We start from the raw sequence: 72,089 nt of genomic DNA, 5'->3' as shown, positions 1-72,089 counted from the left end.
AGCTAGACTCCGCTGACTGGTGGGGCTGGGAGATGGACCAGTGGTGTGAAAGGCTGCAGGCGAAGGTGATGCAGCAGATCCGGCAAGCGACGCACGGAGCAGTGACCGCCAGAACACCGGAGATGCTGCTGAGGGGTGAGTCATTTAATGCCCCTGCCAGCGCGAGTGCCCCAACCCCCGCTACCATGCCCGCAGTTCCTGGAGAGACGCCAGGTGCGGCCCGCCAAGATTTTGCCGCCAGAGCGACGCCCATCCACACCGCAGCAGCGACGCCAAGCCCGGCCCGTCCAGCTCAGGCCCCAGCAGCGATACCCCGCTCGGACAAGCAAGATCCCGCCGCAGCGGCGACGTTAATCCACGCCGCAGATGCGGCCCGCCAAGCCCAGGCCGCAGCCATGCCAGGTGCGGCCCGTCAAGAATCGGTCACAGCAGCGACTCCAATACAGGCCGCCGCCATGCCAGGCGCGGCCCACCAAGACCAGCAAACGCAGACTGTGCTGACCGCTGTCTACCTGCTGCCAGGTGGGGAGCCGGAGAAGAATCCCTACATGTAAAGAAGTAAGAAAATGCTGAACTGTATATAGCCCCTGTCTGCCCCTCATTCTTTGTGAAGATGTCCCTTATGTGCTGCCCTAATGTGCTTTTCGAAGACGACACCCTTTCCTGCTTTACTGCCCCTTGTACTTTTTGAAGATGTCACCCCCCATGTTTATATGTACCGGGCCACGGAACTGGAATGTGGTCCCCGGTGAATGTTTTTGTGTCATGTCTTACCAGGCCACTGGACTTAGTGGCTGGTATGTTGTTTATGTGCCTTGCGTTTAAAATGAAGCTGAACGAACTGCCAGGCTACTGGACTTGTAGCCAAGAAATGTATATAGTTGCACCCGTTGTGCCCCCTACCAGAATTATGGGGGATGTGCCCGAACCATGCATTGGACTGGAAGTGCACACGTAGAAGTTTCTTTATAAGAAGTTCGTAACGTTTGAATCATTGTGCCTCCCATAAAGGGAAGAGATGTTTACTGTTATTCATAACAAAAATGTTTTGCAGTTCTTCCACATGTTTTTGTTGTTTTTCAGCCCGAGGACGTGCTGGGATTCGCTGTGGGGGAGTGTGGCGCCCCTGAGGCTTCCGTCGCCACAGGTCATTGCACCCCATCCAGCGGTGTGATGCCCTATTCTGGGAGAGGAAGAGAGTGAACTCCGGTCCCTTGGTAAATCCACATTACACCCATTGCTAGGAACACACTGGGACCAGGGAAAGTGGCAGACAACCCTCCCATGCTGCATGCTGGGAGGGGTCGTAAGACCCATCCCTGCTCCTATAGGGTAGAACAGAGCAACTGGGGAGGTGGGAGGAGCCATCTGAGAGCTCCTACCCTGGCACCGTTCAACTTGAACCTCCTCTGCTGGAGCTACACCTAGCTCCAGCCCACACTCCTCTCAACTTGAACTACAAACTTATCTATTTGTTCTCCTGCCCCGGGCTGTCTAGACCCCTGGCTGGGCGTGTCCAAGCGCCTGGTCTCGCCCACTGGTGTGTCTGTCTTTCCCTAAGGGGGGGTGACTAGGGTTTCAGGTCGGCTGTGTGTTTCCTAAGTGATGGAAGGTGTTATGCGGGGGCCTAACTGTGACTACCTGGTTTTGCCACGGCGTCACATTCCCCCTTGGTTTAATACAGACTGTCCGCGGGCTGTCCGACCACCAACCATTTACTGAACAGGAATTTAAAAAGATATAAAAGGGGTAAAACCCAATTCAAGTATACTAACATATTTACATCAAGGTATATTTGGTTTCTTCCCTTATGGGAGGCATTTTTCTTAAAAGTTGCACATTTAAAGCCGGAACGGGACGGACCGGGTCCTTCTCACCTCACCCACCTAAAACAACCTGCCCCCTGGTGCCACCGCTAAGCACTGGTGCGCAGCCCTTGCCCAAGTCTATGGTAGGTCCGGGTGTTGCCCTACGGGCCAGGTAAAAAGTTCCTTACCCGGCAGTCCTTTTTCAAGGGCCCCACGTCCAGGGGACCACTGACCAGGAGGGTAGTCACCGGTTTTGCTGGTGACAGGGCCTCGGACGACTCTACCGCAGGCCCTTCCTCCAATCAGCCTCTCCAGAGACTGTGGCAGGTGAGAAGGTTGGTCAGGGACTATTTACAAGACCCAAAAGTTCTTGGGTTGGCCTGAAAGTTCACGGCCATTGTCTTTTGTCAAAATATTTTTACTAAACTGGAACGGTTAACAGTCCTAACGGTGACTATGCAAGGGAGATAGCCGGTGAACCGCTACCTAAACATCCTCTTCAGGGCTGGAGAGTGGCAGAGAGGGGCGGAGGTAATGCCTTTCACCTTCGCTCAACAATCTTTTCACGTCTAGGGTGAACCACCCCCTCTCTCCGCAATGCAGGGTATACGTCACCAGCTCTCCGGGCTCCAGGTCCCGGTCTGGGTGGCCAACAGGCAGATGAGAGACCACGTCCCTCCGGGACACGAAGATTTCGGCCTCCAGGCCCGACTTGTAAATGAAGCCGCTCCTCTTTTGGGGGTTAAAGTGCCGGACCTGGCCTTGGTACATCGGGCCCCTCACCCGGAAAGTGGCGTTCCTCAGATGGTCCTTCTCACTGTAGGTCCAGGACAGGACCTCCACCTTCCTTTTCTCCCGGGCGGCAATCTCCTTGCCCAGCTGGTGCCGCTGCCGCTCCCAGTGCAGATCATCTGCTGGCTGCTCTGGTTCAACCTGCACGGGGGACGGGCCCAGCCGGAGTCACTCCGTGCTGGCTTCGACCGGCAACCTTTGGCAATGGAGGGCCCTGCTGTGACATGGCCCGCTCTGCTACCCCGCAGGTGCATCCCTCCCCTGCTTCAGCCGAGGCCGGGAGCTTCAGAGCGGTCAGTGTCCTCGGGGGTGCTGGCTTCCGAAAGGGGACTGTCCCCGCTGTGGCCGGGCAAATTGCCGGGGCCGTCGTCATCGAGGGCGCTGCTTCCTCCGGGACCAGACGGGACATCTTTCTGGCTGTGCGCTGGCGTGGAGCTGGTACGGGTGCCGGGGCGGTGCCAGGCTCGCTGCCGGCGGCTTCCGCTGGCGGGTCCTCACGGGCAGGCGGAACGGAAACCGCTGCCGGTGTTGGTGGCAGCGGACCGAGCGGGGTGTCAGCAACAGGTGCGGGCGGCGATGGAGGCAGCGTGGCGGGCAGGGGCAGATTGGGCCCCTCAGCCTGGTCGGCCGGTCCCTGGGGGACATAGGGGCGTGGGTCGCTTACCCGCTTCTCCCAGGCTGCCTCCACTTCACGGGCCCGAACGGCTGCAGCTAACTCCGTCTCCTTGGCCGTCCATCGTTTGAGCAGAAAGCTCGCCTGCACCTGGATCCGGCGGCACATACGCTCGGTCTGAGCTTCTACCCAGTCGGCTGTTCCGGGCACGGGCTCCTTCACTGCGGGCTTGCCAGATGGGTTGGCCATGCTGTCCTGATGGTATCCTGTTCACAGCGCCAGGTTTTCGGGTGTGCAGCCCCCGTGCCAGCAGCCACCACTGCTCGGATCCAGACCTCCTAAGAGGGGTGGCTCGAGGGTCTCCGGACCCGGGGGTCTCACGGAGACGCCAAAAAAAATGGGGGGGGCGTAGATGTATGGGCTAGGTGTGTGATGAGTTGGGACACCACCGCTGCTGTTATGGGGCACCAGGGGGAGATGTAGCAGTAGCTGGATGTTAACCTCTCTGTGGGTAGGGATGGTTGCCCCGGGGCCCAGTGTCTTTGTGCAGGGTATAGCGACTGCAAGGGGGATGTTTGATTACTTTACTCAGTCAATGAATCACACGAGTCTTTAGTAAACCAAGGTGTTGGTGGCCGGTGCCACGGCCGGTTGCATTCGGATCCCTCTGCACTGTCTTTGTGTAAGGTGGACTTCCTAGTCTGGAACTCAGGAATCCGCTCCCGGCTGGATGTGGCCTAAGGAGCCGTGCCCGCAGACGCTGGCCCGTGGGATCTATGGACCCTGGCGGTGACCCCCTACCCTATCGGTGGGCTGTTGTCCTCTATGAGGGACTTTGGGTGGGACAGGACCTCTACTCCTGGCCTCAATCGGTTAAACAACCAGGACGCTCGTTTCCGGTCCTGGCTTCAGGGTCCGAGTACCCCCCTTTGTGCTCCGGTTTCCGGGTCGGTTCCCGGTGTCGGTACCGGCGGGCTACAACCCTGTCCCGGTTCAGCTCGGTTCTGTCGAGCCATCTTCCCATCTCCTGCTGATGGAGACCACCGTCTGCCACCTAGCCAAAGGCACCAGGGCTCCTACCCTGGCACCGTTCAACTTGAACCTCCTCTGCTGGAGCTACACCTAGCTCCAGCCCACACTCCTCTCAACTTGAACTTCAAACTTATCTACTTGTTTTCCCGCCCCGGGCTGTCTAGACCCCTGGGTGGGCGTGTACAACTGCCTGGTTCCGCCTACTAGTGTGTCTGTCTTTCCCTAAGGGGGGTTACTAGGGTTTCAGGTCGGCTGTGTGTTTCCTAAGTGAGGGAAGGTGTTATGCGAGGGCCTAACTGTGACTACCTGGTTTTGCCAGGGCGTCACATCTGCACCACCAAGTTCAACACATGCACCAGGCAAGGGATGTGCATCAACCTGCCTTGGCCCAATACTGCCAAAACTTTATTTCGCCATTGACTTCTAAGATGGCAGCTGCTTATAAGAAGCATGAGAAAGCGGTGCTAATCCGTATGTGAAAAAAATGAGGTATTGATAGGCCAGACAAAACAAAAAAAAGATATCTGTGCCTGGTTGAGGATGATGTCAGGGACCAGCCCAATATGGCACCTGAGCGTATGACCAATGGAGCACCAGGAGAACCAGTAATGGATCTGGTTCCAGAACTTTCCCACTCAGAGAAATCTACCAGCAACCAATACTCCTAGAGTCAAATGAACTCTTGCATGCCACTCATTCTGCAGCAATGTTGGAGAATGTGACCAGGCAGCTGGTGCTGTGAGAATGCCAAGCAAAGCATGAGTGCTGTGAGAATGCCAAGCAAGCCAGCGACAGGCCGAAGTCGAGCGAGAGGCTGCCGAGTAACAGGCTCAAGCTGAGTGAGAGACTGCAGCGCAATAGCGGCAAGCTGGGAAAGAGTACAAGCTTCATGTAAACTAAAGGTTGATTATGTGAATATCAATGTTGTATATGATGATGATGTGTTTCATTGTACAGGCAAACTCAGCAATGTCACATTGTGGTGTGATGTTGCTGAGGATCCCCTCAAAGGAGTGAGAATCAGCGCTAAGGGAGATGGGGACAGATATGAGGACCATGAGAAACTTGAACACATACAGTTTACCAGTGTCATGACGGGCTGTGACATGGCCTGTGGTAGCTGCTCCATGACAGATTTGCAGCTGATACAAGATTTTTCAGTTTTTCATCATCTGATTGAACACCTGATTGAGGTGGTCCCAATTCTCCACAACTCAGAGACTTTTGAATTCTTCCTTCATAAAGTGAAACGTGTCGGTTTTCAGGGGTACTTTACTTTAAATCACTTTTTGATGTCTTTGTCTGACTATGGTTTTACATGCTGGATTCATTAAAAGCTTTTACGTCTACGATACAAGCTTCCTCCATATCGCCGGATTTTCTTTTACTTTTGTCAGAGGTATATACTGTACTTCACTGTGAAAGCTCCCAATCATCTACCTAGTAGCAAAATCAGCCATCACCTCGTCCATAAATTGTCAGTCAATTGCGTTTTGTCCTGACGATTGGAGGCAGCGGAGTGCTGTTTGTGACAAATTTATGGCAGAGATGGGATATCTGCGTGATGTCCTGGGCTGTCTTCCCTGACATTTCATGACAGTAGTGGGTTATCTGCATGATCTCCCGGGCTATCTTCCCAGACAGCCGTCCATATTTATATGTGGTAATGCTATCTATCCCAGTTTATATTTGGGATAGGATAATAAGCAGTTCAATAAAATACTTCTGTAACCTTAGTTCGATCACTTTGTAAGTAGGAATGCTTAATTACAGATGTGGAAAAATAAATTCTGTGTTTCATGTGTCTCGTTTTGCAATGTCTTTATTTAGTAAAATATAGGCACCGGAGAGAGCAGAGCAGCTGCAGTGATTGCCGTAACCGCTTTCCAAAGAGATAATACAGTCTCTTTGAGCAATACCTGTATTAGACAAATGGTCAAGGTATGCTAGGTACAGTCCCTGACTGAAGTTCTGTCGCTTATCCATGTTATGTAAATAAAATCTTATAACCTGACTTTAAATTCATATATTGGTTTCATAAATTACTCTTTTGAAAGCTGAAACCCTCCCAAATTTGGTTTAGGTTATGAAAATAAAGTTGCTGCAAAGCTGATATATTGATCATTTAATGAACACAGAAAGGTCAGATTTTGGCAAGACAAAAGTTTTGTCGCCTTGTCATATAATGCACCCAATCCTAGTTTACTTCGTCGTCACCTGTGCTCACTAAATGATCGGTTAATTAGTGGATGTGTATAAAAAGTAATCCAGCAAGCCAGACCTTCAGTTGAATTGCAACTTGACATCTGACAACATGCCAAAAATCCACCCTGCGACCAAAGCCTTGATTATCAAAAGGCTGAAGAACAGATCCATTGCAGAGGTGGCTGGCACCTTTAATGTGTCTCAGCGTCAAGTACAAAGAATTAAAAAATGATTTGAAGAGACTGAAGGTGTTTTTGACAAGCCCAGGTCTGGCAGACCCCGCAAGACAACTGCTCAGGAGGAACGTTTGTTATTTAGAAAATCCAAAGCTAGACCCTCTTCCATTGCAGCAGAGCTCCAAAAGGCCTGGTCACCTCAAGTTCCTGTGTCAACTAGAACAGTTTGTGGGATTCTGTCTCGAAATGGCCTCCATGGTCGAATCAGTGCCCAGAAGACAGCACTAAACAAAAGGCAATTACTGTAAAAAAAGTGTGGCATTTGCCAAGTCCACAGCTTGCTAAAGAGATGGACGCTACAAAAGAGGCAGAAGGTGGAATTCTCTGATGAACCTTCAGTTTAATTACACCACAGCCACCGCAAATACTGCAGGAGACCTACTGGAGCCCGTATGGATCTAGAAAACAGTTAAGTTTGGTTGTGGAAATATCATGGTCTGGGGTTACATTCAGTATGGGGGTGTGCAAAATATTTGCAAGGTGGAAGGCAATATCAATAGCCTAAAATATCAAGAAGTATTAGCTACCTCTTACATTCCCAATCATAAAAGGGGTCAAATTCTGCAGCAGGATGGTGCTCCATCTCATACATCCATCTCTACAACAAAGTTCCTCCTGGCAAAGAAGATCAAGGTGCTCAAGGACTGGCCAGCCCAGTCACCAGACATGAACATCATTGAGTATGTTTGGGGTAGGATGAAAGCGGAAGCTTGGAAGACAAAACCAAAGAATGTAGATGAACTCTGGGAGGCATGTAAGATTGCATTCTTTGCTATTCCTGATGACTTCATCAATAAATTGTATGAATCATTGTTGAACCGCATGGATGCAGTCCTTCAAGCTCATGGAAGTCACACAAAATATTAAATATAGCTCTAATAGCACCACAACTTCATTCACCAATGTTATGCAACATATTGTATTAGAAGTTAATTATTTGTTTGAATTTCACATTATTTTCTGTGGGCGACAAAACTTTTGTCTTGCAAAACCTGAGCTGTGTTCATTAAATGATCAATATTTCAGCTTTGCAGCAACTTTATTTTCATAACCTAAACCATATTTGGGAGGGTTTCAGCTTTTAAAAGAGTAATTTATAAAACCAATGGATGAATTTAAAGTCAGGTTATAAGCTTTTATTTACATAACATGGATAAGCGACAGAACTTCTGTCAGGGACTGTATAGGGAATTCTATTGCCTCATCACTGCTCTTGTCTATTAGCAGAAACGCTTCTTCAAAATGCATGCAATTCAGCTAGTAGATATATATAGTGCCTTGAAAAAGTATTCATACCCTATGAACTTTTACATATTTTTTCATCCACAATCTTAAATGGATTTTATGTAAGATACCAGCACAAACTAGTATTTGTGAAGTGTAAAGTTTATAGGTCGATTTCTGCCCAAAAAAGACAAATGTATTCCAGGAGTGGTACTGTTACGGAGAGGACGATTGGATACAAAATAGTATGATATCAATCATCACCCAAAGTCCGCCGGGCAGATATTAAAGCCACTATGGGACAGGAGAACGAAATACACCAACTCATGAGAACCCAAAGGAAACGAAGGGGATGTTTAAGGGCACCCCCCAACGTGTAGCGTCTCCCTGTTAATCTCACAGGTACACGGGTAATGGTCAGGTGTGTAGGGACACGTCAAAATCAAAAAGGAATCACCACAGGTATTGGTCACATGTGTAGGAACACGTCAAACTGAGAGGTAACCCAGTTAACATCACTGGGAAACATAGGACCTTACCACTGAACTGGTTACGTGAGTACAGGGACACATCAGATCATGTAATGGTACAAAGGAATCAGTCACGTGCATAGAGGACACATCAGACCGAGTAGACTACCCAGTTAGCGTCACTGAGCACCCAGGGCTGGCACACACACACACACACACAAACACACACAAGTGTGCCACTGACACTGCAGACTGTTCACGTGCGTAGGGGGCACGTCAGACCATGTGGACCCTGACCCTCACCGTGCCAAGACACAGCTGTACCGAGATACGAATACATGGTACCGGCGCCCAGCCCTAAAAAGACATACACACTGGTAGAACAATAGTTGACTCTCACCGTACCAAGGTACAGGTTTGCACGGATACGAATACCTGGCACCGATGCCTAACCCTGAAGTAGTCACTGTGCTTATCCATACACTCACCTGCCACAATCACTGCAGGAAAATGGTGCTGGAACCCAATCACTCTAACAGCCAGAATAGCAGCCTTAGCTGTCAGCATGCAGTATGACACTCGCACCTCGATGGGCGGAGCTACAGACCTTTTATAGCCACCTCCCTGGCCCAGGCCACATGGCATGTGGTAATGGCGTCGACTGCAGCCATACAGAGGCTGCGACATCATTATTGATGTCATGATGACCAATCAGCGGCTGCCACTTCATCGCTGATGTCACTGATGACCAATCAGTGGCTGCCTTGTCATTGATGACATCATGCACATGTTCAGTATGGCTCCATGAGCACTTAGCCTCAGGATGGTACAAAACTCTAGCCACCTGATGCCTCAAGCAACAGCCAGGTGGTGCAGCGCTTAGATTACGCTAATGCATCGCGTGATATGCACTTGCCAAAATCCAGATGCGCCGTCGTAAAGACACTACATCACCTGCTTTCACAGGGACACTACTGAGTACATTCACAACATCAGTAGGTTCACTACCCTTGAGCTTATCCTGCCATTGTTCTGCCAATCCACAATTGACCAATTCATGTGCTATAAGATTGTAGGGAAGCTCAGTCCAGCCGGGAATCTGCACAACAACCTCCTTAATACTATCCTTACGTTTTCTGGACATTTTGACACTATGCAACAAGATTGAAAAAAAAAAAAAAATCCTGAAATTTGCCAAATATATGTTTTTTAATTTCTAAATTACAAAAATGCGTTAATTACTTCTTATAGAATAATCCTGATGACTACGCCAATTTATGTCTTGCTAAATTCTCCTAAAAAGGGGCTGAAAGCCTGTACTTACGAAGCACTCACTGATATCCTAATCAGGCACGAATACTAAGATTCTTTATAGCAAGATATTATTTATTTTAATAGCACATGAATAATCAATGGTACATAGGCATTAGCATTACTTTATAGTCATAAAATCTTACACAATAACAGAAATATGCATCAACATTACCGTATGTTGTAGCACTCCTGTCTCATCAGAGGGACTCGATTAGTGAGAAGGAAGACAACCCGGCCTCTGCATCACAGGCACAGTGCGTCCACTTGAGCGTCCTGGAAAATTTTCCTGTCTCACTGTAATGTTCGGTGCAGAGGAGGATCCACGGGACCGCGCACTGGACTCCCCCAAGGAGACCACCAGGAGCGAACCCCTATACAGGGGCTGTCTGGCAATCTTCCCAGAAGGCCTAGATGTGCAGCATCTGGGACACGGGAGCATTGCGGGATAGCGTCCGAAGATGTCCACCAAGGATATGGAGGCAGGTCCAAGGTAAGACGTGGACTGAGAAGAACCGGGTACAGGTGCCGACTGGAGATGGAAAATAGAATCCGGGACCAGCGAGGGTGAAGTCAGGATCGGTGATGAGTACAGGCTGGAGGAAGATGACGGGATCCACAACAGTCTAACACCGAGGATTTTCCTGGAAAGCCGGAAGACCGGATACGCACAGGCAGCAGTCGGGTTCTGCGGGCAGAGACAGGGTTAATCCTGGACACAACACACAGGGGACCTGAACACTAGCACAAGAGACATGGCTACTGGTACACGTTGAACAGGCACCGCCCACATGGAAAAGGAAGTTTTATATACCCTGTACCTGTATTCAGCCATTTCCTGTTTTCAGAGACGCTGGCCCTTTAAGAGAAGGGGAGAGAGCATGCCCACACCCTAGTACGCATGTGCGAGACCCAGGAGCCGGAGAACAGTGTAGGATGCAGGGGAGATGAAGCAGGAGGGCTGGAAGCAGAGTTCCGGGACACAGCGAGGCGCCGGGACCGCCGAGCGGGACATGCAGGGGAAGCAGAGGGAGGAGAGCGGGAGTGGCGGCCATGGTCGGGGTGCACGGGGACTGGACCGGTAAGAGATGAGCGGTGCCGAGATAAGCGGCGCGGTGACGAGCGGCGCCGCTGCCTCGGGGGCGTGACACTCACTGAGCGAGACCTGTATTTTTATACCAAACTTTGTACATAGTGGTGTTGTGTGCACTGAGTATTGCAGTTGGTGACCAGCATCTGATTGCTGAGTCATGGTCATGTAACCTGATCACACGCTGCTGTGGGCACCAGTAGCTTCCTGCACATGTTGCTGGTTAACCACTGGTTTCCTGCATATGTTGCAATGGGCCGTGAATTTTACATCGCTAATTTCCTACACATGTTTCTAATTAACCACTGGTTTCCTGCATATGTTGAACTGTAAGTGTTCCTTCTTCATAATAGTGGTTTGTTCAAGATCTACTTAACATGTACTCTTCATCATGGTGAAATCGGGTCAACCAGTGGACACCTCTCTGATACTGAGTTTGGATGGATCAATAAGACCTGTGATCACTATCTTTTGATTAGGATTCCTATCTAATCACACTCATTCTTCAATCATATCACATTGGTATCACAAGGGGGCAGCAGATCGGGGAGGGGCACAGCGGCTGATGGGGAGAGTGGTGGAAAATGGAGGGGGGCAGCAGATGGAGGAGGGCGGCAGCGGATCGAGGCAGTGGTGGCGGATCGGGGGCAGTGGCTTACCGATGGGGCATGCGCAGGGATCACTCTCTCAGGCTTCCATGGATGGAGTGAAGCTGAGGGAGGTGGTCACCTACAGATCACCATCCCCAGATCCACAGTGATTGGAGAGATAGGTCACAAGGCCAGTCTCTATAATCAGAGCTGGTAGAGCTGGGGGAGAGTGAACCAGCTGATGTCACCCAGATCCAGCCAATGATCAAGGCTATAGCTGCACTGATCATGGCTGGATTTCAATGTTTCAGCTATTTTCAATGGCTGAAACATTACAATGGTTGGGATTGGCTGAGCGACATCCATCAGCCAATCACAGCCTCCGTAGGTCCGGGGAGGAGGCACCACCCCTCCTGAGGTCAGGCAGAGGTCCCCTCCTTCCTGAATCTGCGGTTTGTGTACACTGATCGCACTCACCGGGGCTCCGGGGCCGCGATTTCACCATGACATACTTGGTACATCATGGGTCCTTAAGTACCAGGGAGTCATGACGTACCCAGTACGCCATCAGTCGCTAAGGGGTTAAAGGTACATCACCTGACCCCTTTTCCTTGGCCGCCGGCTGCATTGAACTCTGACACACACAGTCTGTGACTGTCTGTGTCTATACTAGTGTAGATCACTTGCGGCCAGCGGCCAGTGATTTCACTAGCAGTGTTGTAACTGTAATGTTCATGTAATACTATACACCGAACAGAACCTGGCTCCCAGCAGGTGGCGCCGCCTGAGACCAAAGGCTCAGGTCACTTCATGGTAGGTGCGTCCCTGCCTGTACAGCTACAGGTACCTCGCCTTTTTTTCCCTGTGGAGGTTTTTATCCAGCGTTTGGGAATTTTTCTGGTTTACTGTCTTCTGCACCAGAGGAGTAGAATTTTTCTTTCTGTTTGATTAAGGTATGGAGGAAGGGTGAAAAAGGTCTTTTGGTAGCTTGTGACAAGAGAACTGTGAACCACAGACATAAGAGAGCTCCTGTCTTTAGGGTAGGAAAATTTGTGTTGTTATCGTCAAAAAATTAACATTTCAATGTACTATCTAGGAAATATGCTCCCAAATGTGTTGGTTTATAAGTTAATTAAAATCCTTAACCCTGTAATTGTCAAACTCCACCTCCTGGTGGTATGGAGGGTGAATAATTCCTTCCATTCCCCTTTTCTTAAAAGGTTTAAGGCGACGTCTGATCCTTGGGACATAATTGAGGTGGATTTGGAGTATGAGGTAGAGCAAGTTCTGAGTTTCAGAATTGTTAGCTGCTAGCTGGAGGTGGTGCCCGCCCCGAAGTCACCCATGGCAACCGCACAGGTCATTCCCCAGTGCCCGGTCCCGGCTATGGAGCAGCCGGGATGTACCTGCAGGGAAGCAGAAAAGGCTACTGAGCAAAAAAAAAAAAAAAAAGAGATTTTTAGCAAATAATTGATCAATTCTTTGAGCCACCCCTGCCAACGTCACGGCAAATCTCAATAGGGGGGTCCTACTCTATATTCTGTATTTCATGTGCCATGCGGCCTCCTAGATAAAGTTAAAAGCAGAACCATAATGGAGCACACATACCTGTAACCTGTATATATAACCGCTTCTATGTTGCTGTACTGTATATTACAGTACAGTTGGAATAAATCTGTGAATTTGCACTTTTTATATGATGCATGCCATTTTCAGATCGTGCTGGCTCCCCTCTCTCTACGTCTCCCAACTAGAATACACCGGGAGCAGACTTCCCCGTTCCATGCAGGGTTGTCCAGAAGTGAGGAAAATTACAAAGTGTCGGAGGAAGGGACATCGGTACACCAGCCGGGTGTGGGACCCGAGTACACCCGGACGCGGCGGCCGGCCACTGACACCTTGGTTTACCAACGGACTTGTGTGCAATTATTCAACAGTGAGTACACTAACATCCCCCGGTCCGGCCCGGTGCATCACCACCAGCCGCCATCACCTCCCGTATTCTGGACACTGAGCCCCGGGGCATCCACACCTACCCACGGAGGGGTTAACACCCAGCTGCAGCTCCATCACCCCCGGGTGCTCCCCAACAGCAGCGGTGGTACTCCACCTTACCACAACACCGTGGGTGGCGTCACGAAGTACTATCAGCAATCCCCGTACATATACGTCTCCTTTTATTTGAGTGTCCACGCGACCCCCGGGTCCGAAGGATCCATTGAGCCACTGCGGGTCCGGATCCGAGCAGCCCGACTGCTAACGTGTGGGTGGCACACCTGAAAACCTGGCATCACGAACAGGATTGTAACCCATCCACCTATCTGGTGAAAGTGTGCCTTGTTTTGGACTTTAAACAGTGATCCGTTTGAAGATTTTTCATCAGCCTCCATTTTGCCGCCATTTTTGGGCGCGTAAAACAACAAGCTGGCGTCTTCTTCCATGGAAAAAGGCACAAAGTTTAAGCTCTGCGCCCTGGGAACGCGGGCGGAAGTGAGTGACTCCCAAGACAGAAAGCGAAATGGACAGTGGGTCCCGCGAGACTGCTGCCGAAAAACCAAGAAGGAGGACAGAAAAAGCGGCATGTGACCCAAGACGATAAAGGGCAGGGACACCAGGACTTTGCCAGATCCCGTTCCTGGACAAGCAAGCGGCAAGATGTCTCAGGGGTCCGACAACAGACAGCATGTGGAGAGGACCATTCCCGGGACTGCCGACTGGATTGAAGCGCAGATGGAGAGGATGTATCGGAGGATCCAGGTCCAGGCGCAGTTCATAATGACGCGGTGGACCACCGAAATGAAGGGCCTGGCTGCAGCTGTCCGGGCACGCGAGATGGAGGTGGCTTCAGAGGAGCGGGTAAGCAGTGACCCACGCCCCTATGTTCCCCAGGAACCGGCAGTCTCGGCTGAGGGGCCCGGCCTGCTCCCGTCCGCCACGTCGCCTCCCTCGCCACCCATCACCTCCGCCGGTACCCCGATCGGCCTGCTACCCCAAACACCGGCAGCGGAATCCGCCCTGTCTACTGAAGACGCCCCAGCCATGGGAACCTCGGGCCCTGTCAGCATCCCCGCTCCGACACTTGTCCCGACTCCGCGCCGGACCACAGTCAGGAAGACATCCCCTCCGACCCTGAGCCCAGCCGCAAAAATGATGACATCACCACCGACTCCGGCAGTCCGCCCGGCCGCAACAGAGATGGCGATGGCCCCGGCAGTCTGCCCGGCCGCAACAGAGATGACGACGGTCCCGGCAGTCCGCCCGGCCACACTGGAGGTGGTGCCCGCCCCGAAGTCACCCATGGCAACCGCACAGGTCCCCTTTTATTTGAGTGTCCGCGCGACCCCCGGGTTCGGAGAACCCCTCGAGCCACTGCGGGTCCGGATCTGAGCAGCCGAACTGCTAACGTGGGGGCGGCACACATTTCTGCTAGTCTGATAGAGGTCAGCTAGGTTAATTATCTCTGCTGTTTCTTCTATTTGTCCTACTCATTTCTGCCTTCTATAGCTAGGAGGTAGGAGGCAATTCTTTCTAGTAGTAGTACTTTACTCTTTCACTTTGCTTTCATGACGCTTGTGACTGATGCGTTGTACAACGGATGACAATAATTGGAATTAGAAAGCGGATTCCGTTGAAAAACGAGAGCGAGAACGATCAGCTGATCGTTCACAATAGCCGGCCGCAAGCTTTTGAGAGTGATCAGCTGATCTCCCGGCGGCCGGCTATTGTGACTGATCAGCTGATCGTTCTCATTAGCCGGCCGCCGGGAGATCAGCTGATCGCTCTCAAAAGCCGGCCGCCGGGTAATCAGTTAATCGCTCACAGAAGACGGCCACCAGATGATCAGTTGATCGCTCACAGAAGCCGGCCGCCGGGTGATCAGCTGATCGCTCACAGAAGTCGGCTGCCGGGCGATCAGCTGATCGTTCGGCCACCGAGAGAGAGCATGCGCAGCGAAATCCTAAGGATTCCGCTGCTCAAAAAACATTACAATCTACGTCCCTGCCGCCCGACGGTCAGTCGTTCCACGACTGATCAGTCGGGCGGAGGATGCAACGCAAGGGCATCAGTCACAATCCGCCGCTCATATAAGTCTATGGGAAACAACGGAATCCGCCAAATGGATTGCGTTGTTTATCAGAGCGGCGGATTGTGACTGATGCAAAACATCGGAAATGTGAACCAAGCCTAAGGCATCCTTTCATTTTTTTCTGCATGTCTTCCTGATTCAGGGTTATAGTGCTCCTCCCCTTTCCTTGATTCCTAAGGTGGTACGAGAAACACTTGATAGCCGATTAAAGGCTGCTTTACACCAGACAATCTATCGCGCGATGCCGGCCTGTGTGACACCTCCTAGCGACGCAGTATCACTCACAAATCGTGAGTCGTGTACTGCTCGCTCGGTTCCATAATATCGTTTAATTTAGTTGTTCATCGTTTCCGTGGTAGCACACGCCGCTCCGTGTGACACCACGGGAACGATGAACAGCAGCTCACCTGCGTCACGCAGCCGCCGCCGGCTATGTGAAGGAAGGAGGTGGGCGGGATGTTTACGTCCCGCTCATCTCCGCCCCTCCGCTTCCATTGGCTGGCGGCCGTGTGACGTCGCTGTGACGCCGAATGTCCCTCCCACTCCAGGAAGTGGACGTTCTCCGCCCACAGCGTGGTCGCACGAGAGGTAAGTACGTGTGACGGGGGTTACCGACTTTGTGCGCCACGGGCAGCGATTTGCCCGTGACGCAAAAAGGACGGGGGCGGGTACGATCGATTGTGAAATTGCACAATCGGTCGTACCGTGTAAAGCAGCCTTAAGAAACCAGGTCCGAGTTGTCATTTCCACGTCCTGTGATTAGGGTTTTTCCAGCCTTTGCAGGGGCCACTAAGGACTGTGCAGCTAGGAACCTTAAGGCCACTTTTCACCCTGCGATCTCGCTAGCGTGGGTACCCGCTCCCTTCGTTTGTGCGTCACGGGAAAATTGCTGCCCGTGGCGCACAAAATTGCGCGGACCTTTCACACTACTTACCTGTCTAGCGACGTCGCTGTGACCGGCGAACCGGCTCTTTTCTAAGGTCACTAAGCGGTCATCCAATCAAAGTGGAGGGGCAGAGATGAGCGGGACGAACATCCCGCCCAACTCCTTCCTTTCTCATTGCCGGCGGCTGCAGGTAAGGTGAGGTTCCTCGTTCCTGTGGTGTCACACAAAGCGATGTGTGCTGCCGCAGGAATGACGAACAACATCGTACCTGCAGCAATAACGATAATTGGGGATAGGGGTGCATGTCAACGATAAACGATTTTGCATGTGTTTCCGACGATTTTCGATCGCACGTAGGTGTCACATGCAATGACATCGCTAACGCGGCCGGATGTGCATCACGAATTCCGTGACCCCAATGACATTGCTTTAGTGATGTCGCAGCATGTAAGGTGGCCTTTAGTCTGTACAAAACACACAGCAAATATAAGTTGGCAGCCCTCTGTGTTTCAGTAAAACTAGAATTAAATAAAAACTAAATAAACTGAATTTAATTTTATATTAAAAATACTTGTTTCCATAATCACTATTATTAATACAAAAATAAAAAAATGCGACACCTTACATTGAAGTCTAGTCTAAAGGGTGCTTTACATGCTGCGACATCGCTAACGATATATCGTGGGGGTCACGTCGTTAGTGACGCACATCCGGCGCCGTTAGCGACATCGCAGCGTGTGACACCAATGAGCGACGATCAACAAGCGCAAAAACGTGAAAAATCGTTGCTCGTTGACACGTCGTTCATTTCCTTAATATCATTGCTACTGCAGGTACGATGTTGTTCGTCGTTCCTGCGGCAGCACACATCGCTAAGTGTGACACCGCAGGAGCGACGATCATCTCCTTACCTGCGTCCACCGGCAATGAGGAAGGAAGGAGGTGGGCGTCATGTTCCTGCCGCTCATCTCCGCCCCTCCTCTGCTATTGGACGGCTGCCGTGTGACGTTGCTGTGACGGCGCACAAACTGCCCCCTTAGAAAGGAGGCAAATCACCGACCAGAGTGACGTCGCAGGGAACGTAAGTCCATATGACGGGTGTTAGCGATGTTGTGCGCCATGGGAAGCGATTTGCCCGTGTCGCACAACCGACGGGGGCGGGTACGCTCGCTAGTGATATCGGTACCCATATCACAGCGTGTAAAGTACCCTTTAGACACAGGCCAATATCAAGTCTGCATTTGAGGCATACATACAGTGTCTACAAGTAGTATTCAACCCCCTGCAGATTTAGCAGGTTTGATAAGGTGCAAATAAGTTAGAGCCTGCAAACTTCAAACAAGAGCAGGATTTATTAACAGATGCATAAATCTTACAAACCAACAAGTTATGTTGCTCAGTTAAATTTTAATAAATTTTCAACATAAAAGTGTGGGTCAATTATTATTCAACCCCTAGGTTTAATATTTTGTGGAACAACCCTTGTTTGCAATTACAGCTAATAATCGTCTTTTATAAGACCTGATCAGGCTGGCACAGGTCTCTGGAGCTATCTTGGCCCACTCCTCCATGCAGATCTTCTCCAAGTTATCTAGGTTCTTTGGGTGTCTCATGTGGACTTTAATCTTGAGCTCCTTCCACAAGTTTTCAATTGGGTTAAGGTCAGGAGACTGACTAGGCCACTGCAACACCTTGATTTTTCCCCTCTTGAACCAGGCCTTGGTTTTCTTGGCTGTGTGCTTTGGGTCGTTGTCTTGTTGGAAGATGAAATGACAACCCATCTTAAGATCCTTGATGGAGGAGCGGAGGTTCTTGGCCAAAATCTCCAGGTAGGCCGTGCTATCCATCTTCCCATGGATGCGGACCAGATGACCAGGCCCCTTGGCTGAGAAATAGCCCCACAGCATGATGCTGCCACCACCATGCTTGACTGTAGGGATGGTATTCTTGGGGTCGTATGCAGTGCCATCCAGTCTCCAAACGTCACGTGTGTGGTTGGCACCAAAGATCTTGGTCTCATCAGACCAGAGAACCTTGAACCAGTCTGTCTCAGAGTCCTCCAAGTGATCATGAGCAAACTGTAGACGAGCCTTGACATGACACTTTGAAAGTAAAGGTACCTTACGGGTTCGTCTGGAACAGAGACCATTGCGGTGGAGTACGTTACTTTTGGTATTGACTGAAACCAATGTCCCCACTGCCATGAGATCTTCCCGGAGCTCCTTCCTTGTTGTCCTTGGGTTAGCCTTGACTCTTCGGACAAGCCTGGCCTCGGCACGGGTGGAAACTTTCAAAGGCTGTCCAGGCCGTGGAAGACTAACAGTAGTTCCATAAGCCTTCCACTTCCGAATGATGCTCCTAACAGTGGAGACAAGTAGGCCCAACTCCTTCGAAAGGGTTTTGTACCCCTTGCCAGCCTTGTGACCCTCCACGATCTTGTCTCTGATGGCCTCGGAATGCTCCTTTGTCTTTCCCATGTTGACCAAGTATGAGTGCTGTTCACAAGTTTGGGGAGGGTCTTAATTAGTCAGAAAATGCTGGAAAAAGAGATGATTAATCCAAACATGTGAAGCTCATTGTTCTTTGTGCCTGAAATACTTCTTAATACTTTAGGGGAACCAAACAGTATTCTTGTGGTTTGAGGGGTTGAATAATAAATGACCCTCTGAATAAACTTTTCACAATTTAAAAAAAAAATAAAAAAAGAAATAACATTCGTTTTTGCTGCAGTGCATTTCACACTTCCAGGCTGATCTACAGTCCAAATGTCACAATTCCAAGTTAATTCCGAATGCGTAAACCTGCTAAATCTGCAGGGGGTTGAATACTACTTGTAGGCACTGTACATGTCATATTTTATGCAGTTTTCATCAGTTAATTCAGGAATACTACATGGTAAAATTGCTCTCTATATTAACCTTAATGGTCTGACATTATATCTTATGTGGCCAGATGGAGGGCTTATGACTTCCATCACATTTCATACACTTTCTTTTCGCTATTATTCTTTGTTCCTCTTTATTATTCATACATGTATTTTTCAACAATAGGTATTAAGTAGAGAGTACATAAAACTACAAGTCGATAGTTTGTATGATGATAGTTCAACAGCCAAAATATAATTCCTTTGCTTTGATTATATACTTCATAAAACTTTTCATTTGGAAAAGATTTAATATGATTCCTTTTCAAGATGACCTTAGAGACTCTTGAATCATTAACAGCAACTGTCAGTGTACTGACCTTTACTTTAAGTGTCTTTTATATTTTAAGCATCATGAAGCAATCGATTTTTGCTTAATTTAGTTATATTGGTCAAGTACATTGAAAAATTATATATGGCTGGTATTATCTAATTAGTCCTTGAGAAAGGTGAGATTTTTAGTTGGGGGCTCTTATTAACCGTATTAAATAAGATTTGCAAATATGTGTTTTCTTGCCTGGATTAGTGCTATGATTTTATTTTTATGTTACCATAAGTTGGTGACTTGTTTAGAGGTACAAATTGCTTTGATTATAGCAGTCATTGATATACATAATTATAGATTAAAGGTACATAAATGCCCTAAAATGTAAGTAAAAGCAATAAACGTTAAAGGGGTGGTTCACTACTCTGCAAATAGTGACCACATCCCTGTAAAACTGATCGGGAAGGCTCTTCCTAAATACCTTGTTCAGCTAATTCTGCCTTGAGCGGTGCTATTGCAGTCTGCTCATCCCCATGAAGTGACTCCCATGCTCCATGACCTCTGAGATCTGGTGATGTCACGTCAACTTCCAGTTGACCGGACATCACCAACCTTGGCCCCAGTCTTCCTGAGTGACTGGCCTGTGGGCAGCTTTTCACCGCTCATCACAGCCCAGCATCTCGCATGCTGTCTCTTTCGATGCAGAGCGCCACAAGCAGGAGCGATGATGGGCTGTGATGCTGTGCTGTGACAAGTGGCGAAACACCGCCCACAGCCCAGTCACTCAGGAAGACTGGGGCCAGGCTCGGTGTTGTTGGGTCAACTGGAAGTCTGTTTTTCTTATCCGTTTTAAGCCGTATCTCATTGTTTTTCTCATCTCTTTTACAGAAATCTTTTTCTCTATTGTCTAAACTCACTGATTATTGTAAAATCTGATTTTTAATACAGATCAAAACCAGATGCTTTGGGGTAATCCATTTAACTCTTTAACCTCATACGTCCTGGCTGAGAAGGATTTCTTGACCTTGAACGTGAGGGGTACATCCTGGCTTTCATGTGCCACAGTGACTAAAGTCACAGCAATCACATGAAGGTGCCTCTTAATCCTGTCAGCAGGGCACCAGAACTTGTCACCATGGGTGGTTTGCCTCCCTCCACAATGATGATTGCTGTTATTGGCTCTTCAAATCGGAGAAATTCCAATGTTTCAGGCAATGAAATTGCCTGAATCATTGAAGTCCAGCTATGATCGGTGCAATAATAGCCCCAATGATAGGCTGGAGCTAGGAGACAGCAGCATCTCAGCCCTAGCATTGATTGGAGCTCTGATGTGCAATCGCTCCAATCAGAGAGCAGAGCTGCCATCTGACCACACAGTGACCGCTCTGCCTCATTCCAATTTTGTGATATGTGTAGAACGGTCTGCTGATCTGCGAGGCCTTGTGGTACCATTACCTTTTTCAAGCCTGTGGTACCACTGCTGCTGTTCCTGCTGCTGTTCCTGACTGAAGAAAGATCTTTTTCCTTCTCCTGTTGCTGTACCATCCTTTTTCTTAGCTCCATTCTCTCTCTGTTCCCTCTTTCCCCTCTTTTCCCCATCTTCTCTTCTCCCTAACCCATTCCCCATCCCCCTTTCTGCTGCTGAGCACTGATCAGTACTTGACCGCTCATTTTTTGGCAGTTTTTTTTTTTGCAGCACCACCATGCATGGTCCTGCAGCCGCCAAGTGCTGATCAATTAAGTTCCACTTTTGAGCAGGACTTTTGTTCTCTGTCCATTTCCCCCTTTTGCATCATCTCTGTTTATGCATCCTGCAGCTGCTGAGAGCTGATCAGTGATCTACATAACTGATCGGCGTCCATGCTGCCTTTGACCAGGACATTTTTTGATCCTGTCCATTTTTTCCCCTTTTGTGCCACATCCATGCAATCTTCCTGCAGCCGCCAAGCGCTGATTAGTGTCTCATATCACGGATCAGCATCCATGCTTACTTTTGCCCAGGACTTTTTATTGTGTGTGTGTGAAGCCCCGCTAGTATGTGTCGGTGCAGTACCTTCAGGGACTCCACGTGGATGGAACGGTCTGGTCACAGGTAGGGAACCTTCTTTTAGGATTGTCGTGACGCCACTCTCAGTATTGCGGTCAGTGGGGACCGCCACTGCAGATTAAGGGATGCCTGGGGCTGATGGTGGGTGCAGTCAGTATATTAGCCCCCTGAGAGTGAGGCAAGCCCCAGGCCCCGGTGTATGTGTGTGGGACCACAGGTCGCAGAATGACTCAAACACAGTCCAAGAAGTCTTTCAACGTGTTTACTCACTGTTTGGAGGTCACGGTGAGATGCCCGGGCGACACTGTGATAACCAGGTTGAACCAGGAATTCCAGGAGGCCGTTCTGAGGGTAGCTGTCCACTCGCCTTCCTTGCACTCTTTCTGTTTTAGGAGGATCCTTTGCTTGAAGCGTGGTAGGACCCCTCCAGGGAAGCTGTTACCACCCTGCTCCCCTCTCTCTGGCTCGTCTGCCGGCAGCGTGGCCTTGGTGGGATGGCTTCTGGCCCTGTCCCCTTATGGGCCTGGTGATTGCTGCTTGGCTCAAGCTCTGTGTAGTCGTGGTGAGGGCATGAAGTACCCCCCCCACCTGTAGGTTAAGCAGCTCTGGATGATCTGCTGCCTGTACTGGGGATCTAGTTCCCCTTGTGTGCTCGGATACCGGGATCTCCGTACTCAGCCACCCTTCTCTCTGGATGATTTTCAGGCCGACCCACGGTACTCCTTTCTCCCCCGCTTTCAGCTACTGCACTCCTCAGGACCTGTCTGACACGAGAGCTCCTCTGCTCCCTTCCACACACTTCAACTTCTTCCTCCAGACTCCCCTCTTCCTCTCTCTCTCTCTGCCCTGCTTCCTAGCAACCAGCCCCTGAACACACCCCCAGCTGGGAATTGAAAGTTAACCCCTTGTGGCTACCCAAGGGTCCCCTCTGGTAATGTGGGAGGCCTGGTCACTATATGTTTGTGTGTGCACCTCATCCTGGCCTTTGGAGATTACCTGGAAGCATTGCTCCCGCATGGGTGCAATACTCTGTGGTGCCTGACCAGGTCAGGGGCGCCACATTCCCCCTTAGTTATCATCAGCACGTCCTCGGGCTGCAAAGACAAGAGAAAGAAAAAAAAGGTAATTACAAACTTTTCCCACACAGGGGCAATTATTTACATTTAAACATGCCAGGTACCATTCCACCACCAACCACCCACATGTCCGAAACCCACCCAAAAACCTCCAGGAGGTAGGTCGCCGGTCCTTTTGGTGACCAGGTCTGGGCCATCACATTCCCCAGACCTTTCCTCCAATCTTCCTCTCCTGAGGAGAGTGGTGTAAGGTAGGCCCCATAAACAGGCGTACCCGCTTCCGAGTGTTGGAGGGCAGGCCCCATAAACAGGCGTGCCCCCTTGTTGGTGCAGAGCCATGCCCCTCAACAGGCAGACTCTGGGATTGATACCAAGAAGGCAACTTTTTACAATGCAAGAGTTTGTGGTTAAAGCCAGTTCATAACCAGTGGTCTAACATTTTAAGGAGGTCTCACAATAGTCCTTGTGGGCACATTTCACTTAAACGTTACCTAACTGTAAACAGGTTAAACATTACATTTCATACAGTCACTTTGAACTAAACTGTACTTTCTCTATAGCGTAATGGGAGCTGACCAAAGTTGCTGCGGGTTGATCTACGCAGTACTATACTGTCATCTGTCTGAGGTTGTGTCCTCCCACCCGATGTATGTGTCTCAATGTGAATAATAGGTGTACTATGTATTGATACCAGTGCGTGGTCTTCTGCTTCAGCTACATTTGGCTCTTCCAGGTTCTGAACAGGTTCTTCTGGGTCTCTTACTTCTCCAGATTGAGGGAATGTAATAACCGGAATAACTACTGCTCCATTGTATTGAGGCCAACTTGCTGGAAAATCTCCAAGTACAGTATGGATCATCTTTTCTTTTGGTTCTTGAACTGGCAAAGGGTTGGGAATTTCTTCAGGGATTCTTAGTTGTTCAGGACATTTCTTTAAGCGATCTCTAGAAACGACAGCTGTTGTTTTTCCTCCATCCTTGCTGATAAGGCATGTCTTTTCATTGCTAAGCGTCGATGGTAACACAGTATAGGGTTCTTCTTCCCAGTGATTGTCAAGTTTATGACGTCTTCTCTTTCTTTTGAGAACTATATCTCCTGGCATCAAAGGAACAGCAGGTGCTTTTCGATTGTAGGCCTTTTCTTGTTTCTCACGCTGCTGAGTCAGGCTTCGCTCCACACACTCTTGTACTTTCTTGTATTGGGCTTGGCGGTTGGAATCCCAATCAGCACCTTGTAGATGGTCTTCAGGGGTCTCAACTCCCATTTCCAGATCTACTGGCAATCTCCCTGGTCTGGCCCTCATCAGGTATGCCGGTGTGCAGTTCGTGGAACTCACAGGGATGTTGTTATACATGTCCACTAGATCGGGCAGCTTTTCCGGCCACTGACTTCGTTCTTCTAGTGGGAGCATCTTCAGAAGGTCGAGAATGATGTGGTTCATCTTCTCACACATGCCATTGGTCTGAGGATGGTAAGGCGTAGTACGGATCTTCTGGCAGCCGTATAGGTTACAAAACTCCTTAAACACTTCAGCTTCAAAGGCTGGTCCTTGGTCAGTGAGCACTTGATCTGGATAGCCATGTGGTCGACAGAAATGTGTCTGGAAAGCTTTGGCTGCAGTCTGACCTGTCAAGTCCTTGACTGGTACTACCACCAGGAATCTGGAGTAGTGGTCAACCATAGTGAGAGCGTAGTTGTAGCCTTGTCTGCTGGGTGCCAACTTTACATGGTCCAGGGCCACGATCTCCAGGGGCCATTCAGTTTGGATTGGCTGGAGTGGTGCTCTCTGGCTGTGCTGGTCTTTTCTTCTAAGATTGCAGGGCCCGCAGTTTCGACACCACTTCTCTAGGGCAGATCTCATGCCCACCCAGTAGAATCTTACTTTAAGTAGGGCCTCCAGTTTCTTCCAACCAAAGTGGCCTGCACCATTGTGATAGGCTTCCAGCACCATCCTCGTATCCTTCTGTGGTACAATCACTTGCCACACCTTCTCATGCATCCTCGGGTCAATGATGCTCCTGTAAAGTTTGTCTTGATAGATGAATAATCGACCCCTCTCCTTCCATAGGTACTGTGCCTCAGGTGGGGCTCCTTTGTCAAGGCTGGCGCCAGGCTGGCTGATCAATTTCTTTACCAAGCCTACCGCTGGATCATTTTCCTGGGTCTCCTTCCAGTTGTAGTGAGGTAGTGGGTTCAGGGTCACCTCTTGGCGGTTGGCACGCGACTGCCGACACTGTTTTGCTCCATGGCGATGGAATGCTGGCAGCTCAATCTCTTCAAGATCATCTACATCTTCACCCTCGTCTGCTAGGTGAGGCATCCTGGACAGAGCATCTGCGTTGCCGTTCTTGCGGCCAGCTCGATACTTGACAGTAAAGTCATAATTCGCCAGCCGGGCTACCCAACGCTGCTCCATGGCACCCAATTTAGCAGTATCCAAGTGGGTCAGGGGGTTGTTGTCCGTGAAGACAGTGAATTTGGTGGCTGCCAGGTAGTGCTTGAACCGCTCTGTGATAGCCCATACCATGGCCAGGAACTCTAGCTTAAATGAACTATAATTCTCTGGGTTTCTTTCAGTAGGCCTGAGCTTCCTGCTGGCGTAAGCAATCACACGCTCTTTGCCTCCCTGCACCTGTGAAAGCACTGCTCCCAGTCCCACATTACTGGCATCGGTGTACAGTACGAATGGCAGACCGTAGTCAGGGTAGGCTAGGATCTCTTCACCCGTCAAGGCCCCTTTCATCTGTCTGAAGGAGTGTTCTTCTGCTTCTCCCCAGTGAAATGGCGGGCCGGAGATCTTTCCTTTCTTCTTTGGGTGGCCTACCAGGAGCTCTTGCAAAGGCGCTGCCATTTTCGTGTAGCCCTTGATGAACCTTCTGTAGTAGCCTACCAAGCCAAGGAACTGACGTACCTCCCGGACGGTAGTAGGTGTGGGCCATTCCTGGATGACTGTGACCTTCTCTGGGTCCGGTGCTACTCCTTCTGCACTGACCACGTGACCTAGGTACTGGACCTTTGGCTTCAGTAAATGGCACTTGGATGGTTTCAGCTTCATTCCATATCGGGATAGCGCTTCAAAGACTTCAGCCAGGTGTTTCAGGTGGTCCTCGTAGGTCTTGGAGTACACGATGACATCATCCAGGTAGAGCAGGACGGTTTCAAAGTTGAGGTGCCCTAGGCAGCATTCCATAAGCCTCTGGAAGGTCCCGGGGGCATTGCAGAGTCCAAATGGCATGCTGTTGAACTCACAGAGGCCCATTGGAGTGGTGAAGGCCGTCTTCTCCCGATCTTCTTCTGCTACAGATACTTGCCAGTAGCCACTAGTAAGATCTAGGGTAGAAAAGTAGTTAGAGGTTTTCAAGGCAGCGAGGGATTCCTCTATCCTTGGCAAAGGGTAGGCATCCTTGTGTGTTATCTGATTTATCCGTCTGTAATCCACACACATCCTCATCGTGCCATCCTTCTTTCTCACCAGGACCAGGGGAGCCGCCCAGGGGCTGCAACTGTCCCTTATGACTCCTGCCTCCTTCATGTCCTTCAGCATGTCCTTTGTGCGCTGGTAATGGGCTGGTGGAATAGGCCTATGTCTTTCCTTAATGGGAGGATGACTGCCTGTGGGTATGTGATGTTGCACCCCTTTGATCCTACCAAAGTCTAGTGGGTTCTTACTAAAGACCTGCTCGTATTCCTGCACGACCCTGTAAACCCCATGTTTCTGGTAGTCGGGTGTAGAGTCAGTCCCCACGTGTAGTTTCTGGCACCAATCCTCTAACTGCTTTTGGGAGGTCTCGCCCTCTTTTGAGTCAGCTTGTGTCAGGGGACCTACAGGTGTTATGGCGTCATCTGAGCATGTAAACAGTTTGGCTATGGTAGCGTACCTTGGTAGTCTGGCTTCCTCCTCCCCACAGTTCAACACTCGTACAGGCACTCGTCCCTTGTGTACATCAACTACCCCCCTGGCTGTCAGAATCGTGGGCCAGTGGTCTGAATGAGTGGGCTCTAGTACAGCCTGGTAATCTTGTCCTCTGAGACCTACCGCTGCTCTACACCACATCATCATTTCACTCCGTGGGGGTATCACAATGGGGTTAGCATCCATCACCCGTACACTACCAATCTCACCGCCAGTCTGTTTTACCTGTTGCTTCCTCAGAATGATTCGGATCTCCTTTTGCAAGGCTCTTTGCGACCTGCCCTCAGCACCTTCAACAATCTGGTGAAGCAACAACAACACTTCCCCTAGGCAATTTTCTATGACATTAGTGCCTAAAATCATTTGCGGGTTCCTTTCTCTAATATCAGTGTCCACAACAATCAGTCCTTGTCCCTTCATTTCCTGCCTTCCCACCTTTATGGTTACCTCTTTGACCCCGATCTGGTCTATAGGTTGTCCGTTGGCAGCATAGATGGTGAAGGAGGGGTCCGGTGGTCGGAGATCGTCGTCTGACCAAAACCTACGATAAAGGACATACGGGATCGTGGTGACCTGAGAGCCGGTGTCCAATAATGCCGGGGTAGGGATCCCGTCCAGGACAATGGACAGGACAGGACGTCCACCCACGTACTGATCACAGCAGCGACTTGGGCCTGATCTTCTTAATCCTGAGGACTGGCCCCCGGCCCCAGGTTTGGCTCGTTTAAAGGACAGGCCCTTGCATAGTGTCCTGCCTCCTGGCAACGACGACAGATGGGTTGTCCAGATGAGTCATAGCGATCACTGCTCCTGCCTCGGGTTGGGGGACCTCTTCTCCTCCGCATCCAAGGGACGTCCTCTGGGCTGTCAGCTAGCAGGATCCGATGAGGGACTTTGGTCTCTGAGGGCAACTGCATTGCTTTCAGGATTTGTGCGACGTCCTTAGTGAGCTGTTGCACCTGGGAGGATAGTGTATTTATGGTCTCTGCTGGCGTGTTGAGTCCTTTTGCAGTTACCAGGGCCTGCGAGGAGGATTCCGCTCCTGCAGCCGTGGAACTGGCAGGCCATGCTGGTGCGACGGGGTCTGTGTCCACAGGAGGTTGGAGTGCTTTCACTGCCCTGTCTTTCAGAATGGCAAAGTCCACGTCAGGGTGTTCCAGGGACCACAGCTTCATCTGCTTCCCATCCTCAGGAGAGCGCAGGCCCCGCAAGAATTGTTCCTTCATCATCCGGTTTCCTTCCTGATCACTGACAGGGTCCACCAGCTTGAGAGCCCGTAGTGCAGCCTGCAGCCTGAGGGCATAGGCTCTTATGCTATCTTGGGGCTTCTGACGGCAGTTATAGAAGTCCGTCCTCAGCTCTCCCTCTGTGCGGTGTTCAAAAGCAGCTGCTAGTTTGGCAAAGATGGTCTCAACAGAGCTCCGGTCATCATTGGTCCAGGACTCAGCTTCCAATTCTGCTGCTTCAGTCAATTGTCCCAGCACCACAGCGGCCCTCTGCTTACCAGTCATCGCGTGCATGTCTAGCAGGGTGTTGATCTTCTTCTTAAACCCGGTCAGCGTGTCTATTTTACCGGCGTATTGAGGCAGCCATTGCGCTCCTGGGACATACAGCAAGGAAACTGGCATTATGGGGGAGATTTCGGCCGGCGCAGCTGCGACCGCGGCACCGGCACCAGGCGCTGCTGCGTCTAGCGCGACGGGGGCTGGCCTCGCTTGGGCTGCGTCGCCCTGACCAGGGGCATTACCTCCTGCAGCGTCCATTTTTCTTCAAAAATCTGCGCGCTCCCTTTCCACTTCCTGGGTCAGTACGCTCTCCGAATTGTGGGGATTCTGGGGCGGCCACACCTCTTCGTGGGCGGTGCTCTTCTCCCTCGCGCGGGCTGCAGCGCGCGCTTTTGAAGATGGCAATATGGCGGCGGTTCAATTTTTGCGGTCGGACCTCTGAGGCGCACGGTCACCTGTCTGAACAGGTCTAGTCCAAATCCTGTTCGTGACGCCAGAAGTTGTGAAGCCCCGCTAGTATGTGTCGGTGCAGTACCTTCAGGGACTCCACGTGGATGGAACGGTCTGGTCACAGGTAGGGAACCTTCTTTTAGGATTGTCGTGACGCCACTCTCAGTATTGCGGTCAGCGGGGACCGCCACTGCAGATTAAGGGATGCCTGGGGCTGATGGTGGGTGCAGTCAGTATATTAGCCCCCTGAGAGTGAGGCAAGCCCCAGGCCCCGGTGTATGTGTGTGGGACCACAGGTCGCAGAATGACTCAAACACAGTCCAAGAAGTCTTTCAACGTGTTTACTCACTGTTTGGAGGTCACGGTGAGATGCCCGGGCGACACTGTGATAACCAGGTTGAACCAGGAATTCCAGGAGGCCGTTCTGAGGGTAGCTGTCCACTCGCCTTCCTTGCACTCTTTCTGTTTTAGGAGGATCCTTTGCTTGAAGCGTGGTAGGACCCCTCCAGGGAAGCTGTTACCACCCTGCTCCCCTCTCTCTGGCTCGTCTGCCGGCAGCGTGGCCTTGGTGGGATGGCTTCTGGCCCTGTCCCCTTATGGGCCTGGTGATTGCTGCTTGGCTCAAGCTCTGTGTAGTCGTGGTGAGGGCATGAAGTACCCCCCCCACCTGTAGGTTAAGCAGCTCTGGATGATCTGCTGCCTGTACTGGGGATCTAGTTCCCCTTGTGTGCTCGGATACCGGGATCTCCGTACTCAGCCACCCTTCTCTCTGGATGATTTTCAGGCCGACCCACGGTACTCCTTTCTCCCCCGCTTTCAGCTACTGCACTCCTCAGGACCTGTCTGACACGAGAGCTCCTCTGCTCCCTTCCACACACTTCAACTTCTTCCTCCAGACTCCCCTCTTCCTCTCTCTCTCTCTGCCCTGCTTCCTAGCAACCAGCCCCTGAACACACCCCCAGCTGGGAATTGAAAGTTAACCCCTTGTGGCTACCCAAGGGTCCCCTCTGGTAATGTGGGAGGCCTGGTCACTATATGTTTGTGTGTGCACCTCATCCTGGCCTTTGGAGATTACCTGGAAGCATTGCTCCCGCATGGGTGCAATACTCTGTGGTGCCTGACCAGGTCAGGGGCGCCACATGTGCATGTTTCCTTCTTAGTTTTCACCACACCTGTGAGTGCAACCTGCAACCACTGCTGAGCTGCTGATCAGTGACTCACATCACTGATCAGCATCTATACTCTCTTTTGCCTTAGGACTTTTTTGTTTTTTCCTGTGCATGGTTCCCCACCTGTTTTGCACCACACCCATTTCTGCATCCTGCAGCCGCTGAGCCACTGTTCAGTGACTCACATCACTGATCAGCATCCATGCTCGCTCTTGGCCAGAACTTTTTTTTTTATTTTCCTTGTGCGTGTTTTCCTGCATTTAGCACCACACCTGTGCGTGCATCCTATAACCATTGAAACTGATCAGCATCCGTTTGTTGTTTTAAAAAAAGTAAAGCAAGAATCAAATCAAAGTCAAATACAAATAATTTAAATTAGTTGATAGGCTAGATTGAGGATAGTAAACAAACTGTAGTAATCGCCATCCACTACCGTATTATTTACTGAATCAAGCAAGGGTAAGTGTCAGATAGTTGATAGGTCTAGATTAGAGAAAGTAAGAATATACTAAAGTAATCAGCATCTAATACCGTATTTTTTACTAATTCACGTCAAGGTTACCGTCACATTGTTGGTAGGGCTAGATTAGGTTAAAAAAATATATACACTGTAGTAATTAGCATCAACTACTGTATTTTTTACCAAAGCAAGTCAGGGTTAGTGTTTACACCAAACACTTACACAGTCTCGTTCACATATACACAGACACCTGAATAAAATTTGGTTCTTTTACACACAAACAAAAAATAAAAATGTCCTGCCCTACCCAAAGATGGTATTCAGCCAAAGACTTTTATACCAGCATCCCACTTTTCAAATCACTCATGCATGCGGTACTGTGCACAAAAATCAGAGAGGACTTCCTAGGACGCTAACCGGGCACCTGCTCAGAAAAGGCAAGAGCAGAGCTCAATGTAGTTAAAATATGTTTGTGTTCAAGTACAAGGACAAGAGAGATGTCCTTTTCTTGACCACAATCCATGGTGATGACCACTGCTGTATGGGGTTCTTCTACACAAATCAACAAACCAAACTGTGCCCTGGGATACAATAAAAAAATGGGGGATTTGATCTCTCTAATCAAGTCCTCCAGCCCTACAGTGCCATGAAAAAACCTAAAGTACTGATAAAGTGGGGACCCAACTTGTAGGACGGCAACTTGAGGTAAACGTATCACTAGAAGTACCAGAGAGGGGTCATTTAACATTTCTACCTTTGGAACCCAGAGACGGGTCGAATGACCTGAAGGATTTTAGCTAACATCCTATAATCACCGTCTTTTGTTCTGTAATTAAGGCCATTACTGTCGCACCACAGGAGGTTGTTGTTTTCTAACCTCCTGTGGTGCGACAGTAACGGCCTTAACTACAGTTTGGACTAAGGGTCATTTGACCCTCTTTCGGGACTTCAGGGGGGAGCTCGAAATTTCTGGGACTTCTAGTGTTAAGTGGAAGAGAGCCATACCTTGTCTCTGGGCTGGAAAGAAGGAGGGTGTCTCTTCTCTGCATGCCTCTACATACAGATGGAGGACTGTTCCAGAGAGGACTTGGTCTTCACCCAGACAACGGAGAACGTCTTAACGAGGGAATCAGCCGCAGGATTCCCAGAGGTGAGCGCCACTGGGAACAGTATTCTTGGTTGCTGTCTATACACAATCTGAAATGGAGACTTGGTGGAGGACTCACTTATGTAATTGTTATACGAGAACTTCATCCAAGGAAGGAGCTTGACCCAGCCAGTATGATGTTGATTGATTAGTGCACAGAAAGTTCATCAGGATCTGGTTCACCGGTTCCACTTGGCCATTGGACTGAGCATGGTAGGTGCACAAGAAGTCCAGGGAGACATCCAGCAGCTTGCAGGTGGCCCTACAGAAGCAAGACATAAACTGGACACCTCTGTTGGATAAATTGGGGAGTGGTAGACCATGCAGCCAAAATATATGCTGGATGAAGTGCTCGGTGAGCACTAGTGCGGAGGGCAAACTGGTCAGCGGCATGAAATGGGCCATTTTAGAGAATATGTCCACCAATATCCAGATGACAGTACAACCAGAGGACTTCGGCAGATTTGTAATAAAGTCCATCCCGATAGGCTGCCTGGGAGCAGATGGCACCAGCAAAGGAAGTGTCGCGGGCGGGGAAGGACGCCGCTGCGCTGTGCTCGCTAATGCTTGGGTCCGGCGCTGATGCGATGGCTGCTCGGTGGCTCGAGCGGTGGGCCGGATCCGGGGACTCGAGCGGCACTCCTCGCCCGTGAGTGAAAGGGGGTAGTTTGGTTTGGGGATTTGGTCCGTGATGCCACCCACGGGTTGTGGTGAGGTTGGGCACCACCGCTGCTGGTGACGGGGATCCCGAGAGCGATGGCAGGGAGCAGCTGGGATGTTGTTTTCCCCCTCCGTGGGTATGGGTTGGTGGTCCCGGGGCCCGGTGAGATGACGGGGAGGCAAGGTTGGATGGGTGCAGGGTCGCCTGGACTGTGCAACATGGTGCCAGACGGCATGGTAGTACTCACTCAGCCACAAAGGTACGCAAAGTCTCTGTTAAACCAAACGGCTGGATGGACGGGTCCCGCAGCCGGCTGCTGTGGCTTCTCCTGGACGGTTAGTGGTGGCTGCCTTTCCCTGCACCTTTATGTATGTTCGGTCCCGATGGATTCCCACCGGTAACCCGCTCCCCAGTGTATATATGTGCCGGAGGAGCCCTTTTACCCGCAGGCTCTGGCCCTTGGAACTCTAGCTGTGGCGGTAGCTGTATCTCCTCTTGCTGGTCGGATGGTTGCCCGCAATCGGGTCTTGGCTGTTAGGAAACCTCTGGGGTTCCGGTCACTGACGGATTTAACCTCTAATGGCGACTCCAAGCCTGGTCGGGGTCCGTGGGCCCTGCCTGTGTGTGCTGGCTTCACTTCGCTCCCCGGTTCGGTACTGGCGTGCCACCGCCTGTCCCCGGTCCTACGGTTCCGCGTTGATCTGCCTCTCCTGCAGATGGCCACCACCATCTGCCAACCTTGCTCTTAGTGCCTGGGCCCCACACCCGGACATGGTCAGTTTGCGCCTCTACTTCTCCTTCCCTAACTGAACTCTCAACTCTCACTGACTTCCTTCTCCCGCTTCCAGGACTGTGAACTCCTCAATGGGTGGGGCCAACCGCCTGGCTCCACCCCACCTGGTGTGGACATCAGCCCCTGGAGGGAGGCAACAAGGATTTTGTGTCTGGCTGATGTGCCTGTCTCAGGGTGGGGGTGTATGTTGTAGTACCTGTGATGACCTGGCTAGTCCAGGGCGCCACAGAAGCAGTGGACCAGCAGGAAGCTTCTTTGGTGTTTTTTTGTGGGCAAATGAGGGAAAGGCTGACACAAACTCCAGGACATCTTGTTGCAATGTAGCCCACCAATTTTTGCTGTGAAATCAGCTATAACGACTTATTTTGTCCAGCATGACTAGCCAGCTGAGAGGAATGACCCAACTGAAGTACTAGCTTTCTGTCTGCTTTAGCAACTAACGTCTACTGGGAGGAACCTCTACTCAATTGTGTGTTTAGGCTCATCCTCCTGGTTGGCCAACAGAAATGACCACGACATCACATAAGCTTTGTGTCAGGGGGTTCTAAGCTGACCCTAAGACTGTGGGAAAAGCGCTACCCTAACCTTGGAGGTACCCTTGATGGTAGGAAGTTCCAGGTCAGCACCCTGGCCCTGTCTCCTTTCTTCTGGCTGTGTCCTAATACCTCTCCTCCAGACCACCAACCCTGGGATGGGCAGCACACAAAGTAATAACCTCCCAAAGACACAGACGATGGGATAAAACTGAAACACACTACAACTGCAAATAACCACAGAGAGACATAATGACACCGGAGGGAATAATCCAAAATGGGTAGGATTAATTCACACCAGGGAACTCTCAAAAAGAGCAAATAATGAATAGCTGGTCACCGAATAGAGAAATGCCACAGACTCAGGGATTTTGTAACTGCAAGCAGAAACTATTTTCGGTGATGGTACAGAAAATTCCCCAGACTTAAGTAGCACGAGACAAGCTGGAAATGGTCATTAGTAAACCTGGTTCACTGAGAAGCCAGCCACTGCTCCAGGAGGCCTTAACTCCTAAAGTGTCAGAAGCAGAGATGAATAAAACAACCGACGCCTGACAGAACAGAGCTACTTACAGAGACCAGGTTGCTTGTTGGAAGTGTGTACGGAGGCCAAACAAGAAGTATCAAACTGCGGGCATCGATTCAAGTGATGAATGGTAGGTTGTGTAGTAGTGATCTGTAAACGTGGATCTGCAATGTGCATGACACTTTGAGGTTCTTTTCAGCAGGGTGGAAATGCAGCATGAAGTCGAAACAAGCAAAGAAAAGCGACCACTGGGTTAGGCGTGGATTCAACCTTTGAGACGACTGTAGGTAGACCAAGTTCTTGTGGTAGGTGTAGATGATAACAGGGTGCATCGTTCCTTCCAGCAGATAACACCATTCCTCGAGAGCCATCTTGATTGCCAACAATTTCCGATTGCCACACAAGTAGTTGCGCTCGGCTAGAGAGTAATCCCAGGAAGAGAGTCCACAGGTTACAGTCTTACCAGTAGCTGACTTCTGTGTGAGGACCACACCAGCACTGGAGAATGAAGCATCCACTTCCAGGATAAACTGCTTGCTAGTCTCCAGTCTATGCAGCGCCGGAGCTGAAGCGAGGGCCTGCTTGAGAAACATAAAGGAGTTTTCAGCTTCTGGGGTCTATTCCTTTGGACTTGCCCTTTTGCTGGTCAAGGCTGAGATGGGAAGAGCCAGGGACAAGAACACCAGGATTAACTGCCTACAACAATTGGCGAACGCGAGGAACGCTGGATTGACTTAAAACCATCATGACGAGGCCACTTCAATACTGCTGACAGCTTGTCCAGATCCATCCTCAAGCAGGTATCTGAGATGATGTAGCCTACGAATGGCAAGGAACACTGCTTGAAAAGACATTTCTCATATATAGCGTATAGATGGTTCTCCCTTAAACCCTACAATACCTGATGAACATTTCTCCTATGCATAGCTAAATCCGGTGAGAATATGATAATATCATCCAGGTGCACCACTACAGATGTGTATGGCAGATCTCAGAAAATATCGTTGACAAATTCCTGCAAAAATGCCAGGGCAATGCTAAGCCCGAAAGGCATTACCTGATACTCATAGTGACCATTACAGGTGTTGAAGGCCGTCTTCCATTTGTCCCCCGACCGTATCCAAACTAGATTGTATGCACCATGAAGGTCCAGCTTGGAGAAGTTTCTGGATCTTCGGGTACGGTTGAACAATGCTGGTATAAGCGGCTGCGGGTATTTGTTTTTGACTATCATTTGATTGAGTCCTCTGTAGTCAATACACGGCCGATGAGACCCTTCCTTTTTCTTAACAAAGAAGAAATTGGCTCCGGCCAGTGAGGAAGACTTTTGAATGAAACTTCTTGCCAGACAGATTCTACTGGTTACCGATACAGTCATATATAGAGGTGAAGAGGACTTGCATTCACCTAGGGTAGCGTCTCCTACTGACCCTAGGTTGGAAAATTTCCTGACTTCTTGGGACAGAAGTAGATAAGATGAGCGAAGCTTCTGCAGTAGTTGCACCCCTGCCTGGTGCAGCGGAACCTTCTGGCGGTGGCAGGCTGTATGCACTTGATCAATCTCCATTGGCTCTGGGACCGCTAGTACAGAGAACATGCTGGCATGAGGAACTGAAGGCCTCGGGACAGAGGATACTGGGTGCGACAGCCTCCTCTCACTAGCCCTTTTACAAGCACGTACCTGAAAGCGCAGGTCAATCTGCATGGCCAAGCTAATCAGGGCATCAAGAAAAGAGGGTAAAGCACGACCAGCCAACTTGTCCTTGATTTTACCCATGGACAAAGTAGGGTCTTAGGGTAAGTTCACACAGTGCGTTTTTCGCGGCATTTTTGCGCAGTTTTCGGGTGCGTTTTTACTCAGAAAACTGCATGACTTTGCTTCCCCAGCAAAGTCTATGAGTTTTCATTTTTGCTGTCTGCACACAGCGTTTTTTTTCAGCTGTTTTTTTGTGGTGCCACAAAAACGCAGCATGTCAATTATTCCCGCGTTTTTCACTGCGCTTTTCATCCATTGAGTGCAATGGGATGTTGAAAGACGGAATGAGAAACGCAAATAGCTGCGTTTTGGTGCGTTTATAAGACCAAAAACGGAGCTATAAACGCAGGAGGTGGGTAGTAAAGTGACATGTACAGGAAGAAGATTCCTTCTGTCAGTAAACACAGAAGCGTGAATCCTCCCGGTACCGTCACCCGCTGTGTCCACCTCTTGTCCTGTGCATGTATGCTGCCGTGCGGCGCCATGTCTGGGCGGGAGGTGGAAGCGGCTGCGAAAACAAAAGTGAACAGTAGAAAAAAAAAAAAAGTTATACTCACCTGCTTGCAGCCTCCCGGTGCCATGTCCGCTCCCATCTCCTCTCACGGTATCGCCGCTCCGGCTGTGTGCAGACGGCCGGGACACCTCCGATAGATGCAGGACCTGGCGATGGATCACCTGATGCAGTCACCTGACGCATCAGGTGATCGTAAGTATCGCGGTGACGCGAGCGCCCGGCCGGTTTAAGCTATCAGCGGATGCGTCAGGAGACTTCATCCCTGATTACCGGCAGCTGCTGCAGCGATCGGACAGGATCGGACAGGATCAGACACCCACCCCATCGCTCCAGGAGCTGCCGGTAATCAGCACATAAGTGAGTAATTTTTTTTTTTTTTGCACCGATGCATCTGCTGATTGTATAAACGGCTTTTATACAATCAGCTGATGTGTGATGTGCTTCAGCCCCTAGAACCTGACACATCATCTGATCGCTTTGCCTTCCAGCAAACCGATCAGATGATATTGGATCCGGATTGGACGGTGCGGGACCCTTGACCCAGGATTACTGCGGAGGGGGGTTCTTTATTTCAATAAAGATGGAGTCACTAATTGTGTTGTGTTTTATTTCTAATAAAAATATTTTTCTGTGTGTTGTGTTTTTTTTTTATCTTTACTAGAAATTCATGGTGGCCATGTCTAATATTGGCGTGACACCATGAATTTCAGGCTTAGGGCCAGCTATACAGCTAGCCCTAACCCCATTATTACCCAGCGAGCCACCCGGCATCAGGGCAGCTGGAAGAGTTGGATACAGCGCCAGAAGTTGGCGCTTCTATGAAAGCGCCATTTTCTGGGGTGGCTGCGGGACTGCAATTCACAGCGGGGGTGCCCAGAAAGCATGGGCACCCTGCACTGTGGATTCCAATCCCCAGCTGCCTAGTTGTACCCGGCTGGACTCAAAAATTGGGCGAAGCTCACGTCATTTTTTTTAAAAATTATTTCATGAAATTCATGAAATAATTAAAAAAAAAAAAGGGCTTCCCTATATTTTTGGTTCCCAGCCGGGTACAAATAGGCAGCTGGGGGTTGGGGGCAGCCCGTACCTGCCTGCTGTACCCGGCTAGCATACAAAAATATGGCGAAGCCCACGTCATTTTTTTGTTTGGGGGGGGGCAAAGAAATCCTGCATACAGTCCTGGAAGGAGGATGCTGAGCCTTGTAGTTCGACAGCTGCTGTCTGCTCTCCTGCATACACTATTGGATGGAGGATGCTGAGCCTTGTAGGTCTGCTCCCCCTGACTCTCCCTCAAGCATACAGTCCTGGATGGAGCATGCTGAGCCTTGTAGTTCTGCAGCTGCTGTCTGCTCTCCTGCATACACTATTGGATGGAGTATGCTGAGCCTTGTAGTTCTGCAGCTGTCTGCTCTTCTGCATACACTAGTGGAGAATGAAGAACACATTGAAGAAGGAAATGACATCAGGCCTTTTTTTTTTGTTCACCCTTAAAAAACGCATAAAGATGCAGTGAGCAAAAACGCAGCAAAACGCAGCAAAAAAAACGCACCAAATCGCGTCAAAATGCGTGCGTTTTTTTGACGCGGGTGCGTTTTTGTGTGTTTTTTTGCCGCAAAAAACGAACAAAAACGCAGCATCATAAAAACGCAGTGTGTGAACCTAGCCTTAGAATTATTCTGTACCAAAATTGTTGCCAGAGACATTTAAGTTTGACAATTGGGTCATGGTGGCAAGTCTTCTATTTTCCTGGTTGATCTCCTGCTGCTGATTAAATATCTGATGCTGCTGAGTGGCCTCCTGCTGCTGCTGATTAGATATCTGCTGTTGCCGAGTGGCCTCCATAAGCACTTTCACTGCAGCCTCCATCTCCACATATATGCCAGACTGGGTTTGCGACAGACCCTTACCCAGGACATACACTGGTTTAGCGCCAGCCTTGCTGCGTATGCCCACTTACAGCCACCAAATGTAAAGAATCAACTCTGGTAGGCAATGACAGGGATGCAGGAAAGCGGTACACACAGGGTTACAGTCCAAAATGTAGTGTTTTATTAACACTGGCACAAACAGAAAAAACACAAATTTATGTACATTTGCCATTACAAGGGTGAACAGTTCCAAGGGTTCACAGAGCCCAGGCTTACACTGTTGTGGGAGTGGTTAAATGTAGAGGCCACCTGGTTCTGTGCTTGAACCACTGCAGGTGTGGATAGACAGACTTGGGCCACAGGTAGCCGCCAGGTGCTACTACCAGAGCAGTCCCTGGATTTGCATGGCCGAGTGGTGCAGGTCAGCCACAGAGCAGGCTGCCTCGAGGAATGCAGTCTTTTCTTCAGACAATAACACAAGTACAAAACTCTCCAGCTTCATGTAGCACTATCACACCCCTCCATGAGACACTCTGGCTGCCTGTATGCAGTCTTAACTCCTGCAGATGAGCAATTCGGGTGTTGCCCCGAAAATCTGGAACAGCAAAGAAGGTTCAGGTTAGGATTTACCACCTCCTCTGCTGCTACCAGTGTGAAAGGCACTTGCTGGGAGAAATTAGGGTGCATGTGGCTAGTAATATTAATTGACATGTGCCTTCTGAAGGCAGACCTGCTTAAATAGTTGGCTGGCATTGTCATTGAGCGCTCTTGCTGGTACTTTTATACAGGGGTTGACTGGCAATTGTATGTGTTCATATGTGTTTGTATTTGCCACTGAATTGGGTTGAGAATAGTCTACATAGACCCATATATCCTGATATGATAGAAGTATTTGTGGTTTTGTGTTAACTTTTTAGCATCATGTTAGAAACTGTATGATGACTACTGCTTTCAGAGCTTCCTATATATCAAATCCAGATTACATAAATTTAGAAACACTTTTGACAATTTCATGAATCTAATGATGAAGAATGTCTTCCCCCAGTCCAAGTCCACAATAATTTACAAAACAGCTGTGAATTCTGGCATTATAGTAAGCAGCCAATGAAACGGAACATTTACAGACATCCTGAAAACAAATTGTCATCAGATAATATTTATCTCCCTAAACTTTGTCACAGAATTTGCCTAATCATTTAACATGTGGAAAGTGATTTTTTATTAATCACCAACAGTCTGTCAGCCGGCAGTGAAAATGTTCACAGCACCTCTCAGCAAAGCGCGGAGCCATTCCATTGTAACGGTGCCAAAAATGACTGTATCCAAAACAGTAAGTGTGTGAAAGTCTCAACTTTAGATCCTAATTAAAAGTGTTGACATGTATAGCGTATATAATGTATCACACAAAGGCTGGTACAATGCAATGAGTGCCTCACGGGTCATTTACCCAAGTTCAAAAGTATAAACCTTCTGGATGAAAAATCACTAGTTTTGGTCCTTAAAAAAAAAAGGTCAAATATACCTGTAGTTTCTCCAAACTGATAGCACAATCTTCTTCCTGATGGAAATAGAGCAATCTTCAATACATTTTAGCCTTTGTTGTATATATACTTGCTTTATATTGAAAAATGTACAGCATGGTTAATATAAAAAAAGTAAGTGCAAATCTTATATGTCTGGCCAGCAGGGAAGTACTGAATGAATCATAGCTGTTAGGACATTTTTTTCTTTTTCGCTATAGCTCATACAGTGCAGAGTAAAAAATAATATATACCACAAGGTATCATTTTTTTACTGGATACTATTAGGCTATGTGCCCACGGGAGCTTGCTTCTGCGGATTTTGCCACGGAAAACCTGCGGATTTATCTGGATTATCCAGATAAATCCGCAGGTTTCAGCAAGTACAGACACTCCCCATGTTACCCTATGGGACATGGGGAGTGCTGTGTCCACGCTGCGGAATGTGCAGTTGTGGAATATGCTGCGGATATCCCGCAGTCGCACATAACTGCATGTCAATATTTCTTGCCTGCGGAAATCTGCCTTGGTCCCATACTTGCCTGCCTTGATAGCAGACACCCGGTCACTTTCCTCCGGTGGAGCGCGGTGGAGCTAGGAGCAGGAAGGAGGAGGTGGGCGGGGCCTGCACGAGCTCCGGTCATGTGACAGCTGGAGCTAGTTCAGGCCCGCCCAACTTCTCCTGCAGAGTGCAGACGCAGACAGAGTGACACGGCCGAAGAGAAGTGCTGCGTGATGGAGGTAAGTATAAACTCCCCGATCACTCCAGCACTTGTTCAGCAGTGAGGATGCAGTGCCGAAGCCATGGTACTGTATCCACAATGAAGAATGCCCACACTATATCCGCAGGACATTCCGCAAATAAACCGCAGCATTGAAACAGACAAAGTTGTGCTGCGGTTTTCTGGGAGCTCCTATGGAATGTACTGCGGATATAACCGCAGGACACTTTCCCTGTGGGCACATAGCCTTATATTGGAAATTGTCAACTACTCTTTCAAATACAGTTAATAAATGTTTAATACTATCTGGATGTATGACAAAAATAAATAGCTTCTTTTGCATATGCTCATTCCATAGACATCAAAGCAAACATCTTGCATCTATAAGAAGACTTTTCCTGCGTGCCTACAAGGTATAATGCACGCATAGTGTTAACAGACCCAGACAACTTAAGCATTTCTACCCCTTTTTTTAATTCATTTAATGTGGAAACTTGTATAGAAGTAGTTAAGCACATTAAACAATGTTTTCATTATTGTGTGCCTGTTAAACCTTCTCCAGATGTCAGTGTTTCACATACACTTAGGTCCAGAAATATTTGGACAATTTTACAAGGTTGGGCATTTTAGCTGTTTACCAAAACATATTCAAGATAGTTATATACTCAATATGGGCCTAAAGTGCAGACTCTCAGCTTTATTTGGACAGACTCTAAATGGACTAAAGTTTAGGAATTTGTCATGGGGAAGTATGGCTGGTACCGGGACTCCTAGGCTGACCCTGAGACAGGGGCCCCTGCGCTATCCCTTATCTCGACGGTAGAATCGATGGTAGCCAGGGTTGAGGCTCCAGCGTGGCCCTGTCTCTTTTCCAACTCCTGATACTACTTCCCCCCACCCAGTGAGCAGGCCGGAATCCAGAAACCAAAACCCCACAATTAACGATAGACAAGGGTAAAAGGAAACTCGTACACCCAGCACTCAAAACACACAGGAACAACAATACGTGTGCAGGGGAGTAACGAAAAAGTGAAGGCAGTGACGCACGACAGGGGAATGCTCATACCACTCACATGCTCTGCAAAAATCACCATTAATAAGACGAGCAACAAGACCAAGGTTCGCATGTGCTATCACCGACACAAGAATGAAGAAAGGCGTGCTTAATAAAGGGAAGCGACAGCTGCACATGGCAATCAGCAACCTGAGCATTTAGGGCTTGCTCCTAAGACTGCAGGAATTAACACCTGCAGAGTTGAAGACCAGAGAACCTAAAGTAGCCGATGCCCCACTCTGACTACACAATCCATCAGACCCAGGTTGCTTATCAGACTCTGCAGTGTGAACAGAGTTTGACGCCACAATACCAACAGGTGAGTGCAGAGCTGAACATCGCATGACAGAATTAAAGCGTCTTCTTTTTCAAGGGGCTAAAAGAAATTGGACACATTTCAAAAGCTCTTCAATGGACTGCATGGGCTATTCCCTCATTAATCCATCATAAATTAAGCAGGTGAAAGGTCTGGAGCTGATTCCAGGTGTGGCATTTGCATTTGGAAGATGCTGTTGGGAGCCCGCAACATGCAGTTAAAGGTGCTCTCATTGGAAGAGAACGAGACCATCATTAGGTTAAAAAGAAAGAAGAAATCCATCAGAGAGATAGCAGAAATGTTAGAAGTGGCCAAATCAACAGTTTGGTACATTCTGTAAAAAAAAATAAAAATTGGGAACTCAAAAAGGCCTGGACGTCCGTGGAATACAACAGTAGTGGATGATTGCAGAATCCCTTTCATGGTGTAGAAAAATTCCTTCACAACATAAATGAACAACAGTCTCCATAAAGAGAAGACTTAATGAGAGCAAATGCAGAGTGTTTACCACAAGGTGCAAACCATTGATCGGCCTTAAATGGCCAGATTAGATTTTTCCCAAAAAATTCTAAAGAAACAATTTCAGTTCTGGATAATTATTTCTTGGACAGTTGAAACCAATATCAATCAGTGAGAGAATTATGGGAAAAAGAAATTATGAAGAAGACTTGCAATAGCTCATAATCCAAAGAATGCCTCATCCTAAGTAAAGCATGGTGGAGGCAGTGTGAGGACCATGCATGCATGGCTTCCAATGGCACTGGGTCACTAGTGTTAATTTATGATGTGACTAAAGACAGAAGCAGCCAGATGAATTCTGAAGTGTACAAGGCTATACTTCTGCTCAGATTCAACTAACTTCAGCGGCGCTTCACAGTACAGATGAACAATAACCCAAAACATACTGCGAAAGCAAACAAGAAGCTTCAGGCAAAGAAGTAGAATATATTGCAATGGCCGAGTCAATCACCAGATCGTCGAGCATGCATTTCACATAATTAAGACAACTGCAACTGCAACATAGCAGCAGCTGAAGTCAGCTACAGTAAAGGCCGTCACAGCATCGCAAAGGAGGAAATCCAGTGTTTGTGACGTCCATGGCTTCGTAACTTCAGGCAGTCATTGCCTGCAAAAGATTCTTTGTAAAGTACTGAAAATGAACATTTTATTTATGGTAAAGTTAATTTGTCCAATTACTTTTGAGCCCCTAAAATGAGGAGACTGTCAAAAATGTCTGCAATTCCTAAACGTTTCACACGATAATTTTGTGCAACCCCTTTAATTAAACTGGAAAGTCTACACTTCAATTGCATCTCAGTTGTTTCATTTAAAATAAAAATGTGTCAAACAGAGCTCAAATCACAACGATTCAGTCATTGTCCAAATATTTCATGACCTAACTGTACTTGTTCTAACTTTGTTTTCCATGGATAGAGCACTTACCCATTATAGTTTATGAGGCTGTTCACATGTCTGTGTTTTTTTGTGAACCAAGTGCCTGCAACGCACCCACCAAAAAACAGAGTCTGCTCTTGCAATTTCTGCTTCGGTCACCAGGTGCCGCTCTATTCCCGCTGTGGACAGTGCTGGTGATAGGAGAGGAGTCGGTGCCAGTAGCTTTGGTGGGTGCAGACTCCGCCCATCCATTAGGCTGGATTTCACTGGGACCTGCAGTTTCACTGGCTGACTGTGGTGGTGTGTGCCTTCCAGCTGAAGTTTCCACCTTTCAGCTACAGCCAATGGGAAGACACCACACCCTTCTAATTCCCCCTTCCAGTCTGCTGGTCGCTGCCAGATATAGAGTCTAGTTTATCCTGCTTGTCTCTGGTTCTCACCCTGCGCTGTATATTGATCCCTGCCTGCTCTCTGACTACTCTCCTGCCTGCCCTATTTGTAGCTCGCTGCCATCTCCGGTTTTGACCTCAGCCTGATTTCCTGATTACGCTATTGCCTACTGATTTTGTCCCTTTTTCGTATCTCCTGGTTTGGACCCTGCCTGATGGCTACTCTCCTCTGAACTCAGCCTTCCACAGGTAGAGATCTTCAGAGCCCTGTAGTAATTCCAAATCCCTGTATAGGGGTTAAAGGATTTTGGGGTTCTCGGGATCCTGCTTAGTGTGCGACTTGCCTCTAGTCGGTCCGTGTCAGCCATTCTGTGACTGTGGTTCCAGGCAGGCGTTACAAAAAGTCAGTGAAAAAAAAGACAGAACTCTGATGCTTTTTATTGTTTAATGGACAGTAGAATCTTAGAATCTATTTTTTTGCACATAAGATAACAGGATGTCACACTTATGGTAAACTAGGACATCCAAAAATGGATGGAAATTGGTTCCAGCACACTAATGAAAAGCAATTTTTTTTCCACTTTTCCACTTACAAGAAAAAACTGTTCTGCATAATGTGTAAGTAGTCTACAATGATGGCAGGTATCCAATGCACAACCCATTATAATCTGTTTAAAATATTACTTATGAGTGGACCTATACAGGATCTTATGACTTGATGATCAGCAAAAATTCACTGAGATTCAATTTTACAACTGAACATATAATAATGACAGAAAGTTTTCTTATACTATCCATGTACAGGGTAGTGTCCCAGCTGCAGCGCAGTATGTACATATGTAAATGTAACACAGTATGTTAAAAAATGGACAGACAGGAGATGTTTGACTTTGGCAATGACAATGAAGGCAACAACACAGTTTACAACATGATGGACAGGCAGGAGATGTGCAATTATGTATGGCCGGCACTGCCACTCTTGGTAACGGCAGTACAAATATATATAGCACATTAGCATTGGTTGCAGCAGAGCAGTATGGAACACAATGGACAGTCAGGCAGATATTATAGCCAATCTAATCATTGGCATCAGCCTTGGCGAATGAAAGTCATCAATGATCCATGCCTGATTTATTTTGATAAATGTAAGGTTTTACACACTTGTGCAGGACAATCTGGTCTGCTTGGGTGTTAAAAAGACTGTCTCACTGAATACCCTCTCTGATAGTACATTGGAGGATGATCAAGACAGTGCACCTATGCAAACTGGGCCAGTTCTCACCACTGGTCCAATCTGCTGACCCAGAATTCCATACAGGCTGTGCACAAGGTATTTGTTGGTGAAATGACATAGTCCAGGTACAAGACAAGAAAGTGGGCCTCTAAAAATTGCCTATTATTGGTCTAATAGATGAAAAGCACTGTTAAAATGGATACCAGTATATATTTACATTTATCTTGTTTAATTTATAATGCACATTGTGCCCTTCATAAAGTGGTAAAAGACTGTAGAGTAGAAGCTGGACCTCTCGGATGTTTAAACTCAGCGTCCGGTCTGTGAGCTGATAATTAATCTCACATCATGAATAAAAATAAACATGTTATAATGCTATAAAATACCGTAATCACAGATGTGTTATTACCCTCAAAATGTGTTGTGTCTGTTATTCTATTATATTTGTTGTTTTCTTTATATTGTGTTGATTAAATTAAATCATTTAACCACATCATCACTGGCATTGAAGGACCTGACTTTGGATTGGATTTTAAAGGGTGCTTTACACAAGACGATCTATCATGCGATAGATCGTCGGGGTCACGGTTTTTGTGACGCACATCCGGCATCGCTTGCGACGTTGGGCTGTGTGACACCTCCAAGCGACGCAGTATCGCTCACAAATCGTGAGTCGTGTACTCGTCGCTCGGTTTCATAATCTCGTTTAATTAAAATGGCGCTGGTTGCTCATCGTTCCCGGGGTAGCACACACCGCTACATGTGACACCCTGGGAACGATGAACAGCAGCTTACCTCCGTCCCGCGGCACCCGCCGGCTATGTGGAAGGAAGGAGGTGGACGGGATGTTTACGTCCCGCTCATCTCCGCCCCTCCTCTTCTATTGGCTGGCCGCTGTGTGACGTCGCTGTGACGCCGAACGTCCCTCCCCCTTCAGGAAGAGGATGTTCGCCGCCCACAGCGACGACGCACAGCAGGTAAGTACGTGGGACGGGGGGTTACCGACTTTGTGCGCCAAGGGTAACTAATTGCCGGTGACGCACAAGCGACGGGGGCGGGTACGATCGATCGTGAAATTGCACGATCGATCGTACCGTGTAAAGCAGGCTTAAGGGATAGTAGGTGTGATGGATACTACTGCTAAACCTCAGAAGTCGAGTGGAATAATTTACTTTACGATTTCCTCAAAAATTATTTATTGGGCCAGTCTGAAGTGCATTTAAGTGGCCCACTACTATATTTTTATGTCTATATCTTGTATGATGTTGATGGGTCTGATAGTCATGCAGCTGACGTTGATCGTCTCATGTTTGGCTTATTCTTAAGCTTTCTTGGATCAGTCAAGAAAGGGATCTTTGCAAACTGTTTTATTTTATGTGGGTTTTCTTTCCCATCCTACTCTCTAGGCTTGAGTTACGGTAAACTAATTGTTGAATATCCCATAATGTCAGCTGTTGTTTTTAAACTATCTATTTAAAGGCCACTTTACACACAGAGATAAAGCTTTGGCAGATCTGTGGTTACAGTGAAATTGTGGACAATCAGTGCCAGGTTTGTGGCCGTGTACGAATGGAACAATATGTCCATGATTTCACTGCAACCACAGATCTGCCAATGATTTATCTCTGTGTGTGACGGGGCCTTTAGTATTTGTCCATTTCCTATATTCATCTATATTCTATTGAAAGTACTCTCCTGTTTTCTTTTATTAACTGATTTTGAAACATGCAACTAATCCTGACTAGGGGGTTGCATCTGTGTTTTTTTATGTGCGTCAGGTTTTTGAAGCAACTATTAAAACTGCTGGCCTATCAAGTAATATATACTGTAACTTGGGCTATTGCTTGATCTACTTTTTGTGGCAGTAGCACTGCAAAGTCAGGAGAATGTTGACTTTGCAGGGAGCAGAGAGGACAGAGAGGGCTTGCCTAGTCAGACATGCGGTTGACAGGCGAACACAGCTTAAACTTGTAATTTACCGATTTTGACTCTATTTCGGAAACTGGAAAAATTCGTCAATTTTGCTTTTATAACTAGGATGTTTTGCACATAAATATTCCAACATGGAAAAAAAAATCCTTGAAAAACTGGCTTTTCAGCGCAGGGTTATTCCACTGTGTATCCGTGGACTAGTACCAGAATTACAGTGAACAGATCTTAAACTCGGCTAATGATATTCTATCCAGATAATCATAGATGAGATGAACCAGAATGCCCAGTAAAACCCATCCACCATCAAAAAAAACAGGTATATCAGAGGGCAAGGAAAAGACCCATGCTTGTGGGTCCCTATTCAAGAGATAGACAATAATTCCAACCTGCTGTTCTTCATAACCAGAGGAGTGAGGACATAAATGTAAATGTAAATGACACGCCTCTCTAAAAGTAGCAAACTGGCTGCACTCCCCCGAAAATCTTTCAAGGAGAGGCATTTTGTGTTCTGATGATCCAGAGACCAAAGCAGACTGGTGTGCACTGAGCTTGTTGGTGTACATCACCTTTTAATTCAGCCACCTGAAGAGACAAGTCCTGCAATTGTCTTGCTAGCCTAGCAACTGGAACCATGCTTGAGTGTAGTGAAAGTAGAGTCAGTTATAATGTCACGATGTGACAGTAGGATAGCAAGGGACAAGGGGCTCCTATACTGTTCCTCACACTAGTGGACACTAGGCTATCCTTGTTATCCTAAGATTACCTCTAATGGTATAGATGCCTAGGTCTCAATGTTTTCTGCACTCCTAATTAAAGCTAATCTGTTTCCTCCCACCCCAGGTAAGGATGGGGCATGAGTGTAAGGGAAAACACAGATTTAGACACACAGTAATAACAGAAGCTCAGTCACAGTGCACACTCTCAGGAATTAACTTTAAGAAACTAAAGTGAAAAGCAAGTGAAGCAAGGCAGTAACACAAATACAAAAAGAGTTAACACCACAACTGCTGCTCACAAAAATATAAGGCACAATCACCAATAAGCTTGGGTAAGTACACCTCTTCAGATAAGCTATAGCTAGCACTATAAAGTCCAGCCACCATATATAGGAGGAGGGTAAATATGACTGGTTCTCCCATAGTATGTGACTAAAGGAGATTAAAAACCAGATGAGCAGATATTAACTCTTGCTAGTCTGCCTAGGAACTACAAGTCTGTGAGTTGACGCCTAAGTCTCCCTGTGAACACAACACATGGGAAAGAGTGGGCACAACTACACCAAACATGTACTGGAAAATCCAGAATAATGGAATGAAGCAAGAGGAGTCCCTTGTTGCATGCAAAAAGTGTGAAAAAGTTTATTAATAACACAGAGAAATATTATTAAGAACACTTAAAACTGGGAAAGATCAAAGGGGTGATCCACCCATGAACAGTTTAGCACATCACCACTGAAACCTCATGGAATAATGCAGATGGAATAAATCACATAGGCTCAAAAATAACAGTTCCAGAGAACAGTATACAGCAATACATAGTCACCAAATGTAGGACTAACATAAATATGGTACAGGTCAGAGAGAGCCAATACAATACCAGATGAGTAAATAATGAGAGAGGAAGTGTGGGTGCGCCTGCCCCACGTGTTACGCCACCATGTGTGGCTTCATCAGGGGTAAATGAAGGAATGACCAGAGCCTAGATATATATATATACAGAAGGACCATAGATAATTACTGACCGGTGTGTTGAATATACCGCTCACCAAACAAACAAGGAGGGCGGAATCCTCTGTAACCTCCATGTAAGCTGGAACCAGGCTGTGGGCGTGCATTCAGCAGTGTAATGCAGCACCATGTGGTCCGGTCATGTGACCGGAGTGACGTCAAGCCCCGCCCCGCAGCTCCTGTGGAGTGCGGAAGCAGATCTCAGTGTCATTCAGAGTCTGGTATCACTAAGGGGTGCTTCACACACAGCGAGATCGCTGCCGAGATCGCTGCTGAGTCACGCTTTTTGTGACGCAGCAGTGACCTCATTAGCGATCTCGCTGTGTGTGACACTGAGCAGCGATCTGGCCCCTGCTGCGAGATCGCTGCTCGTTACACACAGCCCTGGTTCGTTTTCTTCAAAGCCGCTCTCCTGCTGTGACACACAGATCGCTGTGTGTGACAGCAAGAGAGCGACAAATGAAGCGAGCAGGGAGCAGGAGCCGGCGTCTGACAGCTGAGGTAAGCTGTATCCAAGATAAACATCGGGTAACCAAGGTGGTTACCCGATATTTACCTTAGTTACCAGCCTCTGCAGCTCTCACGCTGCCTGTGCTGCCGGCTCCGGCTCTCTGCACATGTAGCTGCTGTACACATCGGGTTAATTAACCCGATGTGTACAGCAGCTAGGAGAGCAAGGAGCCAGCGCTCAGTGTGCGCGGCTCCCTGCTCTCTGCACATGTAGCTGCATTACACATCGGGTTAATTAACCCGATGTGTACTGTAGCTAGGAGAGCAAGGAGCCAGCGCTCAGTGTGCGCGGCTCCCTGCTCCCTGCTCACACTGGTAACTAATGTAAACATCGGGTAACCATACCCGATGTTTACCTTAGTTACCAGTCTCCGCAGCTTCCAGACGGCGGCTCCGTGCAAGCGCAGCGTCGCTTGCACGTCGCTGCTGGCTGGGGGCTGTTCACTGGTCGCTGGTGAGATCTGCCTGTTTGACAGCTCACCAGCGACCATGTAGCGATGCAGCAGCGATCCTGACCAGGTCAGATCGCTGGTCGGATCGCTGCTGCATCGCTAAGTGTGAAGGTACCCTAAGGATACCACAGATAAGACCCTGAATAGCAGATGTGCACATCTATTGGTTCCATAGTAATGTAATCCTTTAGTGCAAAACAGGAAACTGGTCACCACAGTATATAATAAAACAATGGGAAGACTTGATATGTTCTCTGCAAAGACAATACACATTTAAATACAATGTAATGCATAGATGCAAAACAACAAGGGTAAACAAACAAGCAGGTATGCAAATAGAACAGAGAGTGAGTTCATTACAGACACAGTAAAACATCTTTAAGAGATTTTATATAGAATTCTCATGTGTATAGTGAACCAAAGAGGAAAGAGGGAAGGGAAGCCCATTCAAATTGCAGGACACAAATATCTATTTTTTATAGTAGCCAGTAAATAGAAGATTCTCGTTGATGCCATTGGGCATAACTGTATCCAGCTGAAAGATCCACCAAGACTCAGTTCTCAGGAGTGCCGGAGTAGGATTACCACCTCGTATATTGCTCAAAACTCTATCCAAGCCAACCACGGTTGTGTTTCCAATTCTGCTACCATGGTGCCTGAGATAGTGTTGTGCCACTGTAGAGATCGTTCGTCCCTGTTTTAGATGTTTAGATGCCAACACTATGTCCGAGAAATGCTTCTGAATGCGATGGCGCAGCTCCTGCGAGGTCTGTCCAACGTAAATGAGTCGGCAAGGGCAGGTAAGAGCATATACTACATTTTGGGACCTACAGTTCACATAATGCCGTAATATATACGATTTCTGGTCACGATGGTTCAGGAAATTGGATAAAGGAGGCATGAATTGGCAAATGGAGCACTGTCCACATGGAAAAGATCCCTTCAAAATGGTTCCTCTACCAACACGGGTAGTTGGTCGTACAAAATGGCTCCTACAAAGTTGGTCCCTCAAATTTGCTGATCACCTTGCTGTTAAGAGTGGTCTGGAAGAGATAAGTTTTTTTAAATTGGAATCAGACAACAAGATGTTCCAATTTCTATTCAAGGTCCGATATATATCCGACCACTGACAATTAAAAGTGGTTACCAACCGTGGAGAGTCGTTTTTAGGCTTATGAACCTTAGGTTTCAGCAAAGTATGGCGATCCGTGTTGATAGCTTTCTGATATGCTCGATGAATGATCTTCCGTGGATACCCTCTCGTTCTGAATCGTTCGGACAGATCCTGTGACTGGACAAGAAAATCAGACTGTGCACTACAATTTCTTCTTAAACGAAAAAATTGGCCCACCGATATACCATCTTTGAGATGTTTAGGATGTGAGCTCTTATAATGCAGAAGACTATTGGTAGATGTGCACTTACGGTAGAGATTGGTTTCAATCTTTTTTCCTTTTATTGCCAATTTCAAGTCCAAAAAATCCATGTTGTCCGGTGTGATTTTCGAAGTGAGCTTGATATTCAGATGATTACTGTTCAAATCCGAGATGAATTCCAGGCAAAGGTCTCTAGGTCCTGTCCACAAGAACAAAATGTCATCGATATATCGGAACCACCCACAGACATAGTCACGACACCACGACGAGGGATACACGAACGCCTCCTCCCACCAACCCAAAAACAGGTTAGCGAAAGAAGGCGCACAGCGCACCCCCATCGCGGTCCCAGACGTCTGCCTATAAGTGGTCCGATCGAAAACAAAGTAATTGTGTCGGAAGATGAAGACCAGTAAGTCCAAAACAAACATACCGTGGGCTGAGATATTATCCTGGTCATTCTTGAGAAAGGTGGAAACAGCATGTAGTCCTTCTTCATGTCCTATACTCGTGTAAAGAGCCTCGACATCTAGGGAAACAAGTAGGGTCTGTGGAGGTAACTCAAGACTTTCCAAGATTTCCAGCAAGTGCATGGTGTCCCGTACATGGGACTTTAAATTGGTCACAAGAGGTTGTAAGTAAAAGTCTATGTAGACACAGGCATGTTCACTTAGACCACCGATTCCTGCCACAATTGGTCTCCTGGGTGGATTTTGGATACATTTGTGTACCTTCGGAAGTAAATAAAATGTCGGAGTTACACGATGGGTATTATATATGAAGTCTCGCTCCCTCTTACCTATAACATTCCGCAACAGTGCATCAGCAAGCAAGGCATCCAACTTCTTCTGGAACACAGAGGTGGGATCGGAGGGTAATACCATATAGAGAGATGTATTAAGAAGCTGTCTTTTGGCTTGCTCCACATACAGATCCGTAGGCCAAAGGACTATATTTCCGCCTTTGTCAGCTTCTTTGATGACAAAAGCTGTGTTGTTCTTAAGGGTGACAATAACATCTCTCTAGGTGGAGCCATCAGGGAAATAGAAGATCTCGGTTCGCCTCACATAAACAGAGCCATTCAATTAATCCGGGTGAAGGCTCGTCCACTTATTTTTTTATCTACAGATACAAGCGAAGCAGAAGGAGGGGGAGAAGAGGTGGCCGGAAGAGGAACCAACAAAAGAATACCACGGAATCGGACACCGAATGTATACATGCAGACTCGATACAAGAACAAGAATCGGAAATAGTTGGTGAGAATACACTTCAAATAATCAACCTGTCTGATCATGTCTTATCCCCTGCAGAGGAGACTGTCCTGAAACGTGGTTTGTCTTTTTCACCAGTACAGAAATTAGATAAATTCACCTTGATTAAGGAAACTTATCTTTTCTGTAGAAGTCTCATGTTCAAATACTACCACCTCCATCCTTCGTCCTTACAATCCTTACCTGAATTAGAACAAAGAGCTTTTGAGGACTTGATTGATCTGTTACAGGAGATTGAGGATCCCTCAGGTAGGAAGCCCTTTACCATATACAGAGCATCTCAAAAAACACCTGCTTTTGGTACCTGCCCCACTATTAACGTCTTTTTTAACACCATGGTACAGGATATACTTACACTTAAGATCAGGAGTGCCGCCCATGATAACCTTACCCAGGACGAGAGAGATGCTATTTTCACCCTTAAGAACAACACAGCTTTTGTCATCAAAGAAGCTGACAAAGGCGGAAATATAGTCCTTTGGCCTACGGATCTGTATGTGGAGGAAGCCAAAAGACAGCTTCTTAATACATCTCTCTATATGGTATTACCTTCCGATCCCACCTCTGTGTTCCAGAAGAAGTTGGATGCCTTGCTTGCTGATGCACTGTTGCGGAATGTTATAGGTAAGAGGGAGCGAGACTTCATATATAATACCCATCCTGTAACTCCGACATTTTATTTACTTCCGAAGGTGCACAAATGTATCCAAAATCCACCCGGGAGACCAATTGTGGCAGGAATCGGTGGTCTAAGTGAACATGCCTGTGTCTACATAGACTTTTACTTACAACCTCTTGTGACCAATTTAAAGTCCCATGTACGGGACACCATGCACTTGCTGGAAATCTTGGAAAGTCTTGAGTTACCTCCACAGACCCTACTTGTTTCCCTAGATGTCGAGGCTCTTTACACGAGTATAGGACATGAAGGACTACATGCTGTTTCCACCTTTCTCAAGAATGACCAGGATAATATCTCAGCCCACGGTATGTTTGTTTTGGACTTACTGGGCTTCATCCTCCGACACAATTACTTTGTTTTCGATCGGACCACCTACAGGCAGACGTCTGGGACCGCGATGGGGGCGCGCTGTGCGCCTTCTTTCGCTAACCTGTTTTGGGTTGGTGGGAGGAGGCGTTCGTGTATCCCTCGTCGTGGTGTCGTGACTATGTCTGTGGGTGGCTCCGATATATCGATGACATTTTGTTCTTGTGGACAGGACCTAGAGACCTTTGCCTGGAATTCGTCTCGGATTTGAACAGTAATCATCTGAATATCAAGCTCACTTCGAAAATCACATCGGACAACATGGATTTTTTGGACTTGAAATTGGCAATAAAAGGAAAAAAGATTGAAACCAATCTCTACCGTAAGTGCACATCTACCAATAGTCTTCTGCATTATAAGAGCTCACATCCTAAACATCTCAAAGATGGTATACCGGTGGGCCAATTTTTTCGTTTAAGAAGAAATTGTAGTGCACAGTCTGATTTTCTTGTCCAGTCACAGGATCTGTCCGAACGATTCAGAACGAGAGGGTATCCACGGAAGATCATTCATCGAGCATATCAGAAAGCTATCAACACGGATCGCCATACTTTGCTGAAACCTAAGGTTCATAAGTATAAAAACGACTCTCCAGGGTTGGTAACCACTTTTAATTGTCAGTGGTCGGATATATATCGGACCTTGAATAGAAATTGGAACATCTTGTTGTCTGATTCCAATTTAAAAAAACTTATCTCTTCCAGACCACTCTTAACAGCAAGGAGATCAGCAAATTTGAGGGACCAACTTTGTAGGAGCCATTTTGTACGACCAACTACCCGTGTTGGTAGAGGAACCATTTTGAAGGGATCTTTTCCATGTGGACAGTGCTCCATTTGCCAATTCATGCCTCCTTTATCCAATTTCCTGAACCATCGTGACCAGAAATCGTATATATTACGGCATTATGTGAACTGTAGGTCCCAAAATGTAGTATATGCTCTTACCTGCCCTTGCCGACTCATTTACGTTGGACAGACCTCGCAGGAGCTGCGCCATCGCATTCAGAAGCATTTCTCGGACATAGTGTTGGCATCTAAACATCTAAAACAGGGACGAACGATCTCTACAGTGGCACAACACTATCTCAGGCACCATGGTAGCAGAATTGGAAACACAACCGTGGTTGGCTTGGATAGAGTTTTGAGCAATATACGAGGTGGTAATCCTACTCCGGCACTCCTGAGAACTGAGTCTTGGTGGATCTTTCAGCTGGATACAGTTATGCCCAATGGCATCAACGAGAATCTTCTATTTACTGGCTACTATAAAAAATAGATATTTGTGTCCTGCAATTTGAATGGGCTTCCCTTCCCTCTTTCCTCTTTGGTTCACTATACACATGAGAATTCTATATAAAATCTCTTAAAGATGTTTTACTTTGTCTGTAATGAACTCACTCTCTGTTCTATTTGCATACCTGCTTGTTTGTTTACCCTTGTTGTTTTGCATCTATGCATTACATTGTATTTATTTGTTTGTTTTAATGTTTTGTTTATTGAACCGTTATTAACAAAATGTATACACATAACAGAGAGCATAGACAGAACTAGCATCGCAATTAATCTAATTTACATTGAACTGCCTTCCAGGTATGATGTCATCTGTGGGGTGGCAATCTCAAGTCGATTGATAGTCATTATATCAGGCGAGTAGTGGAAGGCGAGCAAGACCATGCCTTACCCTCAGCATATTATAAAAAAACAGTTTTTTCCTTTTTCTTATTAAAAAAAAAAAAAAGAACACATAAAAGAAACAAGAAAATAGAAGGGGGGGGGGTATCACTGAGATTTCTGAGAGAAGCCTTTTAACACTTAAAACTCAGTTTTAGTAAGAGAGATAGGGGGTCCAAGAGATTTGAGAAAGGGAGAAGAGATAGGGAGGGATGGAGTAGGAAGAGGGTGTTGGTCTAGGGTCCATTCATCATATGTCCATAGTAATCAGGGCTAAGTCATCAGCTCAATCAGTCCCCTAATGGGGGGAGAAGACGACTTAGATTTCTTTATGGCATCCTTTGCGCAACCGCCGCCAAAAAGGGGGGTTTGGATTTGTAATCCTTCCAGGCATTCCAAACTTGCATAAAGAAGAACATATTCTGTCGTGAGAGGGCAGAGAGTTCTTCCGCGTAGTATAATTGGTCAATTTTCAGTAACAACTGCGAGATGGTGGGTATCATAGTTGTGCGCCACAGTTGAGCAATCAGCAGTTTACAGGCTGAGCTCACAAAGGACACCAGTTTCGAGTTAGCCTTATCATTAGGCCACAATGGGAAATTTAGTAGCAGATGCATGGGTTCTGGGTCCCCCTGTTTGTTTGTAAGGTCAGAGATCAGCTGGAGTGCTGTCTTCCAGAATATCTGGAGGCGAGGGCACGTCCACCATATGTGGAGATACGTTCCCCTGTCCCCCTCGCATCTCCAGCAGATATCCGAAGAGGCAGATTTCCAAGTGCCGACCGTGGCAGGGACTATGTACCATCTCGCAACTACTTTGAAAGAGTTCTCTTGGACCCTCACACAACATGACGGTCTGTGCGAGGCACCGTAAATTTGGCTCGTTTGAGCGTCAGTAAATGTGGTGTTCAGATCTTTTTCCTATTTCAATATGTAAGCTCTTTTTACTACTAATTCTTTTGTAAGTAGAGTGTTATATAAGCGAGATAAAGTTTTTTTGGGAGACCTTGTTTGCAAGCAATATGATTCAAATGTGGTTAGGGGTCTAGCGAGGTTGGAATGTGACAGTAATGGTTGGATTGTGCGTTTTATTTTCATATAATGAAGAAATGTGAGTTTAGAAAGGAGGGGGATCTCACCCATCTCCTGTCTCGAGACCAAAGAGCCGTCCTCCAAGAGATCCGTAGCTGGGATCTTTGCATTACTCAGGTGTGAAGATTTCGCGGTGTTGGCAAGATTCAGGCTGGAGTCTAGTATATCGGAGATTAGGGTAAGTGGGGAGAGAGGAGGGGCCAGGAGCTCCACGCTACGGTTCCAATTGTCCAGAAGTGTTCTAGTCAGTTCATTGGTACAGGTTCTTTTATTTCCCTGACCGGGGGGAACGAGTAAAAGAGCTCGTAAGGGAGTGGGGGCCAGGTGTTCCTCTATTGTCATCCATAACTTATTCGGAGGGCGTCTGATCCAATCTACTGCTCTAGAGAGGACAGCAGCTTTATAATATGTGGATATGTTGGGGAGTCCCATACCCCATTTGTCCTTTGGGAGGCTCAGAGTGTGAAAGTTGATTCTTGGTTTATGTTTGTTCCAGATGTAATTGGAAATTAAAGAATTGCATTGAGAGAGGAAAGATTTGGGGACTGGTATAGGTAACATTTGAAAGAGGTATATGAATTTTGGGAGTATGATGCTTTTGATTAGATTTTTCCGGCCTATCCAAGAGATAAAAGGCGCTTTCCAAGAGGCTATTTGCGTGGTAAGTTTGGGAAGGAGAGGTTTGTAATTCAGGTCAAAGAGGGATTTGGGGGCTTTCCCTATTTTGATGCAAAGATAAGTAATGTGGCTTTTTGGCCACCTGAATGGGAACGACTCCTGGAGAAGTTTGGTGACATTGCCCGGGATGTTTAGACTCAGTGCTTCAGATTTGGAGAGATTGATTTTGAAATTGGACCATTGGCTGTAATCTTCTAGGGTGTTCATGAAGGCAGGGAAGCCTCTTTCCGGTCTGGACATTACCACCAACAAGTCGTCCGCAAAGGCGGCGGACTTGTGGTGAGTCCCCTGTAGGTTAATCCCCTCAATTTCCTGGTTTCGTTGGATGGAGCATATCAATGGCTCCATTACCATGACAAAGAGTAGGGGGGACAAGGGGCAACCCTGCCTGGTTCCATTCCTGATATCGAAGGGGTCGGTCAGCGTGTTATTTATTTTGATTCTGGCTGTGGGGGATGTGTACATCTGAAGTATTGCATGTATGACAGTCGGGGGAAAGTGAAAGGCCTCCAACGTGCCCCGCAAGAAGGTCCAGTCCACCCTATCGAATGCCTTCTCGGCATCCGTTCCCAAAAGCACAAGGGGCAAGTTCTGGGCCCTAGCATATTGCATTAGATGAAGTAAGCGTAACGCGTTATCTTTCCCTTCTCTTCCCCGTATAAATCCGGATTGCTCCAGAGATATGAGGTCAGGAAGGATTTCCGCCACCCGGTTAGCGATTAAGCTAGCGTAGATTTTTAGGTCCACATTCAGAAGTGAGATGGGCCTATAACTTCCACAACTTTCCGGGTCCTTCCCTTCCTTATGTATTAATGATATGTGGGCTTCCAGAGCTTGTTTGGGAATAGGATCACCGAGAAGTAAAGCATTGCATGTTGCCAGGAGGTGGTCCCCCAAGATATCAAAGAACTTTTTATAATAAATGGTTGGTAGGCCATCCGGGCCTGGTGCTCTTCCCATGGGGCATTTGGACAGGGTGGACTGAACCTCAGCACGAGAAAACGGTTTTGTCAGGGATTCTTGTTGTGCTTTAGAGAGTGTCGGGAGGTTTAATCTGGCTAGATAGTTATGTATGCCACATTTTCTCTTGTCTTTTTCTGTTGCTGACTCTTCTGGCCGAGATTGGTATAAGCTCTTGTAAAATTGTAAAAATTAATTTGAGATTTGTGAATAATCCTGGATGCGGTGTCCCTGTGGTGTTTTAAGTGTGTGTATAAACGTGCGAGCCTGTCTTGTTTTTATTAGTGACATCATAAGTTTGGAGGCTTTGTCCCCATGTACAAATATGCGGTTTTTCCAGCTCAAATGTAATTTAGCTGACTGTTTGTTGAGTATGTCTCTCAGTGCCACCCGTTTGGCAGTCAATAGTTCTAAAGTCTGTTGTGACAGAGATTTTTTGTGTTGGGTTTCCAAGATAGTTATATCTTCATATAGGTTTTGCAGAATTAGTTTCCTTTGTTTATTAAGGTGTGAGGAAATGGAAATCAGTTCTCCCCTTATGACCGCTTTATGTGCTTCCCATAAAATTGGTGCATTAATGTCTTGTGTCTTATTCTCCGCAAAATAATTGCGGAGACGGTCAGAAATACGTTTCCTGTTGTCTTCTGAGGAGAGAACTGATTCATTTAACCTCCATGTGCGGTGGATCAGATATGGCCTCTGTAGTGTGAAACTTGCCATGACATAAGCGTGATCAGAGTGTGGCGTAGATTGGATTGTTGTGTCAGTGACATTAGGTAATAGGAACCTGGGTAAAAAAATGTAATCTAGCCTGTGGTATGATTTATGGGGATGAGAGAAGAAGGTAAAATCTTTGGTTGTTGGATGTTGTAATCGCCAGACATCAATCAAGGAAAGAGAAAGGAGAGAAGCTTTGACCCGGGAAAGGTCCCTGAGTGATATGTGGCTCTTTTTTGAGGTTGAGTCTAATTTTGGTTCCAGGGCTACATTAAAGTCTCCACAGAGTATTGGAGTGCCTTCCGAAAAGGTCTTGAATTTTTTGAGTGTGGAGATCAGCCATCGAACCTGTTTGACATTTGGAGCATAAATATTTCCCATAGTTACCATTGAGCCCGCTAGTAGGCCTTTAACAAATATGAACCGGCCATCCGGATCAATTACTTCATGTTGGGGTAAAAAGGGTATGTCTTTGGCGAATGCTATCGACACCCCTTTAGTGCGTTTATTTGGAGAGGGAGCATGAAACCACGTATTATAGTATGCTTTTTCAAAGCTTGGAATTTTGCCTTTGCAGAAGTGTGTTTCCTGTAGAAAGATTATGTCAATATGTTTCTTGTGAAAGTTAGATAAAGTTTGTGCCCTTGGTATGGGGGAATTCAACCCGTGCGCGTTAAGACTTATCACATTAAATACCTTATGATGTGTCGGCATAATGACAATTGCGGGTGGATGACTCTTTTTCTGGTGGGATGAATGGACCAGACCCACGACCATGCTGGGAAAGGAAAGAGCAGATGGGATGGAGGGTGGAGAAAAGATCAGATAGGGAACAAGGTGTTAAAGTCAACAATAACAACATTTTCAACATTTAAATAAGAATGGGTATGCATCAAGAGGGAGCAGAAAGTGCAGAACCCCTAAAGTGACTTCATGCTTTCAGCATGCATAAGCAATGATGGGCAATAGTAGGCCTGAGCCTAGGCCTTCTCATGGGACTTGCTTTCTGAGTTCGTCTGGAGCTTCTGTGCCACATTGCGCCTGGGCCTTTGGGTCTTCGGAATGACGCTGTGCCAGGGTGACGGCTCCGGAAGTTGCTGTAACGCAGATGTCGAACTGTGGATTTCTAATTCAGGATATTTCTCCAAAGTAATCCCCAGGTCTTCGCAGATTTGTCTAATTTCAGCTGATGTTTTGCCTTGGTAGTGTTTTCCTTTTGCTGTTATTGCAATGCCGAATGGATATAGCCATCGGTATGGGAATTGGCGTTGGCGTAGCTCTTCTGTGAAGGGTTTTAGTATTCGCCTCTTGGTCAGAGTGGTGGCAGCAAGGTCTTGAAAAATCCGGATTTCGGAGTCTTCATACTTTATGGTGCCAGCTTCCCTTGCTTTTTTAAGAATGAGCTCCTTAATACGGTAGTCCATGAAGCGGCAGATTACATCTCTTGATGGTTCCCCCTGCCTGGGACGGGGTCTCAAAGATCTATGGGCTCTGACCAGCTCTATTGGTGGTATAGGGTCGGTGTCTATCAGGTCGGAGAAGATGCTTTGAAGAGCCGGGGTCAGGGCTTCGTTTGCTACCATTTCTGGGAGACCTTTTAATCTGAGATTGTTCCGCCTCTCCCTATTTTCATGATCCTCCAGAATAGCATGTATTTGGTTGACACTATCTTCTTGTTGGTGAAGACAAGAGATGATGGCATTGGAGGTTGTGGTGATAGTGGCCTGGGAAGCTTCCAGTGTTTCCACTCTGTGGCCTATCTGGCCAATATCCTGTTTGATGTGAGAGAGCTCTTTCACTACCAGTTCTAAGGCTTTGTTGAGAATCCGTTTGATAAAGGACCTGGAGATTGGGAGGCTCTTGCTGGAATCCATGTCCTCTGCGTCACTTGCGTCATATTCCATTTCTTGTGTGGCATTAGCAGATGGGTTTTGAAGACTGTCAACCCCCGCCTCTACTGGCAGGAGATGCTTTTTGAGGAACTTATCGACGTCTGCTTGAGTCGTGGTCACCGCTGGTTTGGGAAGAGCACTGGCCATTTTATTGCCGAATTTGACCATGTCGAAGTCAGTTCTTATGGTATTATGTTATATTGAGTATAGTGGGGGTCCGGTCCCTCTGCTCCCTCTGAGCAGTGTGGAGTTCACCGCTTTACATGCCCCTGTGGGGGGGGGTCAGATGGACTGTGCTTTTATATAGAATGTAGGACCGCTTGGATGTTCTCTGTGCTCCCTCCTCTGTGTGTTCCCGTCGTCAGCCCCTGGGTCTAGGAAGATATTTGGCTCAGGGTCTGAGAATATTGCCAAAGAGCCCCTCTTGTGACCCTAAATGTGAGAGTCTCATCCCTGGCAGTCCCTCAGGTAGCAGAGAAAGGAGTGGGGTGTCCCTTGAGATGTTGTGGACGCAGCCCTTAGGCTGTGGGAGGGGGCCTCTCTGCTCAGGGCTCCCCCAGGTTCCCCTATCCGGTACCTGAGTGCGGTTTCACTGCGGGCGCGGGCCTGGCAGCCCTCTGTCTCCTGGGTTGGCGTACGACGGTTAGCTGTGGGAGCGGGGGGGAGGAGGACGCCGTCCCGGTGAATGGGGGTCGCGGCGGGGTATGTCCCGGACTCTCCTGGGTCTCACGGGGTGGGCGCGGGGATGTGAGAGGACGTCCGGAGGTGTTCACTTACCGCCCGAACTCCTCTCCGGTCCCGGCAGGGTCTCCCAAAGCGCCCACTGCAGCTGTCGCGAGGCTTCCGGTCGGGACTTCGGATCTCCCGGCGGCCTCCGGAAGGCCCGACGCGTCTCACCGCCTTCCCCGCTCCGGCTCTTTCTGACTGATGACCGGGTAAGTAGCAGCCTCCTCTCCACTCCCTGTCGGCCGCCTGGTTTGTGTCCTGCGGCTATGTGTTTGCCGCACTTGCCTCTGGCCTGCGGAATCAGGAAGGGGAGTTCAGGACTCCAAGATGGCGGTGGTCCCCCTTCTCCTTTCCCTGGTCGCCGGACTCGCTGACTTGTGAGGCCGAGTCTGGGGGGGGTGGCGGCTCAGTGCGATCCCGGTTAGCTCTGCCCGGGCCCCCTGCTGCTGTCCGGGTCACCCCAGCATGAGTGCTCCTCGTCACTGGGGGTCTCGCTGCTCGGGTCCTGCGGCCTACTGCGTGGTTCCCGATCTCAGCCTCGAGGAGCCTCCCCAGGGTCCCAGCACTAGTGTAGCTTTCCAATTTAGGTTCGCCTTCTGTCCACTCGGTCTCTGTGGCTCAGGTGGAGGGTCCTGGTCTGACTATTGATGTCGGGGGAGCAGGATGTTATCAGATGGTCAGGAGCTCCCTCATGCGCGTCTGCCTCCGACCGCGGCCATTTTGGACTCCCATTACATTGTATTTAAATGTGTATTGTCTTTGCAGAGAACATATCAAGTCTTCCCATTGTTTTATTATATACTGTGGTGACCAGTTTCCTGTTTTGCACTAAAGCTGGGGTCACACATAACGACGACGACAACGACGTCGCTGCAACGTCACCATATTCTGTGACGTAGCAGCGACCATAGATGATCGTTAGTAAGCTGTCAAACATGTTATAAAAAGCAGCGACGGAGTAGCGATCATAGCGACGTCGACGGTCGTTGTGTGGTTTCAGACGTAGCATAGCGTCCCTGCTGCGGTGTCAAACAAAAGGATTATCAGCTTATCAGCATGGCGCAGCGGGATAGCAGCGTTCAAAAAATGACCTGGAGCATTCAGGAGCGAGCAGCGATTTCGCAGCAGGGGTCTGATCGTTGTTATGTGTCACACATAGCGACGTCGCTGTTGAGGTCGCTGCAACGTCACAGAATATGGTGACGTTGCAGCGACGTCGTTGTCGTCGTCGTTATGTGTGACACCAGCTTAAAGGATTACATTACTATGGAACCAATAGATGTGCACATCTGCTATTCAGGGTCTTATCTGTGGTATCCTTAGGGTACCTTCACACTTAGCAATGCAGCAGCGATCCGACCAGCGATCTGACCTGGTCAGGATCGCTGCTGCATCGCTACATGGTCGCTGGTGAGCTGTCAAACAGGCAGATCTCACCAGCGACCAGTGAACAGCCCCCAGCCAGCAGCGACGTGCAAGCGGCGCTGCGCTTGCACGGAGCCGCCGTCTGGAAGCTGCGGAGACTGGTAAATAAGGTAAACATCGGGTATGGTTACCCGATGCTTACATTAGTTACCAGCGCACACCGCTTAGCTGTGTGTGCAGGGAGCAGGGAGCCGCGCACACTGAGCGCTGGCTCCTTGCTCTCCTAGCTACAGTACACATCGGGTTAATTAACCCGATGTGTAATGCAGCTACATGTGCAGAGAGCAGGGAGCCGCGCACACTGCTTAGCGCTGGCTCCTTGCTCTCCTAGCTGCTGTACACATCGGGTTAATTAACCCGATGTGTACAGCAGCTACATGTGCAGAGAGCCGGAGCCGGCAGCACAGGCAGCGTGAGAGCTGCGGAGGCTGGTAACTAAGGTAAATATCGGGTAACCACCTTGGTTACCCGATGTTTATCTTGGTTACAAGCTTACCTCATCTGTCAGACGCCGGCTCCTGCTCCCTGCTCGCTTCATTTGTCGCTCTCTCGCTGTCACACACAGCGATCTGTGTGTCACAGTGGGAGAGCACCTTTGAAGAAAACGAACCAGGGCTGTGTGTAACGAGCAGCGATCTTGCAGCAGGGGCCAGATCGCTGCTCAGTGTCACACACAGCGAGATCGCTAATGAGGTCACTGCTGCGTCACAAAAAGCGTGACTCAGCAGCGATCTCGGCAGCGAGCTCGCTGTGTGTGAAGCACCCCTTAGTGATACCAGACTCTGAATGACACTGAGATCTGCTTCCGCACTCCACAGGAGCTGCGGGGCGGGGCTTGACGTCACTCCGGTCACATGACCGGACCACATGGTGCTGCATTACACTGCTGAATGCACGCCCACAGCCTGGTTCCAGCTTACATGGAGGTTACAGAGGATTCCGCCCTCCTTGTTTGTTTGGTGAGCGGTATATTCAACACACCGGTCAGTAATTAGGTATGTTGAATATGTATATATATACATACCTGCTTAAAAAATAATTGAAATATGGCCATGTATGGGCCCCACCTTTTTTAAGCAGGTATGTATATATATATATATATATATATATATACATACCTGCTTAAAAAAGGTGGGGCCCATACATGGCCATATTTCAATTATTCTTATGTGGCGAAGCACACCATCCAGAAAAAATCGTAAAACAAAATGATTTGCCTGATCACAGCTTAATTTGTATACATACAGTATACAAAAGTTTGGACACACCTCATTCAAAAAGTTTTCTTTATTTTCATGACTGAAAATTGTATATTCACATTGAAGGCATCAAAACTACGAATTAACACATGTGGAATGAAATACTTAACAAAAAAGTATGAAACTACTGAAAATATGTCTTATATTCTAGGTTCTTCAAAGTAGGTACCTTTTGCTTTGATGACTGCTTTGCTGCTTAAAAAAGGTGAGGCCCATACGTTTGGTCTTACTGTATATATATATATATATATATATATATATATATATATATATATAAAAATGTATTTTTTTTTAAATTCACTATTAAACTCTCCCCAAATTTAGTGTGGTCACACCTGCCATTAGCTTAGTACTTTTACAAGTTGTAGTTATTGGGGAGCTAGTCAGCGTGAAATTTGCTGCTTGATGCAGAGGAGTGTGTATTGTTGGCTGGGTGAGTATTGCTGTTTCTTGGTCACACAATCAAGTATGAATATCTGATGTTGTAATGGAGAAGGAGTATTCATATTATGACAAGCGTAGATGATGATGATACTGACTCTCATACCTTGGCTTTGGCATTCAATCCCATAACCTTTTACTGCAGGTCAGTTTCCTTACCTGTTGAGCTACATCCTGGTTAGTCCCTATCCAAATGCTGATGTCTTTTACCTTTGTTACCTTTTGGTTTGCAGTTATTTGGTGTTCACACTTGCTTATTTTCTCTGTCCTACCACATCCTGGGTAGGGTTATTAATAGGGATGAACGAATGTATTCGCCACTATTCGGTATCTGACGGATAACAGGCTATTCACACATTTTGTATCCGGCGAATAAAACAGCATCCGCTCCGATACTTTCATTTTCATTTCTGACTTCCTGGCGCCTGTTTTCCAGCCAATGAACACATCTGATGTTGCTTGACCTTACAGTAACGCCGCAGCCATCTTTGTTGTGGTGTTACTGTGATTGGCTTGGCCGCACAGCATCATAGGGGCTATATAAGCCAGCGGACATTTTGTGAACACGCAGTCATAGGGAGCTGGTGGTGTAGATAGACTATATTGTGTGCGGGAGAGCGTTCGTAGATCCAACTAATAAATAGTCCTTCTAGGGGCTGAAGACAGTGTCATTAGCTGCTAGCAGCTCCATAAATCGCGAGACCACATATCTGTGAATGCGGACCCAGCTATAGGGCCAGTGACAGTGCAGTGCCTTGTAAGTGATAGCGTTCGTGCTTCAAACTACTAAATAGTCCTTCTAAGGGCTGAAGCCAGTAGTCAGTAGCTGCTAGCAGCTCCATAAATCGCAAGGCTGCAAAACAGTGAATGCGGACCCAGCTATAGGGCCATTGTTAGTGCAGTGCTTTGTTAGTTTCCTTGCACTGCATTTTGGTTGCGATCTGCATGCTTTTTTGACAAACAGAACGCAGGTCTTTTGGTCTCCCTTTCTGTCTGTCAGTCTCTCCCTCTCCATCCCTCTCTCATACTTACCGATCACTGACCAATCACCGGTGCAGCGCTGCACAGCTGTCACAAAGCTCCGGCGGCTTCTCCTGCTTTTTAAAATGCCGGCCAGTCATTATTCCATCTCGTATTCACTGCTTCCCCTGCCCACCACCGCCTATGATTGATTGCATTCAGATGAGCCCCCACACTGAGTGACAGCTGTCTCACTGCAACCAATCACAGCTGCTGGTGGGAGGGTCTATGTAGTGCAGTAAAATAAATAAATAAAAAAAGACGGCGTGCGGTCCCCCCAATTTTGATACCAGCTAAGGTAAAGCCACACGGCTGAAGTGTGGTATTCTCAGGATGGGGAGCCCCACGTTATGGGGAGCCCCCCAGCCTAAAAATATCAGCCAGCAGCCACCCGGAATTGCCGCATCCATTAGATGTGACAGTCCCGGACTCTACTGGCTCATCCTGAATTGCCTTGGTGCAGTGGCAATCGAGGTAATAAGGAGTTAATGGCAGCCCATAGCTGCCACTAAGTCGTAGGTTAATCATGGCAGGCGTCTATGAGACACCCCCATGATTAACCTGTAAGTGAAAGTAAATAAACACATACACCCGAAAAAATCCTTTATTTGGAATAAAAGAAAAAAAAACCCCTCTTTCATCACTTTATGATAATCCCCAAATACCCCTCCAGGTCCGGCGTAATCCACAAGAGGTCCCACGACGCATCCAGCTCTGCCTCAAGAAGCTGGCAGGAGCAGCCGTAGAACACCGTCGCTTGCTGTGAGCGCCATGCAGCAACTAAAGTGAGTCGTGCTATCAGCGATGACGTCACTCAGTTTACCTGCGGCCACCGCTCTCAGGTGGAGGGCTCCAGCTGGCCTCGGGTAACCTGAGTGATGGCACCGCTGATCGCGGCTCACTTCAGTCACTCAGGGGATATGCGGCACTGGTGAGTCCTTGACCTGTGATCGCAAATCAGGCCGCGGCACACTGACAGAGCTGCGCGATGACAATGAAGTCGGGTGAAGTTCATTCAAGTTCATTCTGATTGCACGGCTCTGTCTCGCAGCCAGCCATGCTCTATGGGGATGTAGCAGAGCCGAGTGGGACCGCACTGTCAAAAATGCATCCAAAATACAGCGTTTTGGATGCTTTTTGAAATGCACATGCAGTGAAAAAACACTGCTTTTTATTTCTCACGCCAGAACGCAACGTGCGCACATACCCTTAAAGTGACTAGGCACTACAAACTGTTTCTTATCAATTTCCCCTTTTTTACTTTAGTTTGAGAGCTGTTCTGGTGACTACATAAAAACCGCATGCTGCTCTGAGCACGTTATTCCAAGACAGCAGAAATGCCATCACGCACCTTCTACAGACTGTGCCCATACTGTTTCTGCCTTTTCCCATCCATTTATGCCTTTTCCTCAGTCACCACAGCTCGCCGTTAGGTCCAACGTGAAATTATTCGGGTTTCCTATAGACTTACATTGCGCATCAAATATTCGTGAATAGTGGCGACCTGTTCGTCGGATATTCGCGAAGTCGGATATTTTGCTATTCAATCATCCCTAGTTGTTAATACTCTCCTGATACTAGTGTTCTCTGCTGGCTATTTTTTCATCTGGATTACTGCTTAGTTTCTTGACCTGCAGCAAAGGGATTTAGACAGAGACCTTTATTGTGTGTTCTGTGTTTTCTCATGTGCCTTTCCTACACCTATCTTTTGATAGGTTATTAGGAGTTTACACTTGCTTGCATTTATTATTTCTTGTTTGTCCACTTGAGCACGTGTTTTATGTTTTTCCACTGTGGGTCCTTGTCTATCTCTGCAGGCTTACCCTATCTTGATTCCTAGTGATAGGAACCTCCCTTCTGGTTCCTCAGGAGGTACGAGAAGCAACTCAATAGCCTTTCAGGCAGACAGGTCTTAGTTGTGGGTTTCTAGTTGGGTGGCTAGGGATATTCCAGTGTGTGCAAGAACCATTAGGGTGTTGTGCAGCTAAAGATACTGGTCTGTACAAGAACCAGTAGGGTTCGGCTGCAGTTAGATATTACCTCTCTACCTAGGTTGGAATACTTATGTGTATAACAGTTACTACATGAAGTTGCGGCTTGACAGCAAAAAAGATGAGAATGAGAACAGCTGGAGTCTTGCTTGTATTGCTAGCCAATTTACTTGTCTCACATACTCCTTCATGAACCATAGTTTCATACTTTTTAAAGTTTAAAGCAGACTTAAGTCCATCAAGTTCAACCTACATCTGAACATGTTGATCCAAAGGAAGGCAAAACCCCATAGGTTAGACACAAATAGCTTCATTTTAGGGGAAAAATGTCTTACCCGACTTCACATAAGCCAATCATTTTAGCTTCATGGACAAAGGCCCCAAGACAGAGTCTACTGCTCACTACCTGCAATATATTTTGAAAGGCATCTTCTTGAATTTTAGAGACAGACCAAAAACAAAAAACCTCTAAAACTGATACTTTATTATATGTATTAAAATCCCAAGCAAACATACCACAAAATAGAAAAGTGGTGTGTAGATACTACACAAGGGTAATACGTGATAGATAAAGCGTGTGAGTCAGGTGATCGCTCAATCGCATACGCCCACTGTCAGTCAGGTGATTGCTCCATCGCGTACGCCCACTGTAAGTCAGGTGATCGCTCCATCGCATACGCCCTCTGTCAGTCAGGGGATAGCTCCATCGCATACGCCCACTGCCAGTCGGTGATAGCTCCATCGCATACGCCCACTGTCAGTCATGTGATAGTTCCATCGCATATGCCCACTGTCAGTCAGGTGATCGCTCCATCGCATACGTCTACTGTCAGTCAGGTGATAGGTCCATTGCATATGCCCACTGTCAATCAGGTGATCGTTCCATCACATACGCCTACTGTCACTGTTTTTGTCAACAATGGATCAATCATAATGGCAAAAAGAATATAGACAGGGAGCAACCCTGTTGTGTGCCCCTGACCAACCCCATCGAATTCGACAGGTATCCATTAGCTTGCACCCTTTTTGAACAATTCTTTCTTTCCAAGAAGAGCCAGACAAGAAATAAGCACACGACATGCCCAAAAAGACAGTAACAAAACACTGTCTTTGCATGGCATGATTATGCTTCAAATATGACTAATAAAACTTGTGTGCAAAAAAAATAAGCTTGTGACACGCACACTTTGTGAGGTTCTGCACCACTAAATGTTTGTATTTTTTGCTTTTCTTTTGTCCCTCCTATAACCAATTCCTCTTCCCAAAAAGTACCAACGAAGAAATCCTAAGAACATGGTTCTCGATAAAACAACAACAGTAACAAAACTTAGTATTGGTATGACATGTATGTACACTTGATATATAAACTCTACATACCCCTGTTAGCATGCCAGGTTTTGTCATGTTAAAAAAATATACTGAGAATAATATCAGAGGTTTTTTCACCTTAATTCACCAATGTTCTATACAAATCCATACACAAACAAACTAAAATGATTTTGAAGTGGGGAAATTAAATAATAAAATGAAAATATATAACCGAAAAATGGCCACAAGAAATAAAGAGGCACTACTCAAAATAAACAAGAAAACTTATAGAGTGACAAGCATGGAGCCAAACACTTGAAATCTAAAAGACATTTTTATTGAAAATACTTAAAATGCTTTATTAAGGAGATAGGTCACTTAAAAAGATCCATTCAAAGGATAAGTCCACATAAGTAAGGCTATGTGCGCACGTTGCGTTCTGCCGTGACAAATATTCTGCAGCGTTTTGTCACTGCATGTGCGTTTCAAAAAGCCAAAAAGCTGCGTATTAAAAGCATTGTGAATGCAGAATTCATGCATTCTGGATGCTTGCTCTGCCATAGACAGAGTGGGAAAAGCATCCAAAACGAACAAAAGAAGTGACATGTTGCTTTTTAGAATACAGCGATTTGGATCAAAATTTCTGCATGCAAATCGCTGCGCTCTCAAAGACAACATGCAGATGGATCATGCACAATCTTAATAGATTGTGCAGGGGACGCAGGACGCATGCGTTTATGCTGCAGTGCAATACGCAGCGTAAAGGCATGCAAAACGCACACGTGCGCACACAGCCTAAATCATTCACATAATACAAATAAAAAGCATCAGTGCAGGAAAAAGAATCTTAACTGTATTGTAAAAATACCACATAAGGCAAAACACTAAAAGATAACACAAGATTAAAAGTAACTGCTGAAGGTATAGCCAGAAAAGGTGAGGTAGGTATATATAAGCAACTCAGATGTGGTACTGGTGAAAAAAAATACAAAACGGACTCAATAGAGTATCATACAGCAGAAGCAGGTAGATAGGCCAGTGGTGCAAATACATAACCAAATGTCATCAGAAATCATCACGGTGGCAACTGTAAATTGACATGATTAAACATCCAAAGACATGCAGATAGAACATTTATAACAGGCACAGAAGATGGAAACACAAAGCGTATAGATGAATTGCACCTATAATGATTGATGCGTACAAATGCTATACATCCTAAAGTGAGTAAACCAATCGTGTATAAAGAAAAATAACCAACATAAGTGTGTAAAGATTATACCTGTGAGAATAGTTGCAAAAGTTTGCTTTGGATGAAGGGAAAAATAGAAATTAAATTTCCATAATGAACATAAAGAAAAAGTGTGGATAGGAGGAAGTGGACCAAGACCTAAGCAGGTCAGAAGGCATCCCATAGTAATGTGGTTGCATAAATGTGAGCACTCTCTTTTAATTAGGGATGTGGTTGTGTTCAGAATCACATTTAGGCTGGAGTCACGCGAACGTATGAAAAAATTGTCCCATTCTCATGTTGGCGTCTCGGACGAGTAGTATCAATCTGATTATCTGTGTGTACTGCGAGTGATATGCGAGTGGGTGATTTTCTCCTCACTCACGCTCTGGGTGGCATCCATGTGATGTCTGTGTGATATGCGTGTGACATGCGTTTTCAACATGTGTTTTCATTTCAAGTGGATTAAAATCAGGGGCCTGAAGTTTAGGCTAACCCTATAACAGCATCTTTTGCCATGTTACGCAGTGAGAGCACATCCATAAATTTGCTTTTGGATTCCCTTTGCTCTTTTTTGTAGAATCCTTGTGTGGGAATAGAAAAACATGACTTCACCTGTTGCGTTCAATACCACAGAGCGTATATTACTGTACTGGGTGTTGTCTAGGCAGTTTGGTGAACAATACCCAGTATATGAGGATCCAAGGAGGTGGCGCAGAATGTGGGTTCATCCTCTATTGAATCAACGTGACACTAGAGGCCACTTTCATAGGCTCTATACTGAGCTCCGCTGCCATCTAGACAAGTTTAAGGACTACTGCCATATGTCTATCACCCATTTGATGTATTGTTGGAGGAAATTAGACTCGTCATTACCTTCCAGGACACCAACATGTGATGGTGCATTTCTGCTGAACAGTGTCTTTTGGTGACATTAAGGTATTGTGTTTTTTTTTGTTTGTTTTCTATTAAAAAATAATAATCCCTAAAAAAATCCAAAACAACAACTTTTATTTTGTCCTAAACTAGGTTCCTTTCGACAAGTATGTCATACGCTGCCTTATATCTTGAATTTCTCCTAGGCAAGTCGACCATTTCTGGTATTGTTAGGTTCACTTGTGAAGCTATCTGGAGCAAGCTCCAACTCTTAAGCCTGCTTTACATGGTACGATCGATTGTGCGATTTCACAATCGATCGTACCCGCCCCCGTCCTTTCTGCGTCACGGGCAAATCGCTGCCCGTGTCGCACAAAGTCAGTAACCCCCGTCACACATACTTACCTCTCGTGCGACCTCGCTGTGGGCGGTGAACGTCCACTTCCTGAAGTGGGAGGGACGTTTGGCGTCACAGGGACGTCACACGGCCGCCGGCCAATAGAAGCGGAGGGGCGGAGATGAGCAGGATGTAAACATCCCGCCCACCTCCTTCCTTCCACATAGAGCCGGCGGCGGCCGCGGGAGGCAGGTGAGCTGGTCATCGTTCCCGTGGTGTCACACGGAGCGGCGTGTGCTACCACGGAAACGATGATCAACCAAATTAAACGATATTATGGAACCTAACGAGCAGTACCCGACTCACGATTTGTGAGCGATACTGCGTCGCTAGGAGGTGTCACACAGGCCGGCATCGCCAGCGATGCCGGATGTGCGTCACAAAAACCGTGACCCCGACGATCTATCGCGCGATAGATTGTCTGGTGTAAAGCAGCCTTTAGTAATGCCTTATGCCGTCAAACGGGACGATCTATCGTGCGATCGCACAAGCGATTGCACCCGCCCCCATCGTTTGTGTGACACGGGCAATTTGTTGCCCGTGTCGCACAAAGTCGTTTAACCCCGTCACACGTACTTACCATCCAAACGACCTCGCTGTGGGCGGCGAACACCCTCTTCCTGAAGGGGGAGGGACGTTCGGTGTCACAGCGACGTCACTCAGCGGCCACCTAATAGAAGCGGAGGAGCGGAGATGAGCGGGACGTAACATCCTGCCCACCTCCTTCCTTCCGCATTGCCGGCAGGACGCATGTAAGCTGCGTGTCAACGAGCAACGATAAGGTGAGTATTTTTGCTCGTTCTCAGTCGTTTGGAGGTGTCACACGGTACGATATGTCGAACGATGCCGGATGTGCGTCACTTACGACATGACCCCGATGACATATCACCCGATATATCGTACCGTGTGATGCCGGCATTAGCCAAGACAAGAAGACTGGTACCGGATTGCCAGAGGATTCCTTGAAACCTGTCAGTTTCCAAACTGCATTGGTGCTCTTGATGGGAAACACATCCGTGTTAAGTAGCCGCTAAACTCAGGCACCCAATGCTACAACTATAAACAATATTTTTCTGTTGTGCTGTTGGCCATAGCTGACAGCACATACAGGTTTGTAGTTGTGGATATTGGGGCGTATGGAGGAACTGGAGACTTTAGACGAGAGGTCTCAAACTCAGCTTGGTGTATGGTCCGCATATAGAAAAAAAAATTGAGAGGAGCCGCATTCTTTGCAGGACAAAGTGAGATTTTTAATGATTCCACGTTTTTTGTCTATACACCTTTTGGATCACTTTTTTGAAAAATTTTTGCGTATTTATTATAACAAACATGCATTTTTTGTTTAGTTAAGTTTAAATATAAAAAAGCATTTTTAATGGCAAAAAATAATTTTCATACTTTATTTATTTATTTTTTTTTCATTTTATCACCTTTTTGTAATATTGTTTTACAATTAGCAGCATCATTAAGTAATCTCAGCCAACATCTTGTAGTAATGTCCCCATGCT

Source organism: Anomaloglossus baeobatrachus, chromosome 6 (genome assembly GCF_048569485.1).
Source record: "Anomaloglossus baeobatrachus isolate aAnoBae1 chromosome 6, aAnoBae1.hap1, whole genome shotgun sequence".
In the NCBI taxonomy this organism is placed as follows: Eukaryota; Metazoa; Chordata; class Amphibia; order Anura; family Aromobatidae; genus Anomaloglossus; species Anomaloglossus baeobatrachus.
The sequence above is the reverse complement of the archived record's forward strand: the minus strand, read 5'-3'. Positions refer to the sequence as shown.